We start from the raw sequence: 60,948 nt of genomic DNA, 5'->3' as shown, positions 1-60,948 counted from the left end.
AGGTTTGTTGTCAGTAATGATAATATCTGCATCATCCTCGATAGATGGAAAGGAATAATTACCGCCATTAGATGTTTCGGTGTACCATGGAGATTCGTTTACTGCATCCGGCACATTGTGTCAAACTTCCACTGAGAGTATAAGAATGTAGACTAGCGGAGACAAATTATGAAAATGGGTAAAGATGACCTTATCTTTTTAATATACATTTTAATGTTGTAACTCGAGATTCTAACTAATATTTTCTTAATACATACATAGCGTACAAGCTAGAGCCACACCTTTTCTGGCAAATGATGACTAGACTTGAAAGTGACATGGAAGGTGAAACGAACACACCTTTTCGAAAGTGGTTGGGTACTATGGAGCCGTGGTAATAGGCTCAAAGTTTTGGCAAGGGGTTTCGGTATGGTCATATGACCACTAACTTGGCAGAGGGGGTTAACTCCGTGTTGAGGAAAACATGACATCTTCAAATTTTATCTATGCTCTCGGCTACATTCTATAGGCTAGCTAGCTTGATGCCAAGAATGGGACAGTAGCAAGTCAATTAGATGGAATGAGGACACGTGTTTTTCGAAGATGTTAGGGATGCAATGGTTGTGAACCATCGGAGGGCGAGGTCAATGAATGTTGAAGTATATTCATGACATTGTGAAACATTTCGAGTTACGGAGACAATCAGTTATGAACTCTGTATACCACCAAGGTCCAACAAAGTTGATCTTTGAAACAGACGGTGTGATTGTAGGACGTTCCAGGCACTTTATTATCCCTCTGTGCATATCATAGCAGTTTGTGCTTGTGTCATTTAAAATTACAAAGTTTGTATTTTTGCATTTATATGTTACTACAATTAAATAAATACAAATTTGACTATTTAAATTACAAAAACCCCTAAAATTAATGGTTTAATGGTACGGTCCTAGGGGTATATTTTTGTGGTGGTCGGTGTTCACGTTGCGGGTGATTGCGGCGATCAACGTTCTCCTCACTCAAACCTGGGGGTGTGCTAAATATAGTTGAAAAATCATATGCCCCAAACGTTGTCGATGATATTGGGCCGAGAGGAGTGGAATACTGCGGTAGTAATGGGCTAAAGATATCAAACGTCATCTTTGATCTCGGATCAAGTATATCAAAACTGGCTTTGGGAAACTCTAAATGATATCTGTGGCCTTATGAGCCCAGGAATAGTCATCGAACCCCAAGTCCGGATGATAAGAGCTATCCCCAGACTGCGTATGAGACTGCTCGAGTTCGAGCTCTTTCTCAAACTCTGGCTCAGGTTCGAGTGAGGGTTCTGGCTCGGGTGCAGGAGGCGTATATGGAAGAGGATAATCATATGCCCCAAGTTGGTGAAAATTGATTTCCCACCAAATAAATATAGTTTCCCCATATCAGAGTACCCTTGTATGTATGCTAACGATGGCTGCAAATCAAAATAAATATCTATATGAGGTCTCCGAGCCATCTGGTTGTCCCACATTACAATATACTGTTGATGCACTACTGCTTAATTATTTTCGTGTTTTGCCCTCTTGCTAATCTCGTAGATCTTCCCCAATTGCATTGGCAGAGCTGGGATATATTGTATGCAACCGAACTGCCGGAGTACTCGATCCCCGTTATACCACTTCACTGTTTGGAAATTTATAATAGGCGTTAATGAACCACAATTTTGAATGAATGTGGGTAGACGAGGGAATAACAATCGTAATTTTCGGCAATGAATAGGGCATCCAAATGAACTGCACAATTAATAACATGGTTCAATTCTAACACGGTTCAAGTAAGATATACAAAGTAATTACATGTCACGAATATTAGAATAGTTTACCCCTTCCCCGGCATGTTGTTCAATCATCAGACGGGATATCGAAACTGTGTATGACCTCCACCCGAATTGATACTCCATCTACGAAAATAAATAACTTGTTAGAATAATATCATTAGAAAAAAAATTGTCACCTATTCATGAGTGGAAAAACATGTGCTTGGTGACTAACCGGTGCCAAGAATGGCATCCAGTAAAGATCCCAAGACTGCAACAATATGAGGCATCCACCTTTGTCCACAACAGAATGCTTTGTCGTCTAAAAAAGCTCGTAGTACAACATAGCCAGTACTACGGAACCCCAACTATACAAACAGATGTTATGCAAATTAGTTAACAAGGGTAAGTACATCAAATGGATCTTGTTGTTATTTGCATCTAGCATGAGTACACCCCTATAATATGCATAATACACGCCCGAGCGGTGCACAACAGCTCCCGCTCAGTGGCATTAATTGGTAAATGCTCAAAACTGGCCTTCAGCCATGAAAACCTCAAACCCATAAATTTTGACTCAGCATTACCAGGCGAGACTCCTAGTAGGTTATCACAAAGGGCGGCTAGCTTAAAGATTGTACTTACACCCGTTACCCCACTCCCATCAATCGGGAGCTCAAGTTGTAGTGCAACATCCTCTAGAGTGTTAATGCACTCCCCACGTAGCAAATGAAAAGTGCAGGTCTCCGGGCACCACCGCTCGACCAAAGTAGATATTAAGTTACATTGCAAATCAAATGTCTGAATCAATGTCGTTGACCGGAATTCGGCTAACCCAAGTATGACATTAGTCATTCGTCCGAGGGATATCCTAAACCATTCACACGACCCCTCAATGCGCAGTACGGGCCATGACACTATTAAATTACAGAAATAGTTAATATAACATAATTTAATTCCGTAAATGATCTGGAACTTTTTATAAAGGAACCGATGAGTAACAAATAACAATTTATTACCATCTTATTAATTGTGTTTGATATGTGATCATTGTTATTAATCAAAGAACCCATTTCGATATCTACAATTTTAAAACAAAGAGTTCAATTAGTTTGTTGCAAAAAATATATTTCGATAATTAATTTATATTTGGGCATTTTTATCCCACTAATAGGAAAAATATTATTAAAATACATATATGTGACACCCTAACACAGAGTTTCAAATAACGCATTTTGATAATTTATTTTTAAGGTGGTCCATTTTAAATATTTATCAAAATACATAAATATGATACAATAAATTTTACAATAAATACAGTACAAAAATTTAATTAAAAAAATACTAAACAATTTGTCTATATCACATTTTTTACTATACTATTGTAGTATATAATTAACAAAATAAAAATATCTCATAAATTTCAACTCAATGGTCTCATCTTTTATCTACCTATATATAAAATAAAAAAAATTTATGTTAAAATAATAGATACTATTAAAACAAAATAAACCTAGTTGGTTGGACTATATGTTGTTATGTGCATCTAATAATAAACCAAAACAACAAAAAATACATGTCCATAAGAAAATATAACATAAACATCTCATCAATTCCAACTAAATGGACCCATCTTTTACCTGCATAAAAAAAACAAAAAAAAATTTATGTTAAAACAACATAAACTATCTCAACATAATAAACCTAATGGGACTAATGTTGTTATTTGAATCTAATAAAAAACATAAAAAAAAAGACTTTAAAAATCAAAGAGAAACATACCTGCACGCTTTCTAAAATAAATCAAACAACCTTCCCTTTTTACTGAAATAATACCTTACAAAAAAATTTAAAAAAAATAATATCAAAATCTAAACAAAAATACATTAGTTCCTTTTTTTAATCCTCTACAAATAATGTATGAGCCCTAAATAAATAATTCTATTAAACCATATACAAAAATACCTTAATTTCTTTTTCTTCAAACCCTAAACAAACAAAATCCACAATTTTTTTCCTTAACCCCCCAGCTAATCCTAGACCCTCCCTAAACTAACCCAAAATCCCTTTTATTTCCTTAACCCTAAACTTTTTCTTTGCTTTTATTCTCTTCTATTCTCGACTCCACCACAAATCATCTACTTTTTTCCTTCTTCCCTTCTCTATTCTGCTACTCTTTATTCTCACCTCTTTTTTTCCCACTACATTCTCTTCTTTTTCTTTGGTCTATTTTCTTTTCCTTTTTTTTCCATTGTGGGGACCATTATAAGGTCCCAAATAACATTTAATATCCATTTTCACGAGACCCTTAAGGGTCTAATCCTATCGGCAGGCACAACTAAGCAGCAAAAGAGTCCCATCCATGCTAGACCGATGCTGCTTGTCAGGTAAGCACAACCACTACTGATGCCGCATGTCAGACAGGCTTTACCAGGTTCTCCTCGGGCTATGTGGACCACGGGTTAAAACCAGTTTAAAATGGGTCATGTGGGGTGTATTTTTTTGTTTGGGTGCTGCCTACTAGATGCCCACCATTGATTAAAATTATTTTTTTCATATGAGAAATCTAAAACTGTCAGTTTTAAGGTGGTAGTGCTGCCTATGCACCACCCTCCGCCACCCCATCTATACCATTTTGGTAATTAATCCAACATGTAACCTATTTTCGAATTTAATATATTATTTTATATTATATGTGTAAAAAAGCCTTATAGTGTTCATTGAATATGGTCTATAATTTTTAATATTATTAAAAAATATAAAAATATAAATGTTCTAATTATCATTTACTTTACACAAATTACAATAATTAAAAATGTATTATTTTAAAAAAATTATTTAAAATTTTAACTCATAACATCATGTGCAATGCAAGTGACATTAAGAATAAAAAATAATTTATGTATTGTTATTATGTTTATTAGTTATTATTTGAGTAATGTTGATTTATAATAACTATATAAATTAAAGCTATATTGTACATTGAATATGATATTATGATTTCAATGATTTAAATATTATTAAAAAATATTTATCTACAAATTTTTTAATTATGTTTTATAATATTGATTATTACTTTACACTAATTACAATAAATAAAAATGTGTTATTCAAAAAAAACTATTTAATAATTAAAAATTATTGTGTTTGGGTGAAGCTAGTTATATTCTTGGAATTCGAATATTTAGGGATCGAAAGAATAAAATGATAGATCTATCACAAGCTTCATACATCGATAAGGTACTGGAACATTTTGCAATGACTGATGCAAAGTCAGGCGCTCAGTGTAACAGCCAATTTTCAGTTACATCGGAACAGTGGTTTTGGGACCACAAATCCGAAGTTGGAAGAAAATTTATTTTAATATTATTTTATGGTCTACAGTATGATAGAAATACAGTATAAAAATTTCATTAAAAAATTTTACCGTTTACATGTCTAAATTTGATGAAAAGGACCAAATTGCATAAAGTGCAAAAGTTGAGTTTTAATAGCTATTGGTTTAAATAGCTATAGAATTTAAAATTGGAGGTTCTTATATGGTAATTAGACCATTAAAATTCTTAGTGGATAAGAATGATTATTCATCATTGGAAATTGAAGAAAATATTAAGGTTAATTTTGGAAAGATGATAAAATAATTATGATAAATGAAATAAATAATTAAATTAATATCATTTTCATCATCTTTCCTAAAACAAAAACATGAAAAACCTAGCCATGGAAACTTAAGTTCAAGCAAGCTTATTTTGCTTAATTAGGTGAGTATTATTGTCCCGTTTTTAATGATTTTTATGTTCCCGAGATTGTAATAGCTTAATCTAGCTATCTCGGGGATTAATTTGTAAAACCATTAAAGTATTAGGGTTTTTCCATGGATGAGTATGCTTGAATTATGAAGTTTTATGATAGATGAACAACTTTTGTAAAAAGAATTTTGATGAAATTATGATTTAGGAACTAAATTGATAAGACGAAAATTTTATGGAAAAATTCAGAATTTTTTGAAATCCATGGGCTGCTGTTGATATGTATAAAGATCGGTTAGGTTTCAAATAAGGATTAAATTGTATGAATTTAATTTTTCGAGCCTAAGGACAAAATTGTAATTAATTAAAAGTATAAAGGCAAAATAGTAATTTTGCCAAAGATGTTTGTTGGATTAAATTGAATATGAATTATATTAAATTGAGCTAAATGCATTCGTATAGATCAGGATAGACCTAGTACGGAATTGGATCGAGGAAAAGAAAAAGTATCAGATTAGTAGCATACAAATCTACGTATACTTGTCGAGGTAAGTTCGTATAACTAAATTGTATATTTGTATAATTTGAATTGAATATTGTTGTGTGTGTGATTTGTATGAAATCTCATGTATATTATTGATCACATATTCGACAAGTGCAGTATTCCGTTTGAACATTAGAAATTCGATGGATACAAATGACATGTCATTAGGGTTCCTGGATTGGTTGTGGTCCTACATATGTTGCGAACACACCACAGCTCTTATGAGCATCCTAATATTTGGCTCTCACGAGCTTCCCGATTAATGGCTCTCTTGAGCTTCTTGATAATTGGCTCGCATGAGCTTCCCGATTAATGGCTCTTATGAGCTTCCCGATAAACAGCTCGATTGAGCTTCCAGTTATACAGCTCACATGAGCTTCCCGTTACATGGCTCGAAAGAGCTTTCCATTTACATTCTCCTATGGGCATACCTGTACATGAATTGACGAATTACAGATTTGTACACCTTGTGTGTACTACTCGAGTATCCAACTATATTTTAAATGGTTTAATGGGATAAGTTCTGATATGAGACATTATGAGTTCGAAACAAACTATTACCGGTATATACTTAGAAGTACATGGAAATGATATTACATGATATACTGAAACATGAGAGGGATGATACATGTATGTGAAACTTGCCCAGTGATTATGTACATCCATGTTTATTGGTTATTGAAAGTGTTACATGGCTAACATGTTAAGGGTATGTGTTTAGGCTTTTGGCCAAAATAATTTGGATAAGTTTTATATGCTTACCTTAAATGAAATTGAATGGTAAGTTAATTTCCATGTTATACGAACTTACTAAGCTTAAATGCTTACTCTGTTTTATTTCTCATGTTTTATAGTAAATCGAAAACTCATTTTGGTTGGAAGTTGGTCAGAGTAGATTCACATTATCCAGTGACTCATTTCTGTATAAATAGTAAATTAATTTTGGTTATAACGACATGTATAAGCTAATTTGGCCAATGTTGGCATATAAACATTTTGTTGAGATTAGTCATTTGTATGGCTTGTATTTGGTATAAATTTGTATATATGAGTATTTGGACAAATTGGTAAGTATGGATTCTTGGATATATGTGGTGTTATGTCATGTATAAAATTTGTTTTTGGCTTGGTTGATTGCCTGGATATAGATTGTTGATGTCCAAAAATGTTTGGTTAGGTTGTTGGCAAATTGGGTGAGAAATGACCTATTTTTGTCTACACGGGTAAAGACACGGGCATATGTCTCAGCCGTGTGTGACACACAACTAGGTGACACGGCCTTGTGTCCCTTGTATCTTTTAATTTACAAAACAGAATGCTCACACGGCCTAGCACACGGGCATGTGGCTTGGCCATGTGACCTAAGTTAGAGAGCTCATAAGTTTGGACATTGGCTGGGACATGGCCATGTGTCCCTATTTTGAATGTCCACACGGCCTGGCCACACAGACGTGTGTCCCCTACACCTTTGAAAAGTTTTAACGTTTTCCGAAAAATTCTTTCAGTACCCGATTTAGTCCCAACTTACTTCTAATGTATATTTTGGGCCTCGAGGGCTCACATAAGGGACATTATACTTGATTTCAATTGGTTTCTGATATGAATGTTATATAATATGAAATATCTATTTATTTGTTCTGTAAATTCCGGTAATACTTTGTAACCTTGTTCCGATGACGGATACGGGTTAGGGTGTTACGCTCAGCTAACTACATCAGGTTTTCATCTTTCTATAAATGATTGTCCTAAGATAGTGGAAGAAAGAGAGCATATGAGTAAGGTTCCATATGCTTTGGCAGTTGGAAGTCTTATGTATGTGATGCTTTGCACACGTCTAAATATATGTTTTGCAGTAGGAATGGTTAGTTGATATCAGGTGAATTCTGGTCTTAGGCATTGACAAGTTGTAAAGCATATATTAAGGTATCTTAAAAGAACTAGGGATTATATGCTTGTGTATTCTGGGGAGAAACTTACTCTTATTGGATACACAGACTCAGACTTCTAAACCTATAAGATTCGAGGAAATCGACATCGAGAAATGTATTCGTTCTAAGCTATAGAGCCATAGTATGGATAAGTGTAAAACAAACTTGCATTGCTGACTCTACTATGGAAGTCGAGCATGTGTTTGCTTCTAAGGCAACGAAAAAAGCAATATGGCTTTGAAATTTCTTAATCGAACTTGAAGTTATTACTGATATGGAAAAAGCTATAACACTATATCGTGATAACAATGCTGCAATAGTTAATACCAAAGAAATGAGAAGTCACAAGAGAACGAAACACATTGATCAGAACTATCACTTAATACGTGAGGTAGTAGTCGAAGAAATTGTAGATGTAGTAAAAGTAGCTTCTAAAGATAACCTTGTGGATCTGTTTAGTAAGACTCTTGTAACTAGGAGTTTCAATAAACACGTCGAGGATATGGGAATGCAAAACATGACATATTTATTTCACTAGGGAAAGTGGGAGATTGTTGGGAAATGTGTTCATATTATAGTAAACATATAATTATTTTCTATGTATTTGAACAATGAATAAATAAATTTCACATTTCACTATTATATCTTTTGTATTTTTATCTTTCATATTTTGTATGCATGGAGAAATTGTGACAAGAAAATATTAGCTCATTGATTGTCTAAGTTCAAACTGATGATAAGTGGCATTGTAAGAACATTTACATTGCGAGAAAGACAACTTATTTCAGATAATCTAAACGAGTCCGTAATCTCGTAAAAGAATCAAAGCAAGCATTTGATTCAAATAATGAGAAAGATTATTATGTCATCTACAATTCCAATTAATGAGATGACTAGTCTTGGCTATCAAAGCAGTTAACTCCATGGGTAGAGACATAGATGTATTCATTGGCAGAATGATACATTGGACTAGACCCAAGATGAATTAATTCTAAATCCATTTGTGAATTAATTCACTTGTGACGTTCATGGTGTGATTTACCTAAATCCTGAGTTAATCACTGACCATGCGTATACAACTCATGTGCTTTGATATAAGGGAAGGATTATGCTCTAAAGATGATCAAGCCCATAGCCGATATGTTAGGTACATGACTTGTGTATGGCATGGCTTTCTAGCAATAGTGGAATTCATAGCTCAATTTTAGAGTTAATGATATCCTCTTATTGGCATTGTGTGGATTGATAAATATGAAACATGACCACAAGTTACTCATTCTCGAACGAGTCATTTGTTGACAGTGATCATATTAATCATTAAGAAGACATAATGGTGACAATGAGATAAAATAAGATTGTATTGAGTGAATGAATTTAACTTAAATGAATCAATGATATCATATAAGGGTAACACACACATGACGAGGTCATTGGACGAAGCAGTTCGATGAATTGCTTTCGTAAAGAGTATACAATAAGGAGTATTCAATCATGGTACTTCTTGTGGACTGACTTCATAATTAAGTAATTGCGAATTATCGGAACGATGCTTCTGGACATAATTGCAATCACTAGAGCCTAATTATAACTGTTCGATTGGTCCATCTGCTGGCTTAATAAAAGCTCAATCGGACTACATTTGAATCAAAAGAAAATTCTATGACTTTAGGAATAATTTAATTGAGTCGATTTATTCGATGTTGAATTAAATTAGGTGATTGTGAGATTTGTTCAACTAGAGAATTTGATTAAATAATTTTCTTGAAAAATTAATTTAGAAAACCTAAGTAATTTTTGGAAAAATTAATTTTGATCAAGTAAAATTAAATTAATCAAATCAATTAAAATTAATATGATATTTTTAGAAATTAATTTTCAAGTAAGACAATTGACCCAATTGGTAATTGAATTTGAAAATTAGACTTGAGATCGTAAATTAGGCGTTGGAGCCCAAAACCGAGACCAAGACCCAAAAATTGGTCGAACCAGACCGACGGTCCAACCAGTGGCTATATCTGATTGGTCAGGTTGTCTCTGGCCCAGACCGAATCGACAAAAATCAAACCAGCTCAGGGGGTCGACGATTGCAATGACAACATTTCGGTGGTTGAAAAATGGTCGACGTCGATGGGTCTTCGGTGGTTGAGCAGTGGAAGAATTATACTCCTACTAGGACTCTACTAGAGAATTTGATTTCAGATTAACTATTTCAAAAATAATATTATTCTAATAGATTTAATATTAAATTTAATTTAATACTTATCTTAATAGTATTTTATTAATTTAATATTAAAGTGATTATCTTACTATTAAATTTAATTTAATGTTTATCTTGTAGATAAATATTTTATTAATTCAATAGATTTAATATTAAATTTAATCTAACATTTATCTTGATAAGCACTATATTGATTTAATATTAAAGAGATTAAGTTTGATCATAGTTGAACTCTCTATACTCTCCATATATTATTTTTCACACACTTGAATTCAAGAGAAAGTTGTAGAGTGAAAATTCTCTAAAGAAATTATTTCAGAAAATTTCTAGAGATATTTTCCTTATTTACAACTTGACTCAAAAGTTTAGAGAAATTACGAAATTACCCCACTGGTAACTTTTGTGAAAAATTTTCTGATTCGAAGCGAGCCCATACTCGACAAATGTGAACTTGAAGATAGTGAAGAAAACTACTTGGTCGAAGCGTTCATCCTAAATGAATTGAAAATGTACAAATTTGATCAAGTGTTTATTACTTTAGATATCACAATCAAGTTATTGTTTTGGAAATTTTTTTTAAAACTTTGGTTTTTCCCTAATTTATTTTCTGCTGCGTTTTTCAAATCTAATTTTCCAATAGCAACATGATCAATTAAGAGACATTGAGGCATCTCATATTGTGGAGTTAATTGACAGTGTTGAACTTAAAATTGGAAAAGGAAAAAATCAAGTTTGTACTCTCCAACATCCAGGCAATACCTGATGGGGATCTCATTTAGCTTCTCTCATTTAGCTTTTCTCAATAGCTTGATGAGGATTTTTGATTTCGTCCATGTTATATTACAAGATATCATCAAGTCCGGCAACCTTACTTAAAAGATTGAAGTTGATGTAATATATGATGCAATGACAACCGTTGAATTTGTTTTCATATTTTATTTCATGATTGAGATGCTTGGAATCACTAATGATCTTTGTCAAGCATTGCAATATAAATCGCAAGGTATACTAAATGTGATGAAGCTAGTGTCATAAACTAAAACGCTTCTCTAGAAATTCAAAGAACATGGATAGGATCCTTTGTTTGAGAAAGTGAAGTTATTTTGTAAAGATCGTGAGATAGAAATCCCTAATTTAAGTGCTCCATACAAAGCTGGTCGAGGTTGGTCTCCTATCTAGAGAGATAACCTAACAATTAAGCATCACTATCAATTTGATATAATCATTATTGGTATCAATTCATTGCTAACAAAAATAAATTCTTGCTTTAATGACGAGGTAGTGGAGTTAATTGTTCTTAGCTCCGCTTTGGATCCACGCGATAAGTATAAAGCTTTTCAGATGGAAGAAAGCTTTTCAGATGGAAGATATCTGCAAGCTTATGAATGATTTTTATCTGGACGATTTTACAAAGCAAGAAAAGCTACACATGAAGATTCAATTGGAGCATTTTCAACTTGATGCTCATTAAAGAATGGAGTTGCACAAAGCTTCTATAGTTGCCAAGTTGTGTCAAGTTCTATAAGACAAATAAGTCGAGTATTTATCCTCTTATTGATAGAATTGTTCGTCTTGTGCTAACTCTTCCCGTGTCTATTGCAACGATCGAACGAGCATTTTCAGGCATGAAAATTTTGAAGACAAGGCTTCACAACAAAATGAAGGATGATTTTCTTTCAACTTACTTGGTGGCATACATAAAAAAGAGATAACTCTAGAATTTTTAACAGATTCTATCATTGATGAGTCCGATCTTATGAAAAAGTGGAAGGTGCAATTTAGGGTGCAGAAATAGGACTAAGCCCAATTTTTTTAATTTAATTTTTGGAATTATATTATGTTTTATGAAATTTTTAGTATAGTATTGGTTATTCTTTTTTTACATGTTGAAAATAAATATTTAATTTTATGTAGTGTGATTTTTTTCCTTTTTATATTTTTACAGTTAAATCGTTCATGCTTTTTAAAAAATATTAAATTGATTTGTTTGATAAGAAAAAAAAAGTATCCAAGAAGAATGGACACTTTTTTATGTTAAAAAAAAGGTCGTTTGGATTTAGAAGTTTCGCCCCCATTGGAGTAAATTCCTAGAGTCGTCCCTGTGTATAACAATACACATTTGTTCAAAGTTCATATATAATTTTCATATTTATCCCTTTTGAAACTAAAAATAGAAAAATGAACAAACCAAATAAATAATACCAAATGTAAAATTCTCTTTTTATTTAAAATTTTAAAAATAAAAAAATTGCTTCAAAATAGCATTTATATGCTTCAAAGGCATTCTCGAAATCATTGAGATTGAGGTATCTTTCATATCAGTTTTGTAATTTATAAGGAGTAATTTTTTTAGGTTTTGTGGTTAGTTTTATGAACAATGCTATCTTCAAGGTTCAAATCCGAATCCTCCCTTTAAAATATAATTTACCTTACCATTACTTGTTGATATTTTTTAATTAATATTTCTCATAATTCTTAATAATATCAAAAAATACAATTTTATTAACTTAAAGAGTTTGGGTACTCAAACCATGGAATTTGTAATTAGATATCATTCCCCCTGAAACCTATTTACTTACTTGGGTTGTTAATTTTGACTAACCTTTCATGCAGTTGATATTATTTCATGAACTGCTCCATCTTTGCCTATTTGGTTTAGATTTGTTATTCTGCACTGTTTACCTATTAAGATTTTCCCAAAAAAGTAAGCTAGTAAAGGGTCTTTTATAGATTTTATAAATCAATCAGCTTCTTCTCTTTCCTTCTTTCCTCATCCTCTGTTCATTTTGATTGCCAAAACAAGGAAAAATCATTCACTTCATAAAACGTACATCATCAACCCTGTGAGACATTCTGACAAACATGTGTTGTGCACAGAAGTCCTCTCCATCTCCAATAATGACTACTTGGGTTTAGGTGCCAAGGATCCGAAATCTTTACGAGGCAATAACTATAAACAACAAAGAAATGATCAAAACTTGGTTAAAGCCAAACAGGTAAAGAACTGATGTAAAAATGAGAAGCGAAGGCTTACCGTCCAAAAAGCTTTGCCTTCCACAAGACCATAAGGAACAGCTCCGAAATTCCTCGAATCCTTTGTGTTATATATGTTATCTCCTTCTACCCAAACATGCCCTTTTTGAACCTATATATTCACAAATCATTTTCATTCTTTGAATATACAAAAGTGGAAATCCAAAAAAATATACAGTACCACAATAGCATTGCATTTATCACTGTTTTTGGGGTCGACGACGTAGGTGACTTGATCACCTTCCATTCCGACCAGCCGTTTGCAGACAACCCTCCTAGGATTCTCAGGCGACCGAAAGAAGACCACGTCACCAGGTCGAAGTTTTCCAGTTCGGGTCGAAATGCGCTCCATCAACAACACATTGCCTGTTATGCCCAAGGTTGGAAGCATGCTAGGACCATAAGTCTTTAGAGTTCCGTCATTGCCGCCGCCGCCCAAAATTCATAAAAGTAAAATTAAAACCCATAAATAAAAACATGAAATGATGATTGATAAGCTTGTTTTTATGGGGGATAGTTGAAAGATTTCTTACAACAACGGTAGTGCCGAGATATTTGTGGGTAACATAAAGCAAACAGAGGCCTCTCACTATAGGGATAACCCTGCTGCTCCATTCTCCCATTCTTCTCTCTTTTTCCAACTAATTTAGATTCTGGGTTTTCAAACATGGTAATGAATTAATCAACGATAATGAAATGTTTGTGGGCTTTGAAATAGGAAGAATCCAACATTGATCCATATATCCTGCTTTGGGCTTTATTACATTGTTTTGTTTCAATCTTGGGTTGAGAAGTAGGATGCATGAAGGAATCCCAGTATTCCTAGAACTGGTAAATCATCTTCTTCGGTTTTTTCTGCCATGATCCGTGATTTTTTGTTTTTGAAATTACCGCTTAAAATATTCTAAAACTACTCTAATTATAGTTGAAGCATCAAATCAGTTTCAAGTATTAAAACAAAAATTTACTAATTTTTAAAAAAATTAAATGTTTTTTGAATTTTAATTTATATTTATATATTTTAAAACTTTATAAAAGAATTTTTTAAAACTTTTTTGAATTACTTATATAATTTTTTTAACATTTTTAATCAATATAATATATAATATTAAAAATAAAAAAGACACGTATGGAAGGTCAACATTAATCAATGTCAGTTAACACCAACACCGATTAATATCTGGTTAAGGGCGAATCAAAGTCAAATCTATTTTTTAAATAAATTTAATTGCCACTAGCACGCACAATTTGATTGCAGATAAATGCGACCAAGCCAAATACCAAAATGATAAATTAATACTAATCCAAGACAAAAATAAAAAATAAAAAAAATACACGCATAGTTCGGAATTAAACCTTTAAAAAAAATGAAACGAAAAAGGGCAGTCCAAGTTGTTCAGAAACCGTGGGTCAAACCAGAATCAAGTTGTCAGACTCCTTGGACCATAGCTTAATCTGGCTTTATTATTGCAAATCAGTCGCAATAAATTCTGCAAAACTCAGAAAACCATGGATTACATTAGATTGTTTGAGTCTAATTGTATGTGTTTACTGTGATATTAACGATAGAGATGGAAACTACCTACCATGTGCTAGCCCAAAATTAGACATTATCCTTTTGGCACCAAGTACAAAATCCCAACCCATCCTTCCATTGGCATTTTTCGTTCAACTTGCCATAATGGTGCTACCGCCATTACCTACTTTTACACTTACAACGTTTGCCGCGGAGTCAACTAAGCATTTACTAGTTGGAAGAGTGGAGCTTCCCGGATTCCCACCTCACGTTCTAGATTCCCATTGATTACACTCACTAAACGACATTACCATTACCATCTCCCACTTGTATTAATCCACACTTCCGCTGGTAGGTGGATCAGTCAAGTGTTTAGACTTGAAATCGTCTCTCCTTCTTAGCTTCTGAACATAGGTGGGGTTTGCACTTTGTACGTATCTTTTCACTGTCTAAGACCACTCAGTTAGTTTATCATATTCTGGATTGAGTTAAAAGGTCAATGATATGACACTCATTTTGGCTTCCAGGGATCAAAGATTGGTTGAAATTTGCATATAAGCCTGACTTTGAATCCAATTCATCATCAGTTACGATAGTTCCTTTCAAACCAGCTTCAGCGTTACCACTACCTTAGCTAGCAGTGATGTCAAAATGTGTCAGTTTAATCATTGTTATACTTTGTTCTGTTTTACTTACTGTGCTGCATGCAGGACCAAGCTTGGAAGTTGAAGTTGAGGCGCTTCAGGCATTCAAAAGATCTGTCACTCATGACCCTTTAGGAGCACTTGCAGATTGGACGGTGGCTAATCATCACTGCAACTGGTCTGGCATTGCCTGTGACCCTTACTCGAGTCAAGTCATTTCAATCTCCCTGCTTGATAAGCAGCTTAAAGGGGAGATATCTCCGTTCCTTGGAAACCTTTCAAGCCTCCAGGTTCTTGATTTGACTTTAAATTCATTCTCAGGTCATATACCACCTCAACTAGGACTATGCTCCCAGCTTACTCAACTAATTCTTTACTATAATTCTCTGTCGGGTCTATTCCCACCAGAAATAGGTAACCTTAGAAATCTGCAGATGCTGGACTTAGGTGATAATTCTTTGAATGGAAGCATCCCTGATAGCATTTGCAACTGCACTTCCTTGTTAGCTCTCGGTATCATTTACAACAATCTCACAGGGACAATCCCAAAAGACATAGGAAACCTAGTTAATCTTCAAATGTTGGTAGCATATAGAAACAATTTGGAAGGTCCAATACCTGTATCCATTGGCATGTTGGGAGCGTTGCAATCTTAGACCTAAGTGAAAACCGTCTGTCTGGAGTAATACCTCCTGAAATAGGGAACTTGTCAAGTTTAGAATATCTTCAGCTGTTTAATAACTCACTCACGGGAGAAATTCCATCTCAACTAGGTCGTTGTAGGTCACTTCTTGCCCTTGAACTCTACACCAACAAGTTCATAGGAGCCATTCCTCACGAGCTTGGAAATCTGGTTCAGTTACAGACTTTAAGATTGTATGGAAACAAGTTGAATTCCACGATTCCTCCTTCCTTATTCCAATTGAAATCATTAACCCATTTAGGACTCTCAGAGAATGAGTTGATTGGAACTGTATCGGATGAGGTTGGGTCTTTGACCTCGTTACAAGTACTGACCCTGCATTCCAATAAGCTCAAGGGGGAGATTCCTTCATCAATAACCAACTTGACAAATTTGACATATTTGTCAATGAGCTACAATTCCCTCACAGGAAGACTTCCACAAAATCTTGGATTGCTTTACAATCTAAAGAACTTGAGCCTGGAAGTCAATCATCTTGAGGGATCAATTCCCCCAAGCATTGCCAATTGTACCCATCTAATGTATATATCTTTGGGGTTTAATAGGATAACTGGGAAAATTCCATCAGGTTTAGGACAGTTGCCAAATTTAACACGTCTATCTGTAGGGCCAAATAGGATGTCAGGTGAAATTCCTGATGACCTCTTCAACTGCTCAAATCTTCGTCTCCTAAGTATAGCTGAAAACAATTTCACTGGATTGTTAAAACCAGATATCGGCAAACTCTATAATCTCCAGGTTTTGAAAGCTTCTTTCAATTCATTTGTAGGGTCAATTCCACCAGAGATTGGCAATTTAAGCCAACTCATGACCTTGACCCTTGCAGGAAATGGTTTCACAGGCCGAATTCCACCAGAAATATCAAAAGCCTCTCTCCTTCAGGGGCTTTCATTGCATGACAACGCTCTGGAAGGTGCCCTACCTGAGAGACTATTTGAACTGAAGCAGCTAACTTATCTAGACTTGCAGCACAACAAGATAACAGGTCCCATTCCAGATGCTGTCTCAGAGCTTGAGTTTCTTACATATCTCAACCTCAACAACAACAAGCTCAATGGGTCCATTCCAAATAGAATGGACCGTCTATATCGACTTTCAACATTGGATCTCTCTCACAACCATCTCAGTGGATCAATTCCCAAGTCCATGTTTGCAGGGATGAAAATGATGCAACTATATCTAAACTTCTCCTACAATTTCTTAGATGGACGTATTCCAGACGAGCTAGGGATGCTGGAAATGGTACAAGCCATTGACATCTCAAACAATAACATTTCAGGAGTCATTCCTACGACACTTAGAGGCTGCAGAAATTTGTTTTCTCTAGATCTTTCAGGAAATAAACTTTCTGGTATCATCTCTGCTGACGCTTTTGCTCAATCGGATATGCTTAGAAGCTTGAACCTTTCAAGAAATAAATTAGATGGTGAAATTCCGGAGAACTTGGCAAAATTGAAGCATCTAAGCTCACTAGACCTGTCCCAGAATCAACTTCGGGGTCATATTCCTGAAAGCTTCACCAATAGTTCCAGCTTGAGGCATCTAAATCTTTCATTCAATCAACTTGAAGGCCATGTTCCCGAGAATGGCATATTCAAAACTATCAACATGTCAAGTTTGGTAGGAAATAGAGCTCTCTGTGGAAACACATTTCTCGGGTCGTGCAGCAAGAGAAGTTCAAATCGGTTTTTGAAAAAGGCAATAATAATTCTCAGCATACTTGGATCTGTTTCTGTAGTGCTGACCCTAGTGCTAGCCATTTCATTCCTCCTTTGGCGTGCCAAAGAGAGTAACCCAGTCAAGTTGGAAAATCCAGAACCAGAGTTTACAGCAGCAGTTCTAAGAAGGTTTGATAAAGAGGAGTTAGAAAATGCTACAAGCTCCTTCAGCAAAGATAACATTATTGGAGCAAGCAGTTTGAGTACTGTGTATAAGGGTCAGCTGGAAGATGGCCAGCTGATAGCAGTAAAAAATTTAAATCTGCATCAGTTCTCCAAAGAATCTGATAAGAGCTTTTACAGAGAAGTCAAAAACTTGAGCCATTTAAGGCACAAGAATCTGGTCAAGGTACTTGGGTATGCATGGGAAAGTGAGAAGCTGAAGGCTGTAATTCTTCAATACATGGAGAACGGAAGTTTAGAGAGTGTTATACATGGCTTCATGATGGATCTTCATATCTGGACATTATCTAAGAGAATTGATCTTTGCATTTCAGTTGCTAGTGCATTGGGTTACTTGCATTCTGGTTACGATTTCCCCATTGTGCACTGTGATTTGAAGCCTTCCAATATACTTCTGGATGGTGATTGGGTCGCACATGTAAGTGACTTTGGAACAGCTCGCATGCTGGATGCCCATCTCCATGACGGAAGTAGCCTTTCTTCAACATCAGCATTTGAAGGCACTATTGGCTACTTGGCACCAGGTAATCTTCAATTACTCCAACTTATTAAGCACTCATCCATTTCTCTTATGTGCCAGAAAAATTTCCAAACCTGCAATATTTTCAATAAGCATCTTGGGAAAAGATATGGTCTCCCATGTTGCATGTAGTCTAGTTTCAACTATTCTAACACTAGAATTCCTTCATATCTTTGAATGGATCAAGTGATAATCAAATGAACATGCTTAAACAATTACATGCTTATAAACTTGCTGAGAAATGGATTACTGAGACATTACTCTGCCCTCATTCAGAATTTGCATACATGAGGAATGTCACAACTAAAGTGGATGTGTTCAGCTTCGGCATAGTAGTCATGGAGTTCCTAACAAAACAAAGACCAACTGGACTAATGGAAGAGGATGGACTGCCAGTCAGTCTCCGTCAACGAGTTGAGAAATCCCTTGCTACTGGAACCAAAGGAGTCCTTCAAGTTTTGGATCCTATGCTAGCTTCAAATGATTCCAATAAACAAATGGAAGCAGTGGAAGAACTTTTCAAGCTAGCCTTGTTTTGTACCTCCCCTAATCCTGAGGAAAGACCCAACATGAACGAGGTTTTGTCTATCCTTTCGAAGCTAAAAGCAAATAACTATGAAAATGAGGCCATAATCTCATGAAGAATTGAGCACCCTGCTGTGTTGGAGAAGCATAACTGCAGACTCCATTCGATTCTAATGTATTGGAAGGATAAATATATGTAATAGCAGTTACTCTTCACAAGTGAAATGAAAAAGATTGCATCTTTGTTTTTGTCTTTAGGTTTTGGGCAATTAACCAATTAAAAGTATATATATCAGCAAATCTAAATATATGTACAAACTTATATATATCATGTATATAAATTTTTGGAGATTAACCAATCAAAAGTATATATAAAAGCAAGTCCAAGCAAAATGTACAAGTATAAATCAGCTAGTCCAAAACAAAAGAAAGTATTTTTATATTATCATTACCTTCTGACATTAAATGGTGATATGCAAAAGAAGAAAATCCATTGAATAAGAATCCTAGTAATGTCTCAGACTGTCAGTCTTTAGGAGGGTCAATCTTTAAAAATTCATCTATAATTGAAGGAAACTCCAGGGTTTGAAACCCAGAATCATCAGCACTCTCAAAAGCAGCTTTAGCCATAAGCAAGAAAGCCAACCTCAATGGCTCACTACCATTCCTGGAGAAATATCTAATCCAACCTTCCAGTCTTTCCACTTCTTTGTCACACTTTGGCCCTTTAACACCAACAATCTTCTCATAAAATCCACACTCACATCCACAAGAATTCCCTCCACCCACAACAGTTTTGTGCTTCTCTCTTTTCTGGGTTTCTCCCAGATTATCCGATAAACCCAAAAGCTGCATCAAATATTCGATATCATCAGTGTCTTTGCTTGTTGTGGGGGAATGTGGGGGATTAATCTGAGGTTGGGTTTCATTTGTAGAAACGGACTGAGGTGAAGAAGACATGAAAGCTTGAGGGGGTTCGCTGTTGGTTATGTTGGTATTGGAAGGGTGGGTTAAGTGCAGGTAAAATGGGGTGCTTAAAGATTGAGTAGGGACATGGGGTTGTCCTGAATCTGGTTGGTCTTCTTCTAGTTTCAATCTTTTTTCAACCTGTAAGAATTTGAGGAAACGAATTCAGATAATATAAAAAGGCATGCACATATTTGTATGTAGCCATATACGATTGAATAATGGATACCTGTTTGAGAGATGAGAAGAAATTGCAGTGTAGAGATGGCGGTCGCATTATGCAAGTTTCTTTGTTCCTTTCTTTCTTCCGGCCGGATGCAAGCTTGGTCCCTTGCTATGCGCCTTTGCTTTCCAAATCACTGGTTTTAACTACATATTTTTTCAATAATTTATTAAATTAAATAATAATTAATTTTAAATTAAAATTTTTATTAATTTAGATAACAGTATGAATTAATATTTGATACACCAATAATTTTAAAAAATTTTCATGTGTAAAATTTAAAAATATTACTGACAGTATACCAAATGGTATTACAACACCATAATTAAAATCTTTCCAAAAGCATTACAGATTTTGAGAATTTACAAATAGAAGTACACCAACCAACTAAAAACATGCGATGAAACAAGTGATAATCCTGGAAGTTTTCCCCATTTCTTGAGCTTTTTGAACGAAATTACAGAGATAAAATTCACATTATTCTCTCTCATTGATTTGCGACAATTTTAAACCACACACACAACAAATAACATCACACACGAATCATTCTCTAGCCTCACTTTCCGGGGACAAAATTGGTGGCATAAGCCCAGGCATTGTTGTTGACAGGGTCGGCAAGATGGTCGGCCAAGTTCTCCAATGGTCCCTTTCCGGTCACTATGGCTTGGACGAAGAACCCGAACATGGAGAACATAGCCAATCTCCCATTTTTGATCTCCTTGACCTTGAGCTCAGCGAATGCCTCTGGGTCATCAGCGAGACCCAATGGATCAAAACTACCACCTGGGTACAATGGGTCAGTCACCTCACCAAGAGGGCCACCAGCAATACGGTAACCCTCAACAGCTCCCATCAATATTACTTGGCATGCCCAGATGGCCAAGATGCTTTGAGCGTGGATCAAGCTTGGGTTCCCCAAGTAGTCAAGTCCACCCTCGCTGAAGATCTGAGATCCAGCCTTGAACCACACGGCCTCGCCGAACTTGACTCCATTCCTAGCCAAAAGCTCAGGGAAAACACATCCCAGAGCTCCCAACATGGCCCATCTGCAGTGGATGACTTCTAGCTCACGGTTCCTAGCAAAGGTCTCTGGGTCAGCTGAAAGTCCAGCAGTGTCCCAACCGTAGTCACCAGGGAACTCTCCGGTCAAGTAGGATGGAGGCTCACCGGAGAGTGGACCCAAGTACAAAACTCTGTCAGGGCCGTACCATGGGCTTCCAGAGGCAGCAGGCTTGGTGGCAGTTTTCCTCATGGAAACACGCCCATTGCCCTGGATTTTAGGAGTGGAAGGAGAGAACTTGACAGCCTTTCCGGCAAAGGATGGGGAAGAGAGGGCCATTGTTGCCGCGGCCATTGTGATTGTGAAGTGAGAACTTTTCTTGGGTGATGGAAGGTTTTGAGAATGATAGAAAGAATGCAAATACTCAAGGTTTATATAGGGAGTTTTGAGAGTAGAGATTCCGTAATCCCCTCCGTATCTATGCAGTATCTCTCATTTCATTGGGTGCTGAAGATTTTTATATTGTTCTTGCATGCCCAATTAGCACTCTTTCACTCCACACATTCACTTAACCATCTCCTGGCAAATGTTTCGGAAATTTCTGTAATTCATTAGATTTGAATGCACAGTTTGACTCGTATTAAATTAACAGCCCTTCCACAATTTTCATGAGAAATACATTCATTTCCAAAGAGAAACTGAAGTTTGTGATGTTGAAATCATGGCAGCATAATAAAAATTACAAGAGTTTGAGTGGCTCATAAGATATAAAGCATCTCTGCAGAAGAAAATTCTTGTTTTTGCAACTGCATCTAAACACTTTGAAGTTGATAAGATTTAAGTTTATGGAGCAATTATGGCATCACATAAAAACTATAGTTTATTTAAATTAATTCCATATAATTTTCATTAATTTCAAGTTGTTTTTTATATTTGCAAGTTCATGCTGCTTTTTTTCCGGCTATCCCACCAAGAAGGGACGATTTAATTACTATAATTTGTTTCTGTTGCCCTTAAGCCCATAGATACCTGTCCAGTTCAGATCAAGGTTAGAAAAGTTACAAAAAATAATGTAAACTTATCCTTGAATGGATACAGAAAGTTACATTTGTTAAGCAATATGATATAATTGATATTAATTCCATCTTGTCGTGCAAATAAGAGTTGGATGTTTGTTCCAAATGGATATGGGGCTATCCGGTATCACAAGTGGCCTAATATCATTGGAGCAACAAGAAGCAATTAGAATTGGTAGAGATTGTTCACCCCAATTATCCTACGTCTGATAAGTGGGGCTAAAGGTGCCAAGTAGACTTTGCAAAATCGAACTTCCTAAATGTTGCAAACCAATGGGAATTGAGATATGGATATCCTAAGATAAGGACCCCTTTTCCTTGCAAAATTATTAATAACCCCATCCCATGATCCCAACTACCACACCACCGCTCAGTTGAAGTTCCTTTCATTGCTTATCACTCAATTGTACAATGGCAGCAGCAACCATGGCTCTTTCTTCCCCATCCTTTGCCGGAAAGGCTGTCAAGTTCTCTCCTTCTACTCCTGAAATCCAAGGCAATGGGCGTGTTTCCATGAGGAAAACTGCCACCAAGCCTGCTGCCTCTGGAAGCCCATGGTACGGCCCTGATAGAGTTTTATACTTGGGTCCACTCTCCGGTGAGCCTCCATCCTACTTGACCGGAGAGTTCCCTGGTGACTACGGTTGGGACACTGCTGGACTTTCAGCTGACCCAGAGACCTTTGCTAGGAACCGTGAGCTAGAAGTCATCCACTGCAGATGAGCCATGTTGGGAGCTCTGGGATGTGTTTTCCCTGAGCTTCTAGCCAGGAACGGAGTCAAGTTCGGCGAGGCAGTATGGTTCAAGGCTGGATCCCAAATATTCAGCGAGGGTGGACTTGACTACTTGGGGAACCCAAGCTTGATCCACGCTCAAAGCATCTTGGCCATCTGGGCATGCCAAGTAATATTGATGGGAGCTGTGGAGGGTTACCGTATTGCTGGTGGCCCTCTTGGTGAGGTGACTGACCCATTGTACCCAAGTGGTAGTTTTGATCCATTGGGTCTTGCTGATGACCCAGAGGCATTCGCTGAGCTCAAGGTCAAGGAGATCAAAAACGGCCGATTGGCTATGTTCTCCATGTTCGGGTTCTTTGTCCAAGCTATAGTGACCGGAAAGGGACCATTGGAGAACTTGGCTGACCACCTTGCCGACCCTGTCAACAACAACGCCTGGGCTTATGCCACCAACTTCGTCCCCGGAAAGTGAGCCTAGCGATTAAGAATGATTAGTCAGTGCTTTTATGTTTTCCTCTGGGTGTGATGTAAATTTGTTGCAAATCAAATAGCGCATAATGTCCCTTCAAACCCTGAATTGTCCATTTCCTCTCTGACAAAGCTTTTGATTTACATGCACATCGGTATTACCACTTGTTTAGTTGCATGTTTTGAATTAAATGGGCCTCCGGTGACCGAGAATGAGTTTATGGCCAATCCAGGCATGGCTTTATCAACTTCAATTAATCTCTCACCAATTCATGCAACGTTTATATTTTTTTATCAATATAGTTTTTGTTGCTTTTTTTTTAAGTTTAATTTCATAATTAACTTTTTAATTTTTAGTCATTTGTTGACATGACATAAAATAAATAGTGTCATATCAATATGAAGGACACATATATTATCAAATGGGTTGTCATACCAGCATCGCTAAAAATTAATGTTTTAGTTAGCACTTTTATTAAAAAAGCGGCTTGACTCTTTTTGAAAGGTTAATTGTTAAATTTAGCTAAAAAATGAATAATGCCCAAATTGATAAAAGATATAAACGTTGAAGGCCAAATTTATCATTATATTTATTATATAAATAAATAAATTTTAGGCTTAATGCCTCTTTTGCCCCCTTACTATAGCTAAATTATCACTTTGGTACTTGCACTATTTTTATCAGTTTGGCCCTTATACTTTATTTTTATTAGTTTGGCCCCCGTTGTTTCATTTTGTAGTCCCTATTGCCCCATCCAATTTCCCGTTAAAAAAAAAACACTAATCCAACCAATGACACATTGAAACGTGTCAAGAAAAAGCAAAAAATTTATTTGAAAATTAAAAAAGAAAACCATTAAAATATAAAATATAAAAATTCTGAACCCAAAAAAAATCTTAAAATTTAGAAAGTAATAAAAAAATCATAATCTATTTTTGAAAATTATAAAAAAATATTTTAAAATTATAAGTATGTAAAATTTCAAAAGAAAATTTAAAAAATATAAATTTTTTTTAAAAATAATTTGTTTTGAATTTTAGGTTTTTTTTTTAAATGTTAGAGTTTCGTGAAAGTTTTAAAGAATTTTATGGTATTTTTTACTAAAAAAACTCAAAATACCTTAAAATATAAAAAATTAATAAAAATTGCAAAAATATTAAAAATTTCAAAAACATAGCATAAAATTCTTTAAAATTTTCATAAAATTATGAGATTTTCTATAAAAAAAGACCTAAATTGCAAACAAATGATTATTTTTAAATTTTACGATATTTTTAGTTTTTTTTAATTTCCCATACTTATAATTTTAAATTTTTTTAGAATTTTCCAAGTTTCATGGTTTTTGAGGGGTTTTTTCTTCGTATTTTTATTTTTAAAAATATTTTCTGATTTTTAAAAAAAAGTTTATAAGTATTTTTTACTTTCCTTGTGATAATGTGTCATTGGTTGACTTCAACTTTTTTTAATAAAAATTTGGATTAAGGGTAACTATATACAAAATGAAAATACAAAAACTTAGATTATAAAAAAAAATACAAATATTAAAGTAATAATTTAACTATATTATATAAGCCAAAAAGAAATTTTAAAATAACAATCATAACAATTATTGTGAGCTGCAATTTCAATCTTTGTACCTCCACAATCTCTTTGGAAAAAAGGTAAACTATACAATAATTACCTAATTATAAAAAAAAAATTATTTTAAGCATTTAAAAGAAAAAAAATTGTAATTTAAGTATTTATGTTATATAGTTTAATCATTTTGATTACAATCAATAAACTGACGTTACAGTTAAAAAATAATATAATAATAAATTTAATTCTTAATTTTTACATATTATATCAATACAGTTATAATTTTAAAAAATTAACCCTCAAAACTTACAGATAATCTCAATTTTATCCAAATTTAAAAAATATATAAAAATACATAAATATTTTAAAAAATTAATAATACGTTTAAATTTTATATTAACATTTATATTAATATTAAATAAAATAAAAATCTGCGAGGACTGTTTGAAAAGAATCTTACAAATTCAAGTAGCTTTCTAATTGATGAAATCTCCATTGAAGGAAAAGGTAAATTTCCCTTTAGTGATTAAAGCTTTCTAATGTAAAAAGGAAGCTTTAGTAAAGCAGGAACTCTTGCCTGTGTTTATATACACCCACCCATACCCACTCGTCTCACGGGAAAAGACCATTGAAATTAAAAGAGTGGGATGTTTTGCAGACTTTTTAAGGAGCATCTCTAACCAGTCGTTGAAAATTGATTCAGTGCTGGACATGAAGAAATTCTAAGTGACCCCAAAAAGTTGTGCTACCATCCATCTAACCATGCTCAACAATAATACCTAGACTCAAATGTAATTTTCAAAAATTCAGAATCTAGTTATTTCTAGGAATTTGGTTTCTCTATTTATCAAATTTCAAAATTCAGGTCCAACTATCAATTTTTTTGATTAAATTTGTTGTTGTGACATTTTGAAACAGAAAAAATTACTCATTTAGTAGTCATGTAAAAAAAACTGTTATAATTAACTTGAATTTAACAAAAAAAAATTTAATAGTATTTACAATTGGACCTGAACTTTAAAATTTGAAAATTAAAGAGATTAAATTCCTAGTTTTCAAAACCTACAATGACTATAAGCATATTTTAACCTAATATCTAATATAATGTGTTTAATAAGGAAACAATACAGGAAACAACCCGCGGAGGGAGAAAGGGACGGGGGCAGAGTGGGAGTGAGGGAGGGAGGGAGACTGAACGGTGGGAGAGAAGGGGGATGGTGGGGGATTTTTTTATTTTATTTAATATTAATATTAATTTTATTTTTTAAAAGCATTTATGTATTATATATATATTATATTTTCAGAATTAGGATTAAATTTAGATTAGTTATAAAATTTGAGGGTTAATCTTTTAAAACTATAACTAAATTGATATAATATGTAAAAGTTATTATTATATTGATTTTTTAACTACCATATTAACTTGATGTTTGTGATTTTAATAACAGTGACAAAAATAACCGAACCATATAACATGTGATTGAAATTTTTTTATTTTTATTTTTACCCACATCCAATGCCACTCATTTCTTTATTTTGTGATTGTGCTGCCACAATGTCTAGGGTATACAATAATGCATATAATGAAAAGTGTAGACATATTAATATCATATAGGATTATATTAGAAAATTAATTTCTAATGAGAAATGTTTATTACATATATCAAATTAGTTAGCAATTTAGTAATTTCTTTAATCAAAAGGTTATCAAGGGATTTAGTAAGTAATGCTAAAAACAAATATTTTTAAAGCACTTAATATTAGGAATCCAACTTTTAATTAGTAACATTTAATTATAATGTTCAAAGAGTAAAAATTAATTTTTCTAACGGTAAAACTGTTTTCTTAACCTATTTTTCCAACAAGGATATCTTAGCCACCTATGAGGACGCGTCGGGGTAGGCAATGAATTTTCAAAGATTTGGACTGTTGTTTAGCTCGAATACATCTTTTCTGGACAGGGCTATGGTTCACTCGATGTTAGGGGTGGATGTCTTAATTGAGTAGGGTCGCTATCTGGGTCTTCCATCACTTATCAATTGTAATGAAAAGAGGAAGTGTTCAGTTTTATTTAGGAAAGGCTCTGTAAGCATATTTTTTAATTAGAAAATCTGGTTTCTTTCTCGACCAGGTATGGAAGTTGTGCTTAAGACTATTGGACAGGCGCTCCCAATGTATTGTATGAGCATTTTCCTCCTTCCAGTCAGTACATGACTTGGTTTGCAACGGCTTATGAACTCGTATTGATGGGGTTCAAACTCTAGTACTTTGGCACATCTTCATTGGGCATCATGGGATAGACTTTGTACTACAAAAAAGGTTGGTAGTACAGGCTTTTAGGATCTTTACTACTTCAGTTTAGCCATGCTTGGCAAACAAGGTAGGAGGATTCTTTCAAATTCGAACTCCCTTTTAAGTCGTCTCTTCAAACCTAGATACTTTCCGAGAGGTGAGTTTTTTTTATGTAAGCGAGGGTACTAACTCGTCTTTTGTTTGGAGTAGCATTTGTCCGCCCAAGTGTTTGCTTGAAAAGGGGTCCCATTGGCCATGTACTTATGGGTTGTTCTTTTGCGGTTCAGGTATGGTCTTTATCTGCTATTACATTTCCATCATTGTCTTTTTCTAACTGCTTCTCTTCGTTGCTACTTGGTGCTGATAGTGCTTTGCTTGGTAGAGTGGTTGTTACTGCTTGGTCTCTCTGATATTTTCATAATCGGTTTCTCTGGTGTATGGACACAGCTACAGCGGCCTCGAATGGGATTTCTGCTACTCGCTTAAGGCAAGACCGAGCTACTGCGCTTTAGCCTATCAGCAGGTGCAACCTACTGTTGTTCAAACGGTTGTTGCTCCCGTTGCTAGCTGGTGTCGACCCCAAGTAGTCAATTTCAAGTGCAATGTTGACACTGCTTTTAGTGAGGATGGGCAGTAGGTAGGTTACGGGCTGATTATTAGGGATGAGGAGGGCGCTTTCTTTCACGCAGCCATTGGTCATCTTCCTGTTGTGTCTCGGGCAACAATGGATAAGGTTATGACCATACGGGAGCCTCTTTCTTGGCTCAAATTGGTGCTGGTAATGCAAAAAAAAAAAAAAAAATCAGAATATGTTTAGTTGCTGAAAATCCTATGCAATTTTTGGGAATTGACAGTGCTATTTTACCATTTTACCGTTCAAAAAACTGTATAAGTAGAAGGTCATTCTCGTCATTTTTCACATAACACAACAAGAGAAAAACAACTCTTTGTTTTCTAAATTATGGAGTTCTGCGAAATTACATATGAGCGAAATTCTGTATAGGAGATTAGGTTTTAAGTGGGATCATCTGTGATCCCTCCGGTCTTACCTAAAAATTGAGCCTAGTGTGATTTCGCCTATTTTCTTCCAGTTTATTTTCCAATCAGATTTCCGACCAATTAATTTTTTTTTCATTCCTTTCGAGAAAAAGAATATCAATTGTGTTTCACCTTCTTTATTTGGGTGTACAAATATTGAGGTACTATGTTAACCTTGAAGGGCGATGTCCACTATAAGATTACACCGATCAAGGCGAATTTACTTTTAAGGCGGTAGTTCTTCCACGACATAATGATTGCTTTATTTATTTACACTCAGTTTAGTTTCTTATTAGTATTAACGATTTTGTTTTATAGTAGTATATTTCCATAAATTAGTAGGTATAGACAATGTTGTCTTGGAGACTATTTGTCTCGAAGCTTTATGAGCTCTAAACTCTTATAACCATGATATTTCTGAGTTTATTCTTCTTATCGATGATTGTATTACGTTGCATTGTGACTTTCATTGTCTTTCTTTTCTGTTGGATTTGTAGAAGTGCTAACAAGATTGTCCATCGTCTTGTTCGGGTAGCATTGTCCCAAGCATGTCCTCATGCTTATGATTCAATTCCTCATTTCTTAGTATCTTTGCTTCTTTTGGATGTTTCTGATCTGGTTCGCGAGGAGAGGCCGTAGGTTGGTTGTACAGGAAGAGCCTTAGGTTGGTTGTACAGGGAGAGCTATTGGCTTGGGTTTAGTTTAGCTCTTTTCTAATGAGTTGTCTTTTGTCTTACCTATTTGGTTTTCTAATGAAATACCTCATTCTCTCAAAAAAGGGAAAAAAAAAGTGAATACCTCAAACACTTCATGGATTAAGGAATGGTTATGTCACAATTTTCTTTTTTTATTTTCTAAACTAGAATGAAGTATTATTAAACAAAATGTGTTATAACTTTACTAAATAATTTAGTTTAAATTGGGATCAGTCTTAAAAAAAATTCAATTCTTCAATCCAAGTTTATTCAGGGTTTAGGGTTTAGAGTTTATTATTCTAAAAATAATAAAATATTAAAAAATATAATAATGATTATATATGTTTATTTTTAAATTAAAAAAATATTAGTTTCATCATTAAAATATTAGTTCAAATCAATTCGAGCCAACCCAAATTAAAAATTACCTTACTTATGTGTATTTTGAGTTAGGTCGAGCTTACCAAATTAAGCGGATAATTCAACGATTAAATAAATTTATAACTACAAATATCCAAAGAAATAAATCCAACCACTAACACAATATAATTAATTGTTTTTAATCTTGAAATGCATAATAATTTATTTGCCCTCCAACTTTATATAAAAAAAGTTATTGTAGCTTTCTATTTAATTTTTCGTCTTTTTTAGCTCATAAACTTGCATTGTTTGTCAAATCACCCCAAAATGGATGAAAATGTTAACATTTGTTAGTTTTGTTGACATGGCATCCACGTGTATTCCACGTTAGCAGTTAATTATTTTTAACAAATTAAAAAATTAAAAATACTTTTTATAATTTTTGAATTTTTTATATTTAAAAAATAATTAATTGCTAATGTAACAATCTACGTGTATGCCATATCAATAAAATTAATAGATATTAACTTTTCTATCCATTTTCGGGTGATTTGATAAATAATACAAATTTAAAATTAGAAGAGACGAAAAATTAAATGAAAGATTAAAATTACATATATGAAATTATATGTATGAACAACAAAATCTAAAATTAGATGATAGGTAACAAATAACAATGTTAATGGTAGGGAAAAATTGAATAAATCTATATAGTTATGTGAAATAAAAGAATACTGTCGAAACTATTTTTTTTGTTTTAAAAAAACGGGGATCGACTTTGAAAACGAAAATGGGAGTCGCCACCAATCTTTTATTGAGGTGTGATCGGTTCACCATTAAAATGATTTTGGTCTGCGAATTTGAGAAAACAAGTTCGGGAGTCATTTATGCACGAGGAAGGGTTAGCACCCTCGCGTCGCCCAAAATTGGTACCAAATTGATTGTTTAATGTCTTAGGGTCGAAATTTTGAAAAGATTTTAAAATATGATCCCATGAAATGAAAACCTAAATAATCGAATTGGATAATGAGACTTACCCACTTTAAAGAAATAAATCGTCACACTCAGTGAGTTAGAGTGAAACAATTCCATCTTCGAAGTTAGATTAGAGTGCAACAATTCCATCTTCGAAGTTAGATTCGTCCCTTTTTTTAAAAGAATCATACGTTTTGAGAAGGATATTCGGTTATTTGGGTCAATCGAGAAATCAAGACCCAGTAAGTTAGGGTTCAATTTCTTAAAATTCCTAAACATCAAATATTGCCTTTATTTTAAAATCAAGATAACAAAATGTTATATCCAGTAAGTTAGGATCCAACATCTTGAAATCTTAAATGCTTTATTTTAAAATTGCATGGTCTAAATAAAGTGGATACTTGATGATATAAATTCATCGAGAAGAATTGAAGCCCAGTAAGTTAGGGCACAATTCTCTCGAGAATTATTAAACACCAAGCCTTATTTTTTTGGAATTTTGAAATAAAACGATTGTAATGTCTTAATGAAATGCAATTCTTACAAACAATATGATTGAATAATAATATACAAAGCAAATGATGAATAACAAACTAATTCAACAATTTGGAGCACCCAAACATATAATGCATTAACATTTATAATCAAATAAACTAATAATCAATCTTACAAATAACAAAACGAGAATAATTAATACAAAAATAATTTAATCACAAATAAACCAACCAAAATAATCTACATGAATAAAATTTTAAAACGTAGAATAAAAATTTATAAGGCACAAATTATAATATATTTTATAAACACATATATATATTAAAAATAATGTCATACATAATAATATATCGAATTAACAAAAAAATATAGGTAAAAAGAATTTAAAATAATGTTGATAAATTTAAATCATGTGGATAATAATTTAGAAGAATAGTGCATCATATCTTAGAAATTATTCTAATAATTAGTTTAAAAATTATATTAAGCCAATATTAAAATAATATTAAAAATAATGAATTAATAAAAATTGATTTATTTAAAAAGGGTTTAAAAATAAAATTAAATACATAAACATTTTTAAAATCAAGAACCATGATCAACAAAACTCAAATCCAATCTTAAACAAAATTAAAATAACAATATATAAAAAAATATATACAATAAACTCAAAATATTGATGTATAATGAAATTAAAATACAAAGTATAAACTAAATAATATTTTTATTACATTTTTAAAATACTATCAAAGTAAATATTATAAAGAATATTAAATATTATAATATATAAAAATAGAATTGGTTATAATTAAAAAAACATTGAATTTTAAGAAAGAAAAATAAATTAGTATTGAGTTAAAAAAAGTTGCTTCAAAATTGAAGGACTAAATCAGTAATTATACGCAAACATCATGATAATTCGAATCAATCACATAAACGACGCCGCTTAAAATGGATCTAAATGAATACAATATCAAATGTGCGATATAAATTACAAACAATTAAAGAAAATAAATCGCAATTCCAGCAAACATGGAAGGACCTATTGAATAAATAGACCAATCGATCCATATGCGTGGATCCTTCCCGAATCTGGTCACAATTCGGATCGGGTCTTCAAAACGACGCCGTTTCAGAGCCATCGCATTGACTCCAAACGGCCGCGTTTCATCACTGTATTTAAAGGCCAAAACCCTAAAAATCTATTTCATTTCTGAAAAAACCCAAAGAGAGCAGATATTCTCTGCGCCGTTCAGCGCATTGGGGCTTTTGGATGGCCTCCGATCCGAACCTACTCTCCGATGACGATAGAGAAGGCCCGAACCTCATTGCAAGGTACCTTCCTTCCCCCCCAGGTACGTCTTCTTTTCTCTCTAATGCTTCCCCTTTTTTTTTACTAATGATTGTATAATATAAAAAAAGAATAAAAAAAGTGAATCTAATACTGGCAAAAATGAAAAGGAAAAAGGAAACTTGGAAATCACCTCTTGATATTTTTCTTTTGTATTCTCAATGTATGTATTGAATGCGTAAGTGGAAAAAATACAATCGGTTTCGGTTCTTATATCTTCCTTTTTAGAAAGAATCGAAAAAACTCGAGAAAAATAAAAATCAAAAATTCCGTTGGTTTGCTCTCTGCTGTGTTTTGTTTGCATTCACAGGTACGGTGTACAGCTAGCGTACGGAGATGGTGAATGTGGCACCATGTACGTGGGGCGAGGCGTGCGTGGCAGCGGCGCAGGAGGTTCTTGTTGCTGCTAGGGTTTTCGGTGTTTGGGGAAGTCTTGGGCTGAGTTGGGTTTTGGGGTAGTTTAATTGGGTCCGTAATTTGGGTTTGTAATTTTTGGTTATTGGGCTGGTGTATTGGGTAATTCGGGTTAGTTTTTGTTGTAATTGGGTCTTGTAAATGGACACTATGGTTTTTATTTTATTTGGTTTAATAAAACGGGCCGGGCAAATATTGGGCCTTACAAATACTGTGATATGAATGAGTGCAGATAAATGCAGAAGAGGATCGTAAAGTTTGTTTAAGTCGCAGATTTGACTTAGGGCTCTAGATGCTCGGAAAGAAATTTGAATTTTTACACAACCTAAAACACAATCAAATCCAAGTCAAATAGAACAAATAAAAGGATAACTAAGATAAATAAATAGAACAATAAATCAAATATTGGAACAATAAAGAAGAAAATAAAGAAGAAAATAAAGAAGATAATGGAAAAGATAAAACGTGATATGTAGAAGTTCTAAGAAGCCTTAGAAACACGAAGAATCCACAACCCCCTTCAAGTGACTCTAATTTCCCCTCTAAGATAGAAAACTTGGCAAGAAAAAGTTTGAAAATGATCTCCACAATCTGAAAATATTGTTAAAACTCTTTTAAAAGAAATTCAAGAGAAACTCTTAAAAAGAAAAATTCAAAGAGAATTTATTAACTCAAAAAAGAAGTTGTATAATAATGAATTGTGTACAATGTAAAGGCCTATATATAAGCTACCTAAATAAATCTAAATAAAAATATTAAGTATTCTAGAACTCTAATTAATCTAAACAAGAAGTAATTTTAAACTAAACTTTATTGTTGACATAAAACTCATAAATAACTTAAACTACTTAATAATTATTAAAAATTCGGAATAATAAAATAATAAGAGTTGGTAAATACAATATTGAGCTCATATATAATAAAAATTAAGCCCAAAACTCGAACTCAAAATGATTTAAACTCGAATTAAAAGCCCAAAACTTGTAATTCTCGTCATAATCCCGTTCAGAAATTCTGCCCGTTCAGAAATTCTGCTCGTAATTCTCGTCATATCTTGAGTTTCCAAACTTAAAATCGAGTGATTCAAAGTGCGTTTTGAAGCTAAGAAATAGATCTTTGAACGCCATGAAGACATCTCAACCCAAAAATGTCAAGATGCTATCCAAAAATCCATCGCAAGTCTGCAGATTTCCCAAGCTTGAAAATTGGCAGCTTCGGTGAATAAATTGGCAGCTTCGATGAATAAAATTTAATAAATTCTGCCCCATCTATGCATGTATCATTCCCCCTTTCCTCGAAAAGATTTTTCCTTGAATCTTGTCTTTGATCGAATCCTGATTTGCTTTGCTTGGCCTTTAACATTGCTATTGGCCCTTGAGGTAGTGTGAGCCCATCACATCCATGGGTCTGAAATTGGGCCTTGAGACTTGCATCATTCCCTCATTCCTCACGAAGATTCGTCCCTGAATTTTGTAGTTGCACAAAAAGAAAAAGGATTAGAATAAATAACAATAAAATTAAAAAAAATACTTACCTAGGCTTTCTTGTGCGCCAAGATTATCTCCAGGATCAAAGACATTATTTTGATCTTTCAAATAAACTTCGATCATGTATGTCTCCTTTAAAAACAAGGTATCAACACTAAACAAGGAAGTGTTAGGTACATGAGTCTTCAAGTAAAAAAATAACTTGTAACTTTCTTTGAATATGCATGGTCATCCATAAGAATTTCCAACGATTGGTCAAGAATTTCACATAATTATAAAAATCAAGAAGTTTAATATTATTATGTAAAAATTCATCGTTAAAGGCCAAGATAGAAAATTTTGTTGCAAGATAAAATCTATAAAATACTTTTAAAAACCTATTTAATGCAACATAATTACTCTTTTTAACCTTTACAAATTTAGATAAACCCATAAAATCAGTTGAACTTTCAAGGTTTAATGAAATTTGACCAATGAGAAAACATGTTGTAAGGAAATATTTTACAAACAAAATTTGTAGCATACTTATCAGAAACATTTAAGGTATGCCTTCTTAAATTAATTTCTATTGTTTCCTTACCTTCGTTACCTTGTAACACTTGTGGGGAATTATCAATATTCAACTTACCTTTTTCCCACAAGTAAAATCGTCTATCGATGGTAGAGTAATATAATTGGAAGTCCATCAATGGATCTTTGAAGTCCTGTAATGAAGAAACACCACTAAACAAATTTGAGTTAGGGTTAGTTAAAACATAATTACTCCTCACTTTTGTATGGGTATTTTCTTGCTTTTATTTTCTTTTTCCTCTTGAGAACTCTCCAATTTTACCTCATATGGATTTTCACTCACCAAATTTAGACCATCAAGTAGACTTTTATCACTCAATGTCTCTTTTCTCTCTGTCTTTTCACATGATTCTTCCTTACTTCCCATATCCCATTCATAGGTATTATGAATATTCAATTCAGTACAATATATCTCAGTAAGAGAGCCTGACGTTTGTATATCATTTAACTCTATTCATTCAAGGAAAAAAATTCTCATTATCATCTTTTTCCGGTTCACAAATTTCGTCATCACAAATCGCTTTTCTACTAGAGTAATAGTCAATAGAAGACACGAAGTCATACTTACTTTCTTCTCTAGTTGGATATTTAATTGGACATTGAAAACCCTCATGATCTTTTGAACTGCACCAATAACATTTCATAACAGATGAGAGATCAGTTGTACTCCTCATTTCGTTTGACCATCTTTTCTTGAAGTACTCATCAACTGATCGGTTAACTTGAACATGGTGTTGACATTTCGTTTTGACCTCTTTGTAGTAAGGAGAAGGAGCGTAACGCTTTCACATCACTTGCTTCAACTCCTCCCATGTTTCAATTACCCTTTCATAGTTTTTTTGGCGATTAATTCCAAGTTGAATCCACCAACTCAACGTATAATCTGGAAATCCAAGGGTCGCCAATGAGACTTTTTCCTTTTCCGGGCATTTATAGTAACAAAACATAATTTTAATTTTTTATTCCCACTCACAATATGTTTCAGGATCATGCTTCCCTCGAAATGGTGGAATGTTGAACTTTGGTTTAGCTACAAAAAGCTGGCCTCGATCAGGAATACCCAAAGTTTCATCAGTGTGATGATATCCTCGTCTATCATTATTAGAATGAATATGAAGCTATTAATTGTCTCCATCGTCATCATCATTATCAAGAGCACGAGATCATCAATTCGAAGAAGTCTCCAAACGAGAAAAAGCTTGAGTTAGCATTTGAATATTATTAGCAAGCTGATTGGGAAGCTGATTAATGTTCACTTTTTGTTCCGTTTGAAACTTAGTCAAATTGGTCTCAATTGTATCACGTAACTCATTCAATTGTTGATGTCGATAATTTACCATCCCCACAATATTATCAAATGTAACATCTTGTTCTTTGTCATTGGATGATGCCTCATCATGGTTTTTACAATTGCGAGTGTCACGAGTCATTGTGAAAGCCTGGAAAAACACAACACTCAAAATAAAATTTGAGCCAAAATTACCTTATGCACTCAAAAATAAAATAAAATTACCAATGAGGTAAGAATTAATCTTGTGAGCCTTTTAAAACTGTCCATATCAATCAACCAGAATGTATTAGAATCAAAATAACAAAACAAACACAATAGCACTATGAGTCTAAAAATTGGCTAGACACAAAAGAATTATGTTGCACGGAGGAAGGAATGTGTAACATGCTTTAACCTACTAACAAAAGAAACAATAAAGTGTTAGAATATGTATAGGAACAAAAAAAGGAAAAACAAATGAAAACCTAAGGCTAAGAGTCAATGAAAATCCTTGAAACTCGAAAATTTGAAAAATTACGAAGCAACTTGACAAACTTCGTTTGAGGTGTTCCCGATTTCCAAAAATCACAAAATTTAAACTGGAGCTTCCTCAAATATTTTATATTCGATCTAAAAATTTTTGACACAAAATTCAACCCATAAAATATTTTTTTTCTTTTTTTTCGTAATTTTCAAGTTTTCACTCTTTCGATCACTTTTTTTTTTGTGGAAAATATTTTTTTATATTCGAAAATATTGCTAAGAAATAGTATGTAAAATTTCAGATCATTTAAAAAACGTTTACCCTCTGAAAAATATTTATTTTTGAAAATTATTTGAGTAAAAAATTTGTTTTGAGGCTGTTTGCTAAAAATCAGTTTATAAGAACAAAGAGAACATGTAAAACTCCCAAATTTTATACCAAATGATAAGGAATGAGATGGATGAATACAATATTGGGTTCATATATAATAAAAGTTAAGCCCAAAACCCAAACCTAATATGATTTAAACTTGCATTAAAATCCTGAAGCTCGTAATTTCCGTCATAATCCTGTTTAGAAATTCTACTCGCGCAGTCTTTATTAAAACAGTCATAACTTGAGCTCTAAAACTCAAAATCGAGTGATTCAAAGTGCATTTCGAAGCTAAGAGATAGAAATTCAAACACCATAAAGACATCTCAACCCAGAAATGTCAGGATTCCATCCAAAAAGTCATCACAAGTCTATTTATTTCCCAAGCTTGAAAATTGGCAGCTTCGGTGAATGAAATTTAATAAATTTCACCCCATCCGTGCATGTATCAGTAACAATTAAGGGTGTTCAAACTTCGGTTAAAACCAAATTAACCGACTGAATCGATCTAATTCGATTAATCGATCAGTTAACCGATCTAGTTCGGTTAGAGGTTGGTTAAAGGTTAATTCAGTTTGAAATCGGGTAATTAACTGAATTAACTGAACTTAATAAATAATATTATATATTATATGTATTAGGCTATTGCTAATTCGGTTAATTCAGATAATTCGGTCAAATAAATATTATCAATTTTTTATATGTTTTGTACTTGTTTTAACAAAAAAAATATAAATTTCAGTTCGGTTAATTTTTTTGAAAAAATTTCGATTCAATTAACGTTTAAAGAATAAAAAAATTTAATTAATTTAACTAATATTAATTCGATTCGGTTAACCATTTGAACACTCCTTAAGAGTATGAAAGCAATATAATTGTGGGTTCCACTTACTTAAATGCTGTTGTTAAGTGAAGCTTTCAAAAAAAAATGCGTATCATCTTCGTACACACTTTCCTCAGTAATAAAAAGGGATTCTAATTAATGATGTTGTTATTTTTGTACAGAGTTAACACCCTGCCACAAATACACTTTTTTTTGTAAATTTTAAAATTAAATAAATTAGTTGCTTTCAAATTAATTTACTAAAAAAATAAAAACTTCTAAAATAATTTACATAATTTAGTTGCTTTCAAAATAATAAAGCTTCCTAAATTAAAAAAAAACTTAAATTCAAAAAATTTCCAATAATTTACAAAAAAATAAAAATAATTAAATATATATTATATAAAAAGGTTATAAACTTTTACAAAAATTTCAAAAAACTTTGAAAATTTTCCAACATTTTGATAAAGTGCGAAAAAATAGTCATATATATATATTTGACATTTTTTGGTAAATGGCATAGTATCGCTTTTAATTTTAATACTTTTAATAAAAACTTTGTCAAGAAAATGCAAAAGAAGTCTAAACCCCTCCCCCCCAAAACAAAATTAAAATTTTAAAAATATAAAAAAATCACATTCCAAAAAAAAATTAATTTTTTGAATTTTTTTCAAAAATTTGGAAATATTATTTTATTCATTAATTTTCCAATTTTTAATATTTTTATTGAAACTCTTTATTCCCCTTTTATTTTGGATATATATTTGGATTTTAGACCATTTATTTGTATTTTTAAAATTTATTTCTTAAAATATTAAAATATATTTATTACATAATATCAGTAACGAAAAAATTGTAAATTTTTTATTTTATATTTTTAAAAATTGAAATTATTGTTATAAAATAAAGAGAGATGTGGAGAATAAAGAACAAAGAAAATATGAAAGCAATAAAAAATGTACTTTATTGATCAAAAGGGATAATTACAATGCTTCATCAGAGTCTCTATTTATAGGCATAAGAAGTATAAAAAAAGTAGAGTTCTAATTCTAATAACTATTAGAATTTAAAGTATATTAAAGCTTTATCTTGATCATGATGGACATCTCCTTAATAAGATATTCATAACACTTCCCCTTGGATGTCCATTAGTAGATAATGTGCCTCGTTAAAACCTTATTAGGAAAAACCTTGTGGGATAAAAATCTAATGAAGGAAAAAGAGTACACAATCCATAATACGCATAATACGCTGCCTCATTAAAAACCTTATCAGGAAAACCCAATGGGACAAAACCTCGATTAAGGGAAAAAGAGTACAACGTATATTTACTATCCCTCATGAAAACATAACATACTTTCTCATATTCTACGTATTCAATCTTGAATACTAGTTTTTCAAATGACTATTTGAATGTATTGCTAACCATTTATACCACCATTCTTTTGAAAATCATGAGTGAGGAAAAACTTTTGGGGAAACATATTTTGATCTCTTCAGGAGTTTCAACAATAATAATAGCAAACTTTAATCATGATCCTTTTATAAAAATACAAATAGGTATTTTGGATCATTTTATAATCCTTTTTCAACTACTATTGACTAAGTCAAATTTACCACATATGTTCACTTATTTCAATTCATATAAATGAATAAATTCCTGAGAATTTCAATATGCTTCTAACGTTCTAAATCCTTCAAGGATTTTAATATAAACTTTACTATATAGTGATTTATAAAGGTTGTAACAACAACCATTAGACGCAAGTTAAATCTTTTATGAATTGTCAAAATAATATGTCTAAAGGTTATTGCATCCACCACAAAAGAATATTATATCTTTTCATAATCAATACCAGTACTTAGTAAAAAACTTCATATTTTTATTTTGTTTTTGCATAACTACTTCATTTCACCCTTACTGGCTTTATACCTTTAGATATTTGGACTACTGGTCCAAAAATTCCACGAATTTAATTGTACTTAAGTTGCGTCTTTCTATTTTAATCAATTTATTCCATATATATATATTTCTCAATAGATTTATTCAAGATCCTCCTTTTATATCATTATTTCAATAATAATATTACATGCAAAATCATTGTCGACCATTTTTATTATTCGGTTCCACATTTTCTCGAATTGACATGAACTATCGAAATATCTTATTTTCACTATTTTAATCTTTAGTTTCAGGTACATGAATCTCTTTTGAAGTTTTACTTATTAGTTATGTCTGGGTCTCTTTTAGAGCACCCGCCTCCACTATATGACCATCTAGAAGAATTTTCATCTTTAGAACCGATCAATCTATTATTTATTCTAACTGATTGTCCTATTAAGACTTTGATTCAAATTAAAATATTAGATGATATATAACAATTGGTTATTCTCATTAAGTTTGTAAATGCATCTAACAATTAACTTGTAATGAGTTATCATTGTTGAACTTCTGGTTCAAATTACTCTCCCCCTAACTTATTACAAGTTACTATTTTCCCCCTAATATCGGGAAAACTATTGAATCAAAATTGTACTTACAAATCATGTCATAATTGAATCTCCAATACATTCAAAATATCTAATAATATAAAAAAATTTGTAATTAATATATATTCCCAACTTTCTTTGAGGATTCACTCATCTTTGTGCGTTGTGGTGGAGCAATTGAAACATATACTCACATACAAAAATTTAAAGATGAGAAATATTTAGCTCTTGATAAAAAACCAACTGTAATGGGGAGTATTTATAACTTATTGGCTTGATGCGTACAACACGTAAATCAACATAATCTCATGTTGAAATAGAAAATTTTGTTCTCAAAAGTAATGATTTATCTATTAGTTGGAGGCATTTCATAAACAATTCAGCTAAATCATTTTGTGTGTTAACATGAGCTACAAGATGTTCAAATTTTATCTCAATTGACATGCAATAATAATTGAAAACTTGGGATGTAAACTCACCAACATTAGCAATACGAATTGTTTTAATTGCATAATCTGAAATTAATCATTTAAACAAGTAATCTCACAAACTCTAGGTTGCGAGTTGATAACGCATGTGATTATTTTATAGATGCATCTACCAAAATCATATAATATCAAAACCATCCACATGGTGGATGAATGAGCCCATATTCATTTCAGAAATGCAAGACATTAAATCTCAACTTTAACTAGTGAGTTTCTAAGAATCAATTTGCATTGAGAACAAGCAACAAATAAGAATTCTTTAAATTAAAGAATCTTCTGGTTCTTTAATGAATGTCCATATGAATTATCAATTAATTTTCACATCATAAATGATCCAGGATGGTCTAACTGGTCACGCCAAGTAGTAAATGCATTTTTATTAGTAAACTTCTGGTTTACTTTAACATGTGTTTCAATTGTACTAAATTGTAACAAATTGATAATTTTATTATCATTTTTTTTACTTTGTATCCACATATAAGTGCTATTGTAACATTTACTACAGGAAATGTCTAAATCAATATGAATATTATAATGTCACTAAGTCAACAAAAATAAATATAATTTCCAAACACTTATATACAATATTCGCTTCAGGGAATATGCCAAAATATTCAAATATCTAAAAAAAAATTTGCAACTTCAGGTGCATCTAACCATAACGAGTTTTAGATAGAATTATCATATTTGTTGCTCATAAATAGATCTTTCACAGTCAAATATTTTGCTTCCAACCCCTTAATGGAGATAATAACAAAAGAAGATCACAAAGATAATCACAATCAATTCAATTTAATAACAAGAGTAATCAATAACTCAATCCTCCCTTTTTCATCCTTTCAAAATAGATATTTATAGCAATAGTGATTCATATGAAATATAATATTTTCCTCATTCAAAATCTCAATATAAGATCCATTATAAATATCTTTTAAAACCAATGGATTAACCATCACAAGATATTAATATATTAGCTCTTCTAGAGCTTTCGACTAATTTTGTACTATCAAATATTGAAATAATATTTGTTTGTTTTAATACCAAATAAGATAAATACTTTCTATCTATAATGATAGAGTTTATAACTAAATTCTCATATCCTTCCTCAAAGAATATTAACAGAAACAAAATATTTGGGCATATGCCACATATGTGGCCAATAAGCTTTCATGTCACATTGATAACATAAGTTATCTTTACCCTTTGAAGAGTTATCTTGAGAACTCTCATTGTTCTCTTATTTATTACTATGTTCCCACTTTTAGTGGTCCATGAGTATATCTTTTATTTTCTTTATGTATACATTCACTTCAAGGAATGCAACAAATCTAGTAGGATGGACTTATAAACATCCCAATAGATTCTTTATTTCATAATCATCATCGCAAACATGCGTGAGATTTTAAATCAAAATCTATCTATTCATGTTGTCATGATTAGTCTCCAATCACATCCTCAATTACAACAACAATCATGATCTCTATATTTTTATTTTTCATATTGTTATGTACCGCTACATTCACTTTAGTGAATTAAGCAAAACTATTGGGAAGAATTTCATAGTTTTTCATTAGTAACTTATTATTTTGCTTAGCCACTAGAATGTATGAGATCATTCGAAAATACTGTTAAAGTCATTTTCACAATATTGCTACTATAGGAGCACATTAGATATTTCAATAATACAGTGTAATGTATTCCTTCGGGGATATATATAATACAAATATATGAGTATCTAATGTTATTTATATATATGGTTTTAATGTAAAACACATGAAGATTTTATTCAACATATATTTTCTTGATCTGAAAAATACTATTATATTTTATAAAATTTTGCATCACAAGGAGCTAAAATATAATCTCTTAAAGAGCTTTTTACAGTTTGATGCAATATTAACTCTTCAGGAGTATATAACCATTTTATTGTATAGCCTTAATGAATGCTTAATTTATTTTAAATAAAATCTTATTTATTCATGTAAAAATAAAATGAATAGATGTAAATAAAACATATATTAAACGTAACAAATAATAAATTCATGTCACAAATAAATCATTGTGGTTAAATAATATATATTTTATATATCATACCACAACAAAATACAAAATATTATAATGTCAACTTAAAATAACTTTACAACTATAAAAGTTTAAACATAAACATTTTCTAACATCCACCTCTTATGACATAATTTTATCTCAAATTTTACAATGATATGAAATTATCACAGGCAGGGTAAATATTCCAAAGTTCATGACAAATAAGTACTTTTACTCACATTCCGCAAAAATCATATATGTTAATCAAAATAAAAATTAAACCAATAAATTCTATTAAAAATGAAAAAAATATTTATCTCGACATAAAAATCTCAATAACTAAATGTGTGAAGGGTTTTATAAATTCATAGAGATACGAATAGTGAATTATATAAATTAAATTTTTTTAATAGAAATCAAATCAAATCAAATTTCAAAAGAAGTTGATCAGATTGACTTACGTTACCATGGATGAGAAGTAGTGATTATAAACATCCTTTGTAATGAAGAAAAAGAGATCATCCCCAAGCAAATATCAAAAATCAAACTTTGAGAGTGAATCTTACTTCTCGATTTCATATAGATAACGGTATCAAATCTTCACCATCCTTTAGAACAAAAAGTAAAATAAGTTAATCAAAACAATGAAAACGTATAATGAGAGAAGAATGAAAAATAATAATCAGATATGAAACATTAAATAAAAGAAACTTCCTGTAAAAACTTTGCATCTTGCCATCAAGGATATTGAAAGCCATGAAGGATAAATTTGATCGGCGAACTATCACTTTGAGCAAGATTGTGCTGATAACATGTTATAAAATAAAGAGAGATGGGGAGAATAAAGAACAAAGAAAACATGAAAGCAATAGAGAATGTGCTTTATTGATCAAAAGGGATGGTTACAATGCTTCATTAGAGTCTCTATTTATAGGCATAAGAAGTATAAAAGAAGTAGAGATCTAATTCTAATAACTATTAGAATTTAAAGTGTATTAAAACTTTATTTTTATCATGATGGACATCCACTTAATAAGATATTCATAACAATTATAAATTTTTTGAAATTTTTATAATTTATTATATTTTAAATTTTCAATGATTTTTGGAAAAATAAATTATAAACTTTATTTTTGGATGTTAGAAGATTATTTTTATTTATTTTAGACAGTTTGAGATTTTTTTTCCATTTTTAATAATATTTATTTTTTTAGTATTTTGAATTTTAATAAATTTTAAATATTCTTTTCAAAATTTTGAAAGTTTTATTGATTATTTAGTATTATTTCAAATTTTATAATTTTTAAATATTTTTAATTTTATATGATATTTTTAGTTCTATTAAATTATTTAAAAGTTAACCAATTATAATTTGGCTCATGCCATGTATGGAAATAGTTATGGAGCAAATTATTCCTTTTTCTTCCAAGAGGGACCAATTTACCTAATTTTAAAATTGGCAAGGTCCTAAGGAGTATTTAAACCTACAATATTTTTAATAGCCTACTAATTAAATAACACTTAATTTTAAATTAGGTTTTATTAAATAATAATTACTTTTGTACTTTTTAAAAAATATATATAGATATTAATTTTATTATATTATTGTTTTTAATTATTAAATTGTACATTTATGATATTATTAAATTGATTTGTGACAATTTTTTAAAATGTATTATTTAAAAAGGTTTTTACAAGGCAATAGGGTATGAATCCCAAAATATTTTGGTGGTAAACATGTTGGTAATATTATTATTTTTAATTAAAATTAAATTTATAATAATTGCATCATACTTTAAATAAGGAAAAATATGATGATTGTTATGAATATCTTATTAAGTGGATGTCCATCATGATCAAGATAAAGTTTTGATGTACTTTAAATTCTAATAGTTATTAGAATTAGATATCTACTTCTTTTAGAATTCTTATGCCTATAAATAGAGACCCTGATGAAGCATTGTAAATCACCCCTTTGATTAATAAAGTACATTTTCTGTTGCTTTCATATTTTCTTTGTTCTTTACTCTCCCCATCTCTCTTTATTTTATAACACGTTATCAACATGATGATTCTCTATTTTTTCAAAATCTTTCGAAGTCGTCCCACAAATCAAATTCCTTTTCACCTTAAACTTTCACCCTTACAATTTCATCTTTAGGATGTTGGAAGATTCAATCTCAAAATAGATGCTGGTGATAATAGCTAAGGTGATGACGATGATGTTAAAGATCTTCAGGTATATTTTACTATGATTTATTTATTATATCATATTTATTATAATTGGAGACTAATCATGACAACATGAATAGATAGATTTTAATTTAAAATTCACACATGTTTGCGATGGTGATTATGAAATAAAGAATCTATTGGAACGTTTATAAGTTCGTCTTAAAAAATCTATTGCATTCCCTAAAGTGAATGTAAACATAAAGAAAATAAAAGATATACTCATGGACCACTAAAAGTGGGAACATAGTAATAAATAAGAGAACAATGAGGGTTCTCAAGATAACTTTTCAAAGGGTAAAAATAACTTTTGTTATCAATGTGATATGAAAAGATTATTGGCCACATATGTGGCGTATGCCCAAATATTTTGTTTCTGTTAATATTCTTTGAAGAAGATATGAAAATGTAGTAATGAATTCTATCATTACGGATAGAAAATAATTATCTTATTTGGTACTAAAACAAACAAATATTATTCTAATATTTGATAGTACAAAATTAGTCGAAAGCTCCAGAAGAGCTAATATATCACTATCTAAAAAGTACAAAATTTGTGATGGTTAATGCATTACTTTTAAAATTTATTTGTAATGGATCTCATATTGAGATTGTGAATGAGGAAAATATTATATTTCACATGAATCACTGTTGCTATAAATATCTATTTTGAAAAGATGAAAAAGAGAGGATTGAGTTATTAATTTATATTATAATCTCTGTGATCTTCTTTTGTCATCATCCCCATTAAGGGGTTGAAAGCAAAATATTTGACTGTGAAAGATCTATTTATGAGCAATAGAATATGATAATTGTATCTAAAGCTTATTATGGTTGGATGTACCTAAAGTTGCAAGTATTTTTTTAAAAACTGTGAGTATAACTCTACAGTATTCAGAATAAGTTCTCAATTAAAATTACGTGGTAAAATATTACTGATGAGAACTTGCAAGAGAGAAAACTTTTGTATGAAAATTCATTGGTTATGTAAATATTATACACATGGAAAATAAGATCGACTCTCAAAGTTTGCTATTAATAGATTTTGGGCATTTGAAGATTTTGGCATATTCTCTAAAACTAATAATTATTTGGAAATTATATTTATTGACTTGGTGGAATTATAGACTTCACATTGATTTAGACATTTTCAGTAGTAAATGTCACAATAGTACTTATATGTGGATACAAATTAAAAGGAATGATGATAAAACTATCAATTTGTTACAATTTAGTACAACTGAAACACATGTTAAAGTAAACCAGAAGTTTACTAATACAAATGCGTTTACTACTTGGCGTGACCAATTAGACTATCCTGGATCGTATATTATGAGAAAATTAATTGAGAATTCATATGGACATCCATTAAAGAACCAGAAGATTCTTTAATTTAAAGAATTCTCATTTGTTGCTTGTTCTCAATAAAAATTGGTTCTTAGAAACTCACTAGCTAAAGTTGAGATTTAATGTCTTGCATTTCTGAAATGAATATGGGCCCATTCATCCACCATGTGGATGATTTTGATATTATATGATTTTGGTTGATGTATCTACAAAATAATCACATGCGTTATCAACTCGCAACCTGTCGTTTGCGAGAATGCTTGTTTAAATGATTAATTTCAGATTATGCAATTAAAACAATTCATCTTGCTAATGTTGGTGAGTATGCATTCCAAGTTTTCAATGATTATTGCATGTCAATTGGGATAAAATTTGAACATCATATAGATTATGTTCACACACAAAATGATTTAGCTAAATTGTTTATCAAATGCCTCCAACTAATAGTTAAATCATTACTTATGAGAACTAAACTTTCTATTTCAGCATAAGATTATGTTGATTTATATGTTGTACGCATCAAGGAAATAAGTTATAAATACTCCAATTACAATTGATTTTTGGTCAAGAGCCAAATATTTCCCATCTTACAATTTTTGGATGTGCGGTATATGTTCCAACTGCTCCACCACAATGCACAGGTTATAATAAGAGATTGGGAATGTATATTTATATGAGTCTCCTTATAATATTTTTGAGCAATTAATTCGAGATTTATTTGTGATATGAGTTGTCAGTTTTCCCAACATTAGGGGGAGAGAAACAATAACTTGTAATGAGTTAGGGGGAGAGTAATTAAACCAGAAGTTTAATAAAGATAAATCATTACAAGTTAACTGTTAGATGTATTTACAACCTTAATGAGAATAGCCAAGTGTTATATACCATCTAATATTTTAATTTGAATCAAAGTCCCAGTAGGACAATCAGTTAGAATAAATAATAGATTGATCGGTTCTAAAGATGAAAATTATTCTAGATGGTCATATAGTGGAGGCGAGTGCTCCAGAAGAGACCCAATACATAATTAATAAGTAAAACTTCATAAGAGATTCAAGTACCTGAAACTGAATTTTAAAATAATGAAAATAAGAGATCTCGATAAGTTATGTCAATTCGAGAAAATATGGAATCGAATAATAAAAGTGGTCGACAATGATTTTGTATGCAATATTATTATTGAAATAATGAAATAAAAGGAGGATCTTGAATAAATCTATTGAGAAATATAGATATGGAATAAATTGATCAAAATAGAAAGATGCAACTCAAGTACAATTAAATTTGTGAAGTTTTTGAACCAGTAGTCCAAATATCTAAAGGTATAAAGCCAATAAGAGTGCAAATGAAGTAGTTTTGCAAAAGCGGAATAAAAATATAAAGTTTTTCGCTAAGTACTGGTATTGATTATGAAAAGATATAGTATTCTTTTGTGGTGGATGCAATAACCTTTAAATATATTATTAAATTGACAATTCATAAAAGATTTAACTTGCATCTAATGATTATTGTTACAACCTTTTTATGAATCACTATATAGTAAATTTTATACTAAAATCGTTGAAGGATTTAGGATGCTAGAAATATATTGATATTCTCGAGAAATTGTTCATTTATATGAATTGAAATAATTTGAATATATGTGATAAATTTGACTTAGTGAATAGTAGTTGAAGGAGGATTATAAAATGATCAAAAATACCTATTTCTGTTTTTATAAAAGAATCATGATTAAAGTTTGTTATGATTATTTTTGAATCTCTTGAAGAGATCAAAATATATTTCCCCAAATTTCCTCACCCGTGACTTTTAAAAGAATGGTGATATAAATGGTTAGCAATACATTCAAATAGTCATTTGAAAAACTAGTATTCAAGATTGAATACGTAGAATATGAGAAAACATGTGATTTTTTCATGAGGGGGATTAAATACACGTTGTACTCTTTTTCCCTTAACCGAGGTTTTGTCCCATTGGGCTTTCTTGGTAAGGTTTTTAATGAGGCAACATATTATGCGTATTATGGATTGTGTACTATTTTTCCCTCGTTAGGTTTTTTATCCCACAGGGTTTTTCCTAATAAGGTTTTAACAAGCCACATTATCTACCAATGGACATCCAAGGGGGAGTGTTATGAATATCTTATTAAGTGGATGTCCATAATGATCAAGATAAAGTTTTGATGTACTTTAAATTATAATAGTTATTAGAATTAGATATCTACTTCTTTTATACTTTTTATGCCTATAAATAGAGACTCTGATGAAGCATTGTAAATCATCCCTTTGATTAATAAAGTATATTCTTTATTGCTTTCATATTTTCTTTGTTCTTTATTCTTTCCATCTTTCTTTATTTTATAACAATGATATATTTCTTTCTTTCTCTTCCTTTTCTTATCTTTTATCTCTCCTTTTTTTTCTTTTTCTTTTTCTTTTTCCATTCCTTTTTCCTTCTCTTTCCTCCCACCCAAACCAAACAAACAAAAAAATTGTAATGCATAAACATTCAAGGACCACTTTTATAGAAAAGAAAACTACAACAATTCATATATTTTTGCTTTAATATACATTATAGATGTGAATGTACCATAAATAATCATTTAAGTAATATAGAAAAGAGATTATTTAAGATATTAAAATTTTTTAAAAATTAATAAATATTGATAAAAAATAAAAATAATATTAAGGAAATTTTTTTTAAGATTTGCACTACCCATATAACTCTATTAATTTAAATTTTTTTTTTGCCTAGTTAACTCGTGATACCAATTTAATTAGAAATTTTAATAATAGTCTATTAAATTATGACACGCCAAAGTATGGGTGAAAAAAAGCTTTATCTGAAAATATATACTTATAAAAGATTTAGTTATCAAAAAAGTAGGTGAAGTGTAAACGATCTATATATAACATTTCATTAATTTTTGGTTTGAGCCTTGGATATATGGTTCATTTTAAGTATTAATTTTTAGTTGTTTTATTTAAAGATTTATATAAAAATATTTTAAAAAATGTCATTACAATAACATTTATTACTATATTAAAAAAAGGTTTTTAAGTCATTCATCAACTTAGTCAATGTTTTGTTAACTTGTGGTAATAACTTAATACAGTAAAACATTTTAAGTTGGTAAAGATATATAACTATAATTATTTGGTCCACTAATGGTGCAGTTTTACACGCTAGTGTAAAATTAAAATGTTTTTTTAACATTAATCTCATTCTAGGTTCTTATCATATCTGCTATTTTTGATACAAGGAAAAGGCAATTAGATATGTAAGTTACCCGTTTTGGTGCACTATTGTAGTATAGTCCGTCACTTTTCAAAATTTTGGCAAGTTAAGTCCTGGTGCATAATGTAACTGCCCATTTAGAATCTAAGGATTTCATCTTGAGGTGTTTTCCAATTGAAAAAGAGTATGCCAGCCAAAGAGTATGGCTCAGAATTTTGACTGAGCACGACATGCATGTCAAGTGTATGTGAGAGTTTTAGGAGATTAGATCGTCTTTAAGAGCATGCTTGATGAGAGTTTTCGCCAAAGGTATGGTACACCCGATTTGCTTGAACATTATGCAATGTCGGTTCTATAACTTGATTGGGTGGGAGTCAATTGAATGGACTGGGCTGGTCAAATAATATCTGCATCGGATTCCTTTTTATGTTTTTCTCGATTTTGATAGGGCATTAAAGGGACAATTTTTGTATGCATATGACATTTGTCAAGATCCACTAAGAGGAATTGAGTATATATATGGTAAGAAAGTAACATTCAGATGTTTTTCTTTTCTTCATTTCGTTCTACACTCTGGTTCCTCTTCTTAAGCCTAAGTATTCTCTTCTTCATCGTTAAACTAGAAGTTAAGGTTTTTGAGATAATGTGTGGATGTTTCAACCTCCTGGTAAGTTTGATGGCTTTGCATGTTATGTTTTTGAAAGAGTAAAGATGTTATGAGACATAAAAACAGTAAGGTGCGAGTAGGTGGCCTTGTATGAGGGCCATCTGTATTTGAGATGTTAGTAAACTATATGTAAATGGGATTTTAATGGAAGTTCCATAATCTTTTAAGTAGTTTTTGCCGCTGGTTCGGGTAGGATCATCATAAAAAAATTTCGATTTGAAGTGGCTGTGAGTTCTCAGGTGAGTCCCTAGTCTCGACTCCTACAAATTATTCTAGAAAGTTTCTTCTTATGGTTGATGTCCCAGTAACGATGCATTATTATTTGAGTGATTGCTGAACGGATATTTGTGATCCTTGTATAGTATTTGCATGAGTTTAAGTGAGTGATGTGTTGGATGCATGAGTGTATGTGGTCTTGTGAAGCAACTGTATGTTTGTACATGGAGTATATACTGTGTTGCATGATTGTGTTGATGTGTGTTAACCATGTGAAGAAGTATGATTTTGTTGTGGGTATGAGAAAAATCTACATGAATGTGTACTAATGTTATATGTATGATGCATGATTGAAAATTTTAGAGAAATAGGGGTTTGATGGAGCGTCGAGAAATTTTGTGATATGAGATTTGACCCCGCGGTGGTATTCGATGAAGTCCGTTGGGATAGTAAACACAAATTTTAGTACAAGGAAAGACCATGGCATATTCTGAAAAGAATGGATGGTCCACATTTATCTACTTAGGTTTCTGCATGTCCCGGGGCAAATGCGTAAACCTCACGCGATGATGAGTTTAGGCAAATCCATATCACAAACACATCAATTCATGTGGTGCCTTGGTGGTAACCAAACAAAGCCATTTTAGGCAAGTTACTTGAGATGCCTTTGTGGTATATTTTGTAATGCCATTATGGTGTATTCTGTAATGCCTTTGTGGCATATTCTGTAATGCCTTTATGGCATATTTTGTAATGTATTTGTGGCGTATTCTACAATATCTTTGTGGCATATTCTACAGTGCCTTTGTGGTGTATTCTGCAATGTCTTTGTGGTAAGTTTTGTTTTGCCTAAGTGGCAAGTATCTGTTAGCTCATTTTTGTGGCAAGGTTTTAAATTATGTTTGAAGAAATATCTGAAGGAGTTTTCTCTACATATACTCGATATATGAATCTGCTATAGTTCCACTAGAATAGAGAATTCAATGTGCTCGAACTTATGGGTAGTATAAGCGTCTGTTAAGCCAAAGTATTTCCATGATAAGTATAGAGGTTACTTGATTTCTACAGTATCCGTTAAATATGAGTATCTCTCGCTATGTAATATAGTGTTCTGGGATTCTATTGAATGCCTTAAAATATTGCATCCATTAGAATTGGTTGTTCTCCGGGTTAATTTAAATTCAAAGGTAATCTTGGTTAAAATTCACTAAATTCATTTGACTTTATGAGTGTCTGGTTGTGATGCAGGTTTTGAGGTAAAGTTGATATGCTAGTAGCGACTGAGCAAAGAATGCGCCAGAGTGACAATTCATGTTAAGATATTATGCATACAGAGAGCACTATAGGGATATGGAAAATTGTATTCTACGTAATATTTGAGTCTGTCTTTAACAAGGTTATAAGTTTTAATGACTTGTATACCATGTTTTAGTTTTGTTGTATTTAATGAGTACTTCTTCTTAATAGTTGTGACGAAATAAATAAGAAGTTTGTTGTAATAAAGTTACGCTAAAAAAATTATTAAGTGTTTAAGTCTAGTAGCACCCAATATCTGGATTCGGTAATTCGGGTCAAGTAAATGGTGTTACAACTAAAGTAATAAAGGTAGGCAATTGATGCCAAACCATTCTAAATCTCTTATGTAAATTTTATTTGAACAATTCTTCCAAACTTTTAAAACCAAATCACCCCTGTCTCGATGTATCTTGAGCCTAATAATGTTCTTGTGGTGTTTGGTTTTTAGCTTTGACGGAGCCAAAAAGCTATACAAGTGTTAGTTCTTTGAAAGACTTTGTTATCTCTTTTTCTTTTTGTTGTTTTAGTGTTATCATGCATTTCTTGTCCCAATTCAAGAATGAACACCTTTTCATAAAAAATTCTAAATAAAAATGGAGTGTTGTGCATCGTGTAAACATTTTTAATCTTATGTAATCCTATATACACTTGTAATATAGTTTCTCAATGCTTTCAACAAAAAAATGTTTTATCATTCTATGTCTACTTGCTCCAACTATTATGATTGGTGTTTATTCATTGTTTTATTAGAATATTACTAATACTAAGATCAACATTTTTCTTCCCATATGTAATCAAGTTGTAGCTATTTCATCTGACTATTAGTACTTGGAGATTTTCATGGAGCTTGATCTAGTTTAAATGTCATGGAATTAAATAAATATAAGGATTATTATGTGATGTTATTGCTAATGGATATACAAGATGAAAAAGACTATGGGCTCAAATCTAGTAGCATCTTATTTAACAACAATAACATATCAAACAAATATGAGCATCTAGATGATGTGAATTGTATAGCAAAGAGCAATTCAAAAGCTTTCATAGATATGGTGATTAAAGACTCTAGATTAATTAAGGTAAATTCTTTGGATGCTAACATATTTATTTTTGCTAATTATTTCATGAAAGTGAGTGACCAATTTTGTATGTTTACCAAGATAATTTAGGACAATCACATTTTCATGAGATGCCACTTTAATTTTAACAAAGAGCAATAAATCAACAACAATTCTAGTGTAAGGTGCAAAGTGCTCTAAGAGAAGACAACGTGGAGTTTGATAAGTTAGCTAAGGCTGGTATAGATAGAACCAATATATTGTTAGTTATGTTTTCATAGGTCTATATGTGTTGTACAAGTGGTTGTTGTGTTTAGTACATAGTTTACAAGTTTTTGAAATTGTTTCAAAGTTTGTAATGGTTTTGTTTTAAAGAGTGTGCCATGGCAACAAAAGAAAGGAGAAGGAAGTAAAAAGTCATTGAAGGATGCAACTTCCAGTATGTACATAGAGATGCTAACTTTAGTAGTCGATAGTCTTACTAAACATGATTTATTGACACCTCATGATACTCACGGGTTAAAAGATTACCCATCTTTATTCATTAGAATGTTATTAAAGATGTTATCCATTCTCGAATTTTAATAAAAGCTTTATTCAAAAAACTAAAGTGTGCTATGAGCTTTTCTTATGATAGTAGTCTATAGTTCAATTCTTTACTTTCGTATGCAATAAAATGCTTCAACTTTTTTTTTTATAAAAAAAACATAAACATGTATAAGATTTTCTTATTTTCTTGACATATTCTATGTTTTTTAAATTCAAGTACTAGTATTAATTTTTTTAGATTAATTATAAAAAAATAGCTTTGAGAATTAATGTTGTTTATTGATTTACACTCAAATTTATGTTGTGTTTGTTTCATTGATAATAATTTTCAAAAAAATGAGTTTAGAAAAAAATTTCAAACAACAAAAAATGTTATTAAGAATACAAATATTCAATTGTCACTGTCTCTTTTTAGTTGAGTTAATATTTTTCCTGTATTTATTAAAAAATGTTATACTATAGAAAGCATTTGGAAACTTATATTTGGATTTGGATTCCAAAATTTTAATTTTAAAAATTCATGATTTCCAAATTTTTTGTTTGAGAATTAAAATATGTTAAATTCAAGATTTTTTAGATTTCAATTAGCTTTAAGATTTAAAAACATTTTCAAGACGTAAATTGTCGATAAATTGTAAGTAAAAATACTATAACAATGACATTATATCTCAAGTCCAAATTCTAAAATTCATTATTAAATTAAGATATTTATCTAAATCACTTCGAAATTTTAAAAATTAATACTTTTTAGAAAAATAAAATAGCACTTAATTCAACACAATTAACTCAAAATCATCAGAATATAATCACAAAGTAACAATAAACTAAATCCATATAACTTGTCATTGAGTTAGTGACTTCAATTCGTTGATAATGAAATAATCCATACAACTAGCCAACTAATTTTATATAAAATAAAACAATCAATGTTGTTGTCATCGGATAAAGATTTCCACAAATAAAGTTGTTATGACTTACTATTTATCAACCTTTCAATAGTTGTAAAAAATTACCATTTCAAGTAAGACATGTTATCTTTGAAAAATCTCTATGTATCTCTTTGACGGTAGGTATTATTATTATTATTACAGTCAACGCTCTCTATAACAGTTTTATTTCCCTATTAAGATTTCAATCGTTATAGAAAAGTGGCTAGTATACACTTATAATAGCATGTTGTTAATTGTTGTAAACCTACTATAAAATTTATATCGTGATTTTCTATAAAATAAAGAAAGTGAGAATTATGTTTAATAAAAAAAAAGAACGTGAGAATCAAATTAACGAAATTAAAAGAGGTATAATAGGGGCATGTGTTATTAATTTTATGCATATTTTCTTTTATATTATTTCACATGACTAATTATGAAGTTCACAAATTTAACATGTTCAGTTAATCAATGAGTTATCAAAAGTAAATTAATTAATTTATCATGAGTTATTAAATTTAAGCAATCGATTTATATGTTTATGATGTTCCAAATTTATAGTAGAATATCTAATGAAGGAACTTAATAGTTTACTGAATTGATATCTTTAATTGTACTCATTGAAGATTATTTCATTAATAAATTAATAGATTTTTTTCATGTGAAATTTAAACATTTTATTGAAATAATATTTTAATTAAGATAATTTTTATTTAATAAATGTGGGGTGTGCCTCGCATTTGTCAGACACGTTGCAAACACCTTAGACAAGAATCGATGAGCATTCAAAGAAGGGCCAAAACAAGATTGACGTCAGGACGATGCGATGAACTCCCAACTTAAGGCAGCAGCGACGTCATGACGAGCATGCATGAGACGTCACGACAACACGACGTATTCTCCTCGTAAGCAGCTGCATTTTTTACTCTAAGTAGGACTACTTCTCCCAATCGAACTTTGATTATTTCAGGGATATTTTAGTATGATTAGAACTCTAATCTTAGCCTATTTAAAGGGGTCATTATATCCCTGTTTTGTACATGCCAATTAGCAATGGTTTTTCTTTGAAGGAGACAAGATATAGTCGCATATGAGTTTTGGAGAGAGTTTCGTGGTAACTATGGAGAGAATTTTATTCCCGAGTTATGACTTTATTTTGGGGTTTGGATATGTGCACTTAGTACTTTTAGGTTTATTTTCTCCATATTGTATTCTCGTTTGTTTACTCATTTAGTGAAAAGCTGATACCTCATTTGCCCGTGGTTTTCCTTCTTTGAGGGTTTTCCATGTAAAATATTTGTGTTCGTTCCTCTCCACTCTTACTATCTCGTTGTTTATACGGGTCGATTCCCAACAATAAATTATAATTAATAGACTTGCTTATATGTAGAAACTATAAATTTACTTAAAATTGTAGAGAATATGTTGTTATAGAGAACTAATATAATAAATAATGTAATTCATCACTATGACTATCGCTTTTAAAAGCAAAAAGTTATTATAAAGAGTTAAAAGAAAACATAAAAGATCGATTCTACTAGAGACTTGATTGTTATAATAAAATACTATTATAGCGGGTGGCGGTTAGAAAGAGAGTTAACATTATTATTATTCATTTCCACATACTCTATAATAGATGTAGGCAATACACACTCTTCTTTTTCGTTTCTTTTGACGAGAACTTTGGGATGGAGTTAAAGAAGTAGGAGCTTCTACTTGTAGGATGAGTTCACCTCATTTTCAGCTTCTTCTACCATAGATACGGTAGCGTCTTCAAAATTCTACACCTGCACTTGTTTCTCTATCTTATTTGCCTTAGGATTAATTGAAATATCAAACAAGCAAATACCACAGGAATTTTCAAATCACAAGCTTCTTGGAAATATAATTTATAAATTTTTTAGAATTATTCAATTATTGTGCCATTTTAGCTATATATGAAAGGAGAAGGCTCAAGTTGATTCAAGAGTAAAGGTAAAATTGAAAAATAAAAGTTTATAACTAAATTTACCATTATACATTATATATAAAAAGTCATCAAAATTTTAATAAGTGGATTGTTTTTCTCGTAATTATCCTTTTAATACAAATAAACCCTTTGCATCAAATATAAATCCATTGTTTGTCTACTCTTTGGGCATATTGTGAAACACACTATACGGTTATAGAAAAAGACAATGATGGATTAGGGGCATCACTTGTAAATTTGCAAGTTGTTGTATAATGTATGATGTTAGTGAAAAAAATAAAAATTTAAGTTTTGGTTGAATTTTAGTATATTGATATTTTAGGTTTAAGTTTAAGTTTATATATATATATAGATAAACAGGGTTTTCAATTATGTTCTAACTAAGTTAATATAGGATATAAATAAATAAGGAGTTGGAGATTTTTAAGCTGGGTTAATGAAATTGGACATTTTGGAATATGTTGAAGAATTTGTGAATAAATGAAAACATTGATACCATATGTGATGTCTACCTAAAAAACTTTGATTACAACTCCACACCTCTTTGGTAGTGGAACTTTTTGATTGGGAACCACCAATGAATGCATGTAAATAAATCAGACAACCTTGCCTACATGCTTTTTGCGTGAATATTATCTTCCCCCCTTTGTTTCACAATATTTCACGGTGGATACTGATGCCATTTTCGTAAATATTATCTTCCCCCCTTTGTTTTTCTTTTTCTTTTTTAAGTTTTTTGAACACACATGTAACTGATTTTGTGAATTTTACATTTTTTTTATTTAGTACCTAAATTCTTTTTTACCCAATTTGATATTTGAACTTGACATTTTTTTCTAATTTGGTATCTAAATTTTTTTGGGCCCAATTTGGTACTTGAACTTGATACTTTTTCTTAATTTGATATCTAAGCTCTTTTTTTAGATTCAATTTGGTACCTAAATTTATTAAATATTATATAAATTACGCAAAACACAGATGGTATTAAATTTTTTTTTGTTATGCTACAAAAATATTGTCAACATTAGAGGAAATTCATGTTTAGAAAAATATGTATTGAGCTATACTTAATGAATTAGTACTAAATAAGGCAAAAAATATTTTTAAACCCCCAAATTAAAAGAAATTCATTATTTTCAATTAATAAAATAATTTAAACTAAAAGTAATTGAACATATAAAATACAAAAAAAAATCATATCACATGTCACAATTCACATGTCACATGTCACATGTCACATGTCGGTCATATATTGATTATTTTTGTTACCTCATAAAAAATGACATTGTTAGTATATTGGAGTAATTTATAAAACGTTTGACTAGTACCAAATCGAAAAAAAGAAGAGATTAGGTACAAATTAGGAAAAAAGTCAAGTTCAGGTATCAAATTGGACTACCAAAAAGATTAGGTATTAAATTAGGAAAAAATGTAAGTTTAGGTACCAAATTGGACAAAGAAAAGTTTAAGTATCAAATTAAAAAATATATCAAATTTAGATACCAAATATTATATTAAACCTTGAAATAAAAAAATATATCAAATTAATGTTATATTATGAAATAAATTAAAAAATATATTATGAAATAAAAGACTTGGGTTGAATTAAACTCAAAAACTTTGAAGTAAAAAGTATAGGCATAAATTAAAAAATATATTAAATTAAAAAATATATCAAATTAATGTTATATTATGAAATAAAAGACTTGGGTTGAATTAAACTCAAAAACTTTGAAGTAGAAAGTATAGGCATAAATACAAGAAATTTAACTTCTTAATCTAGGATTGATTACCCAATACTAACTTTTGACAAATTTGATTTAAAGTTTTCCAGTATCAGAGTTTCGATCATCAAGATAGTGCTGGTAAACATAGGACACAAATCCCCATATGGCCAACAACATGGAAATGACCTTAATTCCAGTCATTGGATCGTGGAAAAACACCATCGCAAACACTGGAACAATGGGTAGTCCCAACGTGCTGATCACATTTGAGAAAAGCGATGACGCTTCGAAGATCAAACCCACCGCACCAATCGAGAAAACTTGCCACCCTACAGCAATCCAAACCAAAACGTTAACGTATGCCGACTTACCCAGTTTAAACCCTTCCATTTCTTCGCCCAGACTCTTCCATTCCCCACTGGCGAAAAGACCCACACTGATCATCAAAGTTGCAGCCGATGACTGGTAGATTGTCATGTCCAACACTGCCTTAAATGTTTGTTTCTTGAGAATCTTTTGGAAACAAAGTTGTGTTAGAGACAACATCAATCCGTACCCTGCTGAAGCAGCCACCGTGCATACAAATCCGATCACATATTTGGCTCTGGGAACTTGTGTGGAACCTGAGGAATCGTTTTGGAATACGAGCAGGGTGGAAGAGATTGTGAGGAGGACCAAAGAGTTTATTATGAAAGGGGTGAACTTTTGTGAGTTAAAGAAGAAGGAAAACAAGGCATTGAAGGCTAATTGGGAAGCACAAATGAGTGAATAAGTGGAGACCGGGAGATACAAAAGACCAACTGAATACAACAAGCAACCGGCTGCCAAAAGTAGTCCAAGCCCAAAATACATGCCTGAAAGAACTAAAAGAGAGGGTGGGTTGGCTGTAATGTTGCTAGTGTGTGAAGATTTGTAGGATGGAAGGTAATATAAGGGAATGAGGATTGGGAAACCGACGACTTGAACAATGGTTGCTAGCCACTTGCTGTTTCCGCCTTTGTCATAGTACAATCTTCCCAGAAGTGTAGCCACTGACTGACCGGAAAGCAGAAAAAATGTATAGATTGTCATTAGTAGCCACCATTTGTAGGTTCTTTGTTGCGTGATTGTTGTTGACTGGTTTCCATTTGTTTGCTGCTCAACTGAATCTTCATTTAATTTCTCATCCTCAGCTGGTAAACAATCAAACACTCTACATGTTAATTTATAGTAGCTAACAAGCATGTATATCTATAGTGAAAAGGTGACTTACACAGGACCCGGAGTTGTATTTCTGGAGCTTCCCCCATGTTTCAAAGTGTAGAGTAGTTGAATGTTCAATCAAAGCTTAAAAGGAGGAGAAACAAAAGAAAAGAAAGCACATGGCAGTACTGGTAGTAGTGTAGCATATGAATCAGACATAAGATAAGAGGCAACTCTGGATTGCTTCAGGGACTGGGGACTCCACTTGCATTAAAAGTCCTACCAAGAAGAAGCTTGATCTTGGCTCTGGGTGGGTCCATTTTCATTTATTTTTTTTCTTCACCATTTAATTTCAACAACTTGCTCGAGAACTTCACTATCATCGCCCTGCCTCCTCTTGCATTTTCATGGTAAAGACAAAAATGAAAAAGAACTGCATTACCAAAACAAAAAAGAAAGCATTAACTCAACGACATTATTGTTTTCTTCTTTTGCCTTTAATTACGACACTATTATCTCTCTGGCGCTTAGCAGTTTATAATACATTATATTCTTCCTTTTTCTTTGTCTGGGTTTTATATTCCGATAAATAATAACACGAAATAAAATAAAAGTAATTATTTATAATGATATAATTATATTTAAATAAATTTATTTATATTTATGTATAAGTCTTTCTCTATTTTTAATGATAAAATGTGATGTTGGTTATTGTATAAACTATAGGCTTACATTACAAGTCTCTTAAATGTTGTGTCGTGGTTTCTTGCAAGGGCGGTGTGTTTTGCTTCTTTTGCTGGTAAGTTGGGGAGATAAATTATATCCTTTATAGCTTTCTTTTTTAAAGGTGCCTTTTTCTTTTTCAATCACATATAAAGACAATTACGTATAATTGATAATAGCAATAACAATACGATCTTAAAGTATAAGAAACATACATTATTAGTATTCAGTAAACAAACGTGCTTTCTAAGATTTTCTTTTATTTTGTTACAACCATTTTTATTGTTATTTATAAGCTTAATTTGTAAAATAATTAAATTAAGTTGTTATCACAAAATACAATCATTTGAGCTTTTAATAGAAAGTTAACCATCATCTAAGCTCTTGAAATATAATTTTCTATGAAATCCTTTGATAGACAGTTAAGTGTTCACGTAGAGATTGTTATAGAAGATTTAATTAATTTTTTAAATTTATTTAAGCCTACAAATTATTAAATCATATAACAAATTTAAGAAATTTAAAACTTATAAAAAAGGTGCTAAAAATATTTCAAAAATGGAAAAAATATATATATACAAAAATTATAAAAATATAGAAAAAGTACAAAATATAATATATTATTAGTATATTAAAAAAATATGAAAGAATTAGAAAATATTATAAAAAATTTAGAAACTATAGAAAAATAAAAATAAATGTAATAGCTATAACAAATTATCAAAATGATAAAAACTTAAAATTTATAAAGTTATATTGTTAGTTTGAACGTTTGATTTTTTTCTATTTCAATAATATTGAAATAATGAGGTTGAAGTGCGATTGTAATTAAACTTGTATGAAGTGTCAAGCAGGAGTAGAGCTAGAAAATTTTTTAAGGGGACCGAAATTAAATTTTAATTTTTACGATAATAAAAATACAATTTCACCATTTTAATAGTTTATATCTTTATCATTTTTAAAGGATTAAATCAAATTTTTATCATTTTTAGGGGGTCAAAGTGTAATTTTATCTTTATAAATCTAAAATTTTAAAAAAAATTGAAGGGCCTTCCATATTGCCAG

General features: G+C 31.4%; 8 protein-coding genes across 9 annotated transcripts; 3 read left to right on the top strand and 5 right to left on the bottom strand.

The window, feature by feature from the left end:
- Nucleotides 1-1,859: 1,859 nt before the first annotated feature.
- Nucleotides 1,860-2,629, bottom strand: LOC107900152 (serine/threonine-protein phosphatase 7 long form homolog). The gene is made up of 3 exons (XM_016825851.1): nucleotides 2,255-2,629; nucleotides 2,010-2,142; nucleotides 1,860-1,918 (listed from the first exon to the last, which is right to left on the bottom strand). The coding sequence occupies exons 1-3, from the start codon at nucleotides 2,627-2,629 to the stop codon at nucleotides 1,860-1,862; spliced, it is 567 nt and encodes a 188-aa protein (XP_016681340.1).
- Nucleotides 2,630-12,918: 10,289 nt separating this feature from the next.
- On the bottom strand, nucleotides 12,919-14,045 carry LOC107900393 (mitochondrial inner membrane protease subunit 1). The gene is made up of 4 exons (XM_016826008.2): nucleotides 13,780-14,045; nucleotides 13,428-13,652; nucleotides 13,248-13,358; nucleotides 12,919-13,163 (listed from the first exon to the last, which is right to left on the bottom strand). Exons 1-4 carry the CDS (start codon nucleotides 13,867-13,869, stop codon nucleotides 13,116-13,118), a joined length of 474 nt encoding a protein of 157 aa, XP_016681497.1. The 5' UTR covers nucleotides 13,870-14,045; the 3' UTR covers nucleotides 12,919-13,115.
- Nucleotides 14,046-14,481: 436 nt separating this feature from the next.
- Nucleotides 14,482-20,507, bottom strand: LOC107901846 (uncharacterized). 2 transcript variants are annotated; one of them, XM_016828006.2, is made up of 4 exons: nucleotides 20,251-20,507; nucleotides 19,508-20,162; nucleotides 14,833-18,604; nucleotides 14,482-14,736 (listed from the first exon to the last, which is right to left on the bottom strand). In XM_016828006.2, the coding sequence occupies exons 1-2, from the start codon at nucleotides 20,296-20,298 to the stop codon at nucleotides 19,581-19,583; spliced, it is 630 nt and encodes a 209-aa protein (XP_016683495.2). In that variant the 5' UTR covers nucleotides 20,299-20,507; the 3' UTR covers nucleotides 14,482-14,736; nucleotides 14,833-18,604; nucleotides 19,508-19,580. The 2 variants fall into 2 exon arrangements, with proteins under 2 accessions (XP_016683495.2, XP_040951417.1); XM_041095483.1 differs by having other exon boundaries at nucleotides 14,833-20,162.
- Nucleotides 15,406-19,312, top strand: LOC107901844 (LRR receptor-like serine/threonine-protein kinase FLS2). Its single transcript, XM_016828004.2, is given in 3 exon segments — nucleotides 15,406-16,054; nucleotides 16,057-18,534; nucleotides 18,807-19,312. Coding segments are annotated over 3 exon segments (3,492 nt in total). The 3' UTR covers nucleotides 19,172-19,312.
- A 138-nt stretch (nucleotides 20,508-20,645) lies between the features above and the next one.
- On the bottom strand, nucleotides 20,646-22,091 carry LOC107901843 (chlorophyll a-b binding protein of LHCII type 1). Its single transcript, XM_016828003.2, has one exon. It carries the CDS (start codon nucleotides 21,596-21,598, stop codon nucleotides 20,801-20,803), a length of 798 nt encoding a protein of 265 aa, XP_016683492.1. The 5' UTR covers nucleotides 21,599-22,091; the 3' UTR covers nucleotides 20,646-20,800.
- Nucleotides 22,092-22,477: 386 nt separating this feature from the next.
- LOC107901842 (chlorophyll a-b binding protein of LHCII type 1) lies at nucleotides 22,478-23,779 on the top strand. The gene has a single exon (XM_041095482.1). It carries the CDS (start codon nucleotides 23,047-23,049, stop codon nucleotides 23,527-23,529), a length of 483 nt encoding a protein of 160 aa, XP_040951416.1. The 5' UTR covers nucleotides 22,478-23,046; the 3' UTR covers nucleotides 23,530-23,779.
- Nucleotides 22,732-23,043, top strand: LOC121218421 (chlorophyll a-b binding protein 21, chloroplastic). The gene has a single exon (XM_041095602.1). It carries the CDS (start codon nucleotides 22,732-22,734, stop codon nucleotides 23,041-23,043), a length of 312 nt encoding a protein of 103 aa, XP_040951536.1.
- A 34,136-nt stretch (nucleotides 23,780-57,915) lies between the features above and the next one.
- LOC107901841 (purine permease 21) lies at nucleotides 57,916-59,623 on the bottom strand. The gene is made up of 2 exons (XM_016828002.2): nucleotides 59,231-59,623; nucleotides 57,916-59,150 (listed from the first exon to the last, which is right to left on the bottom strand). Exons 1-2 carry the CDS (start codon nucleotides 59,265-59,267, stop codon nucleotides 58,072-58,074), a joined length of 1,116 nt encoding a protein of 371 aa, XP_016683491.2. The 5' UTR covers nucleotides 59,268-59,623; the 3' UTR covers nucleotides 57,916-58,071.
- Nucleotides 59,624-60,948: the final 1,325 nt, after the last annotated feature.

The sequence above is a fragment of the Gossypium hirsutum genome, chromosome D06, assembly GCF_007990345.1.
Source record: "Gossypium hirsutum isolate 1008001.06 chromosome D06, Gossypium_hirsutum_v2.1, whole genome shotgun sequence".
NCBI classification, from domain to species: domain Eukaryota; kingdom Viridiplantae; phylum Streptophyta; class Magnoliopsida; order Malvales; family Malvaceae; genus Gossypium; species Gossypium hirsutum.
This window is presented reverse-complemented; position numbering and strand designations above follow the sequence as displayed.

Coding starts and splice junctions, on each gene's coding strand:
- LOC107900152 (XM_016825851.1), bottom strand. CDS start 2,629: ATGACTAATGTCATACTTGGGTTAGCCGAATTCCGGTCAACGACATTG. Junction 2,143..2,254: donor AGCTGTTGTGCACCGCTCGG/GCGTGTATTATG, acceptor CTGTTTGTATAG/TTGGGGTTCCGTAGTACTGG. Junction 1,919..2,009: donor GGATGCCATTCTTGGCACCG/GTTAGTCACCAA, acceptor TTATTTTCGTAG/ATGGAGTATCAATTCGGGTG.
- LOC107900393 (XM_016826008.2), bottom strand. CDS start 13,869: ATGGGAGAATGGAGCAGCAGGGTTATCCCTATAGTGAGAGGCCTCTGT. Junction 13,653..13,779: donor ATCTCGGCACTACCGTTGTT/GTAAGAAATCTT, acceptor GGAACTCTAAAG/ACTTATGGTCCTAGCATGCT. Junction 13,359..13,427: donor ATAAATGCAATGCTATTGTG/GTACTGTATATT, acceptor GTGAATATATAG/GTTCAAAAAGGGCATGTTTG.
- LOC107901846 (XM_041095483.1), bottom strand. CDS start 20,298: ATGCGACCGCCATCTCTACACTGCAATTTCTTCTCATCTCTCAAACAG. Junction 20,163..20,250: donor TCTTCTCATCTCTCAAACAG/GTATCCATTATT, acceptor AAATTCTTACAG/GTTGAAAAAAGATTGAAACT.
- LOC107901843 (XM_016828003.2), bottom strand. CDS start 21,598: ATGGCCGCGGCAACAATGGCCCTCTCTTCCCCATCCTTTGCCGGAAAG.
- LOC121218421 (XM_041095602.1), top strand. CDS start 22,732: ATGGCAGCAGCAACCATGGCTCTTTCTTCCCCATCCTTTGCCGGAAAG.
- LOC107901842 (XM_041095482.1), top strand. CDS start 23,047: ATGTTGGGAGCTCTGGGATGTGTTTTCCCTGAGCTTCTAGCCAGGAAC.
- LOC107901841 (XM_016828002.2), bottom strand. CDS start 59,267: ATGGGGGAAGCTCCAGAAATACAACTCCGGGTCCTGT. Junction 59,151..59,230: donor AATACAACTCCGGGTCCTGT/GTAAGTCACCTT, acceptor ATTGTTTACCAG/CTGAGGATGAGAAATTAAAT.